The sequence below is a fragment of the Cupressus sempervirens genome, chromosome 3 (genome assembly GCF_028749045.1).
Source record: "Cupressus sempervirens isolate cs-2001-9-10 chromosome 3, ASM2874904v1, whole genome shotgun sequence".
In the NCBI taxonomy this organism is placed as follows: domain Eukaryota; kingdom Viridiplantae; phylum Streptophyta; class Pinopsida; order Cupressales; family Cupressaceae; genus Cupressus; species Cupressus sempervirens.
The window spans coordinates 143,282,453-143,354,541 of NC_143120.1; positions in this window are offsets into that span (position 1 = coordinate 143,282,453).

Below are 72,089 nucleotides of genomic sequence, written 5' to 3' on the forward strand. Positions count from 1 at the left end.
GTAGTATGAGATGTATCTCAATATCTTGGTTTTCAATAGTCTTCCCCAACTTGTAGACTTCCATTTCAAGATCTTTTCTCTAAGTTGTAAAGCTTCTCCTCTTGAGAACTCAGCTCTAATACCAACTGTTGGAATTACAAATGAGAAACATACACTTCTGGGGGTAGAGGGGTGAATCAAAAGTTCAAACTTAAACACTTAAAATTCTTATACCATTCATTAGATGCATGTAATAAACTGAAATAAATTGTAAAGCACATGTATCAAAACATATAAGCATAGACACACTTGACAGCTGACATGATTACCCAAAAACCCTCCAAATGAGAAGGTAAAACTAGGGTGGGTATGACACCCACAATTCTTCACCACTAAAGTAATAAAGTGTTACATGTTAAGTTTACAATAAGTTGACTATAAAACATGATCTACCATGTGAAAGGCATGCCCTATTAAAGGCTTACAAGAGACTATTAAATCTCACACTATTAAAGGATTTTAACACCCTGTTAGAAGTGTGCCTAGTTAAAGGACTTTAGAACATTCAATTGTAATGTCACCCTGTTAAAGGATTTTACAATGACTATTAAGTCAACCTTAGTCTAAAGGATATCACTCTACTAATACAATTGTCAGAAAGTAACAATAGAATATTTGATCTGATGACTTACAACTTTAACTTGTTGGTTTCAAATCACCATTTTGTCCTTCTTAATCCTTTCTAATCTAATTTTCTAATGCCGAGTCTTTGATCCTTTGTTCTGTAAATTGATTTTGCAATTCTTTCACTCTACTAATTCACCTTGAATTATTTCTCATCAATTCACCACTTTTCTTCCTTCTACTCTTTGCTCACATGCATACCTTCATACATACTAAATTATGGGTCTTTTTCTTCCTTATAAAGACTTTTTGGTGGCTTAGGGTTAGGTATAAATCTATGGCTGAGATTCATTCATTTATCCACTTAATCCTTTCTAATTCTCTGATTGGTTGCATGTTGATTGCATAGGTAATCCAAATAGATTCATCCTTATCTTCAAATCTTTGATATTTATTCATAAGTCATCATAAGAAGGTTTACATAGTTGTTTGTGCCATCACAAACAACTAGATCTAATATGTGTTACTCGACACTTAATAATATTGATGCTCATCATATACTATAGTTTTGTTTCTAGCTCAACACCTGAATTTCTCAACATCAACTACTTACTTGGCACTTTGAATCACTCGGCATGTTCTATCTACTCAACACCTAAGTGACTTAGCACATAAGTGACTTGACACTCATTTCAACTTGACATCTATACATATTATACTCGACATGTATTACGAGGTTGACATGAACTTAGTAAATATTTTAAGTGTGTTGACAATCAATTGTCAAAACCAATCTAAGATTTACATGTCCAAGAAACCTACTCTCCCCCAAAGTCCCTACATAGTTGACCCATAAAGTGTTTGTCTAGGACTTGATCCACTTGCATTATCTCATGATCTTGATTTAGTCATCTTTATTATCTAGTGTGAGTGTTAGCCATGTATGTTTTCTTCATGTGTGTTTGTGGTTGGATCATTATCTCCATCAACATGATAGGAGTGGACCTATAGGTTTAATGTGGTTGGGAGGCATAGCTACCTACACCACTACTAGGGACCATTGTACAAAGATGGTCTATTTCTAGTTTAGATTGATGCTTTATGGTAACCTAGTATTTTGGGTTTCTCGAAGTATGTTTCCTTTTGATTTATGCTTTCAGTAGAATGTATGGATATCATTTTTAGATGATGTTAGCTTTCATTAGATGTATTCCTCTATTATGATGTTATGGCATATGGTTAGATGATTTGATTCATTACTAGTTGGAGTATTTGTGCTTTGTTGGTTTAGCATGTTAGATCTTCTAGTTCTTATGATGTTAGTTTCCTTTTTAGTAGTAATTCCCTCATGAGATAGCTCTGGCTATCTAGTTGGTAGTTTAGGATGTTATGTGCGAGGATGGCTAGGGCCTTTAAGGTCTCATGATGTTATTATGGTTGGGAGGAACTGTACACAAGTTTTTGTTGTAGTTTTGCTTAGATATTTATGTTTTCATTCATATGATATTTGGTTTATGAACCATTTATGTACATTGCGATGTTGTTTTCTGCATGTTCCTTCATATGCTATTATGATTAGATGGATAGATGTTTTCTTCTTCCTATTGTATAATGTTATGTGTTTCATGTGTTCAAGTGTCCAAGCCTTGATTATGGTAGATTTGGTACTCCCTAGTGTGGAGGTCCTAACTCTTTTTTCCCTTTGATTGTTCATTAGGTTATTTCTTTTTAATCATTGGCAATAGTTGTTCAACATTGGGAAATATTGGAAGAGTATCGCATGTCTTGAGCAAAAATATTGTATGATAATGGAAAGTATCACACCATAGTAGCGCAAAATGTTGTGCAACACTAGTGAAGAATCACTTGTCAATACTAAGAATTATCACCTGGCTATAGTGAAAAGTACCACCTGGGCAAAAAATATTGTTTGGCTATTGTAAAGTGTCACTTGGTTTCTTGCAAAAACCTTCTCAAGAAAATATCAAGTATCTCTAGACTTTTCGATTGAGAGTTGATTGGTGGTTTGGGTACCCTTTAGGGTTGCACTCCTTCCTATTTCAAAAGAGTTTTTATGAAATTTAAAATATATTGTTTAATTATATATTTTAATATATGTGATGATTCATTTGAGATAGGTTTCAGACCTCTCCAAGATAAGATAAAAATTCTAGGGAAATTCAAGGCTATAGGATTTCAAACTTAGCCCAATTTTAGGAGTTAGCATTATCATTTAGCATGGTTTCTAGAAGATGAGTAGTTGTAATTTTGAGCCCTTATCCTATGTATGACCATTGTGGTCTCTACTTGTAATTCAAGATTATGATATGATTAGTTGATATGAACTTGTATGTCTATCCATGCTGGGAGCTTTTACTTTGGGATTGAATAAGAACATCCCCTAGATATATTCTCATGATTCATGTGATATTTGGTTTGTGTGTTGTGGTTTAGAGCTTGGAGATCTTTGGAAGTAGTTCCAAGACTTTTTCTGGTGTAGGTGAACATGTGAGTCTTTTCATGTTCCCTATTCACATCACCTTGTGTTTATGCTTCACTCTTGCACTTGGTTACTTAATGTTGTTGTTCAATAACTTATCTTTAAAAAAAAATTATTCAATGCATGTTTTATCCTTGTGTTCCAAGCATCTCTGAGTGGGGCATTACACCCCCCTCAATTCTCATTTTTTTTTTTTAAGGAATATTATTCCTAATAATATATACATTTTTTTCATATGCACATATACATATATATAGATGCATACATGCATGCATACATACATACATACGTACATACATACATATATACATACATATATATACATATATATACATTTATATATATATGTATTTATATGTATATGTATATATATATGTATATATATACATACATACATACATATATATACATATAGGAGAAAGTACTCTAGAGAAGTAATAATTTCCTATCAAGCAATTATAATATGAAGAATACAATAAACATTTATAGATGGATGCCAAGATAATAAGCATTTGAACAATGTTTCAATTGTGTACGATCACTTGGAAAGAAAAACAAGCCAACAAAAATATTTGTCAAGACCCATGCATTTCATTAAGAGTTCATTTTCCAACACATTTTTACTCATTTAGACCCTTTGTATGTAATTTTGTAGTATTTTGTATAGAATGTATCTCTATTTTTATTTTATACTCATTACTTCTTTTTAAGTACTGGATACAATTTTTAACTAATTAGATTAAAAATCAACAAATATGTAGATGCACGAGAACCTAACAATGATTACACAAATTGAGGTGTATCTCAAAATGCATACTCTTACTTTAGACCCAAAGATGTCATTTTTTATACAATGGTTAGAAGAATGTGTTTTATCTTTCAATATATCTCATATTGCTTATCTTTGGAAAATACTTTTACAAGATGTCTTAAAATATTTTTAACCTAATTAGTGAAAAATTAAATCTAGTTTTTTTATAAGGAAGCAATGAGTATAAAATAGAAAGAGAGATATGCTCTATACAAAATACTACAAAATTTCATACAAAGGGTCTAAATGAGTAAAAATGTTTTGGAAGATGAACTCTTAATGAAATACATGGGTCTTGATAGATATTTTTTTTGGCCTATTTTTCTTTCCAAGTTATCATGCATAATTGAATCATGTTCAAATGTTTAATATCTTGGCATCCATCTTTAATTGTATACTATATTCTTCACATTATCATGACTTGATAGGAAATGATTACGTCTCTAGAATTCTTTCTCCCTAATATTTTCCTTTCTCTAATTGTTGGATAGACATGTTAGAAATATAAGAGGAGTAACTGAGAAGGGAGGGGTGAATTAGTTACCACAAAAAAATCTAATATCCCTTAAGATGTCAATATAATTCAAAACAAAACTCTGTTGAAACTAAAATGTTGTTGTAACTTGGTTAACATAGGAACACTTAGTTAACCCTAAGAATTACTATCACTCAGAAAATACTAAAATAATTGCTTGTTAAGATGTTTAATGTGATTAACCTTAATTAAATTAGTTGCAAAATCATAAATCAAATAACATGAACACAAGAGACACCAAGATATAACATGGAAAACCATTTTAGGAAAAACCACCAATTGCAACTAGTTGCTATTTTTCACTCTTCTGAAGTGAGCCCTGTTAGGAGCCAACCCTATTAAAGATTAAAAAACATGTTGCTATGTTTCATCTTGTTAAAGGATTTAGTTCAACCTATTAGAAGTGGCCTTGTTCTAGGTCTTTAGACACTTCAATCTAGAAATGCCACCTTGTTAGAGGATTTGGAAAATAGTTGTTAGCTAACTCTACTAGGAGATATGATTCACTACTACAATTGTTAGAGAATAACAATGATATGACTTGATTGTTGATGCAAATATATTTTCTGATTATAAATTTCTATTCTAGCTTGAATACTTGATCCTCCTTGATCACAATATTTTTTATAGCTCAGTCAACTCAGATACTTTGATATCCTTCCAATTCGCTTCCTTGATTCATCTTTTCAATCCCATGCTTCTTCTCTAATTCAATCCCATATTTCTTCTCCAATTCAATCCTCAAATTGGCTTTATATGTTTTACCTTGTCAAGTCAGCTTAAATATAACTTCAAACAAATGAAATTCATCCCATGAGTTGGCTAAAACTAACCAACAAAATTGATATAGGAAAATACTTCATTAGCTAGCCTAATCGGTCAACACTAACTCAAAAAATGACTTTCCTCCTGATTCCTTTTGGTAATTAAGTGAGCTCAGTTAACACTTGTTCCATTCCAACTTTTCTTTGGTAACCAAATGAGCTGAATTAAAACTGGTTCCATGCAAACTTTCCTTAGGTGACCAAGTGAGCTTGGTAGATACTAAGTCTGAAATTGGTTAAAATTGAAACACTCTAATGTAGGAGCATCCTAGGTTGAACTAAAATCCTACATGTTTTTAATATTCTTAGTTTCTACCAGTTGCAATGTCTTGCATTAACGAGCTCTTAGTTGTTGTTGAGCATTTAATGGATACTAAAATTCTTGGTTGCTATTGAGTTTCTTTGGTTTTTGAGTGTTCATGTGGTTGCCAAGTTCATGTGGTTGCTGTGTTTGTGTGATTTATGAGTTTGTTTGTATGTCAAGTGTCAATATTTTGTGGAGCCTTTGTTTGCCTCATTGTTTATGTGTAGTTTCCTATTGAGGCCAACCTTTGCATTTAATTTAGTATTAATTATCTATTGTGAGCCGACTTGTGGCTTAGCCTAGCATTTAATATGAGATTTTATTTAGTTGTATTTGCGATAGGTTGACTTGTGGTCATGCATGTATTTAAGAGACCTTTGTTAAAGTCTTTGGGGATAGATTTTAGAGAGTAGGATTAGAATACAAAGTTGGATCATCAAAGATTGTAATTGAATTGACACATGGTCGTAACCTAGAAGGCCCTACAGTTGGACATGTAATAGATCTTTGAATGCATATATGAATGAAGGAATTTTTTCCTCTATCTCTGAGTTGTTTATTTTGTTGTTATTTCCACTGTGTTGACTCTGTGCAGGTGGCTTGAATAGTTGGGTGTGCCTATGGCCCTAGTTATTCATCCTCCCTATGTCAGGTGGTATAAGAGTAGGTTCCTCCTTGTGGAGAGTGGATTGTGTAAAACCCTAAGTGAGTTTGGTTGTGGGTTAGTAGATCTAAGGATTTCACCTATAACATGTAGAGGTTACGATCTTGTAGGAACCTAATTTGTAAAGATGGTTCAAGGTAGAGGAAATGTTGATAATTCAATACTAGATACATTAAGACAAATTATAGTCAAATTAGATGTTGTAGAGACTACCCAGAGGAAAGGAGCACATCTTGATGATGTAAGTGATGATGAACTAGTAGCACCAAACCCTAATCTAGAACCTAAAGAAGATCAAGAGGAAGCAAGGTTGTTGAGATTATTGTCTAGAGAAAATTCAAAGCCTATTGTAGAAGTTGTTACTTATGATGGGAAACTAGATACCAATGTTGTGTTAGATTGGATCTCTGAAATGAAAAAGCTCTTTGAGTATGAAAACACTACTGATAATAGGATGGTGAAGATTGTAGTTACAATATTGAAAGGACATGTCTCACTATGGTGGGAGCATTTGCAAACTGATAGGAAAAGGAGAGGAAAGGAAAAGATTAAAACTTGGGTGAAAATGGTGAACAAGGCAAAGACCAAATTCCTTCCTACTGATTACCAAGTTATCTTGTTAAGAAATATGCAAAATTTGAGATAGAGAGACATGAATGTGAAGGAGTATATTGAGGTATTTTATAGATTGGACATTAGATTTGGACATATGGATGATGATGTTGAGAAAATTGCAAGGTACATAAATAGATTAAGATTTGGAATTCAAGATGAAATAAGTTTTGTGAAATTGGAAAGTGTGGAAGAAGCTGATGAGGGCACAATCCAAGACCAAAAATGAACACAACAAGAAAAGAGGAATATTATTATTAGAAGTGATATGATATTACATTTGGTATAATAAAAATAGACCTAATGACATTCCCTAGGGGCTTACAATGTTGTCTAATTCTCGAGAAAAAATACTCCTCACAATACCTTCCTCCAAACTCCACCAAAACTGCATTTACAATGCCATAAATGACCTTAAGTAACCCAAATTAGATTTAGAGTTAGGAATACATTTTAGAATATGCCATTTGGAATATACCACCAAAATAGAAGGTTCTAGAAAACACATCAAATTTCGGTGCAAAATTAGAAAAATCCAAATTTGGTAGTCCAACTTCCAAGAGGCATAACTTTGGATTTAGGATTCTGATTGAAAAATTGTTTACATTTTTAGAAAGTTCTCCAAGAATTCTATAGCCCTGGATAATCTTGGCTTTTCTCCCATTTTTTAGGCCCGTACAAGGTCATTTAGTGCCTCAAATATGACTTTGAAGCACTATTAGGGGATCTTTAGGCAACTTAAAACTACAATAAATTTCAAACCGTAAAGCCTTTTAACATTATTCTTTTTCTTGAGTGCTTTAAATTAAAAGTATAATCATACCTCCAACTTACACCCTCTAACTCATCATAATCTTTGGCTCAATTACAAAATAACCTATTTTCTATATTGGCATGTATCCCAAGGTGCTCAAAAACTCTAACCCAAAAAACCAATAGTGGAGCTATGAGAGATGGAATCTCTATTTGACCCAAAGGGGTATCTAGAAATAAAGACGCATTAAACAGAAACTAACACTAAGCATATTTTTGGATGATATAGAATTTCCCTTACACCAATAGATGCTCCTGAATTAGACACCTAGAGTAAATTGAAAAGTGATGCAATCACTTTATAGCTGGTAGAGGAAAAACCAAATGGGAAAGCTATGCTATAGATACCCAAGTTGAATTTTCCACTGGATGTCCTTTCCACTTTACTAGGTATTCTTCATACTACCTATTTCTTGTACTCCAACCCACATGACTATCCATAATTTCTTCAATCTCTTCCTTCTTAGAAATAGGAATTAGGCATGGCTCTAGCACCAATTCCTCCTTTGTACCATCATCATGATATTTTGTTAAGTCTGCAATATTGAAAATAGGAGAAATATGAATCCCATCTAGCAACTCCACCTCATATGCATTTCTTAAATCATGTTTCTTCAAAATTTTGTAGCGACCAAATTTCTTCATCTTCAGCTTGTTGCAGGTACCCACTGGAAATGGTTCCTTCCTCAAGTATAGCATAACCAGATCCCCAACTTGGAACTCCTTATGTTTCCTCTTTTGATCTTCTCTAGCCTTATACTATAGGTTCATCTTGGAAATATGTGCATGTACCTCCTCATGTAGGTTCTTGACATGTTTAGCAAAGTCTTCTACCTTAGCACTTGTCCTCTCTCCTTGCTTCATCTTCCTCAACTTTGGTACAATCCTTGGACTACTCCCATACACAATTTGGAAAAGAGATCTACTAATACTCCTAGTCACAAAATTTTTCTAAGAATTTTTTTCTCATGGTAGAATCAAATCCCATCCTTTGGGCTTATCTCTTACTAAGAACCTCAGCAAATTTCCTAGACTTCTATTCACTACTTTTGTTTGTCCATCAATTTGCAGATGATGTGTAGAACTAAACTTCAATTCTATCTTTAACTTCTTCCGTAAAGTCCTCCATAAATATGCAATGAACTTAGTATCTCTATCAGAAATAATACTTTTTGGGAGACCATGTAGCCTCACCACCTTTCTAAAAAACAAATCTACAATATGTACTACATCATGAGTGTTGTGGCATGGAATGAAATGTGCCATATTGGAGAACCTATCAACCACCACAAATATTGAGTCATTACCCTTTGTTTCCTTGGAAATCCAAGAACAATCGATACTTATGTCCTCCCAAAGCTTTGATGGAATAGGAAATGGCTAATAGAGTCCAATATTTTGACTAAATCCTTTGGTTGTTTGACATACTCGACAACTCTGCACAAATTTCTTCACATCCTGTGACAATTGAGGCCAAAAATAATGTTCACTAATAATGGAAATGGTCATATCTTGACCAAAGTGTCCTATCATCCCTCCACTATGTTTCTCCTTGATCAAGTTCTCCCTCATGGAACTCCTTGGAATACACAATTGACTACCCTTGAACAACATACCATCTTGAATCAAGTAATCTAGCCACCTGGTCCTATCTAGAGCAACAATTTATTTACAAGCCTTCCAAGCCTCTACAAAGTTAGGGTCCTTAGGGCACTAATTCTTGAGTTCATTAGACCCAACCACTTCAACCTACATTTCTGTCAGCAACAATTGTCTCCTACTTAATGCATATGCAACCCTATTAGACTTTCTACTTCTATGTTTCAATACAAATGTATAGCTTTGCATGAACTCTACCCATTTAAAATTTCTCTAATTCAATTTACCTTGGCTATTTAGGTACTACAATGCCTGATGATTAGTTTACAAGACAAATTATTTTGGCAACCAATAATGCCTCCATTTCTTTAAGGCATGAACTATTGCATATAACTCCTGATCATAAACAAAATACTTCTTATTTGTATCATTCAATTTTTCACTAAAATAGGTAATAGGTTTACCTTCTTGTCTCCATACAACTCCAATAGCATTGCCACTAGCATCACAATCCACCTAGAACACTTTGTTGAAATTAGGAAGTGCCAACACAAGTTGCTTTGTGACCTTCATCTTTAGTAATTAAAAACTCCTTGTAGCTCCTATAGTCCAATCGAACTCTTTTTTATCATGCTTCACTATTTCAGTTAGGGGTGCACATATACTAATAAATTTTTGAATGAACTTCATGTAAAAACTAGCTAGACCATGGAATGACCTCACCTCAGTGGCAGACCTTGGAATAGGCCATTCCAAGATGACCTTCAACTTCTTCAAATTAATAATAATTTCTCTTCCCTCAACCTATCAAGGACACTATGAATGTGAAATAAATGTTCATCCAAAGACTTATTGAAAATCAAAATATCATCTAGATAGACAATAACAAATTTTCCCAAAAATTTCTTTAGTACCTCATTCATAAGCTGCATGAAGGTGCTTTGCACATTGATCAGTCCAAAAGGAATGACTAACCACTCATATAGACCATCCTTGGTCTTGAATATAGTCTTCCACTCATTTCCCTCTTGTATTCATATGTAGTGATAGCCACTCTTGAGATCTATCTTTTTGAAGTACTAAGCTCCACTCAAGCAATCAATAAGATCATCTATCCTTGGCAAAGGAAATTGGTACTTGATGGTTATTTTATTTATAGCCTGAGAGTTTGTACACATTATCCACTCTCCATCCTTCTTTGATTCCAGTACTATAGGTGCTACACATGGAATCAGGCTCTCTCGAATTAAACCTTTCCTCAACAAATCATAAACTTTTCTATTTAGCTCCTCGATCTCAATACGAGTCATCCTATGAGTAGTTGTGTTAGGAAAACTAGCTCTAGGGACTATACATATTTGATGACTAATTTTCCTTATTGGTGGCAACCCTTTTGGAACATTATCAGAGATGACATCTCCATACTCACTTAATAGACCCAAAAATTTAAGTGGAACTTCACTACTACCTTCCTTATCCTTTGGAGGTAATTAAAGCATAACACATATGCTAATGTTTCATGCCATCCAAAAAATTTCTTCCATTGATGAGACATACCCTAGCACTACTACATACCTTTCCCCCCTCCTTTATCAAGGGCTTTAATTTGTGGTGAACTCCATCCTCTATCAAAGAGTATGTATTTTCATGACCATCATGTATAGCATGCCTATCAAACTACCACAACCTTCCCAAAAATAAATGGTAGACATCCATTGGGATGATGTCACAGAGAGCCTCATCATGGTAACTCCTAATCTTGAACTTTACCAAACATTACTCACTAACTAGGACCTTATGATCATCCTGAACCCAAGAAATTTGATAGGGTTAGGAGTGTTTCTCCCTCTTGAGCTTTAGCTTTGAGACCATCTCGTCTGACACCAAGTTGTTAGTGCTTCCACCATCAACAATCACATCACAAAATTTACCCTCACACTTGCATCTAGTACAAAACATACTCCTCCTTTGTCTAGTTTTAGTCTCACCAGTCTATAAGACCCTTTCATTTACTAGAACCTCTCCTCTTTCTGCATCCTCTGAATGTGATGATTGTGAATCATCATCCACATGAGCAACCCTTGCTTGACCATCAGCTCTCCTATCTATCCTTCCTTGGTGTTGAGGGAATTCATAGGCATGATGACCTTCTTTTTTGTAATGAAAATAGGTGCCACAAAATCCTCCTCTTCCTAAACCTTGTCCACGTCCTCTACCTCTTCCTTCCTAATCTCCAAAGTTTTGATCATGGGAGTGGTTGAAGCACTTGTTCCTCTGGTTTTGGCTAGTACACACATCTTCATTTTTCTTGTGGTTCTCATTTTTTCCTACAAATGATCTACCACCACCCTTTCCTCCTTGACTGTGCCCTCTTTTCCTTCCATCAATCTTTTTTGTTTAATTTGTCCTCAACTTGCAAGGCAAACTGGTATGCCTCTTCAATGCTAGTCATTCTAACTAGACTTAACTCCTCCTAAATACTAGTTATTAACCCAATAAGGTAATAAGAAACCTTCTCCTTGTTTGCTTATGCGTGCCCCACCCTAATAAGGACTCAATAAAACTCCTCTTTGTATTTTTGGATATATTTTCCTACTTGCTTTAACCCTTGCATCTTCTTCAACAAATCCAAGACCAAGATGAACACAAAAAGAAAAGGGAAAATTATTATTAGAAGTGATATGCTATTATATTCAGTATAGTGAAAATAGACCCAATGATGTGCCCTAGGGGCTTATAATGTTGTCTAATTCTAGAAAAAAAACACTTCTCATAGTACCTTCTCTCAAACTCCACCAAAACTACATTTACAATGCCAAAAATTATCTTTACTAACCTAAATTAGGTTTAGATTTAGGAATATATTTTAGAATATGCCATTTGGCATCCAATACCAAAATAAAATGTTTTAGAAAACATGTTAGAAATTGGTGCAAAATTAGAAGAATCCAAAAATGGTAGTCCAACTTGTGGGAGGAATAACTTTTGATCCAAGACTTTGATTGATGAATCGTTTACATTTTTAGAAAGCTCTCCAATCACTCTTTATCCCTATAGATGAGCTTTTCTCATTCCCTATTTTATGGGCCCATATGAGGCCATTTAGTGCCTCAAATCTAACTTTGAAGCACTCTTAGGGTGTCTCTAGGCAACTTAAAACTGTAATAACTTTCAAACTGTAAAGCCTCTTAACTTGATTCTTTTTCTAGAGTTCTTTAAATTATAAATATGATCATCCCTCCAACTTACACCCTCTAACTCATCATAATTATGGCTCAATTAAAAATAACTTTTTTTTTTGCATTGGTACGTATCCCAAGGTGCTAAAAAATTCTAACCCAAAAAATCAATAGTGGAACTATAAGAGTTGAAATCTCTACTTGACTCAAATGGGTATCTAGAAATAAAGACACATTAAATATCAACTAAAACTAAGCATATTTTTGGGTGATACTATTGACTTGGTGGTCATTACCTCCTTCGAGGTTCACGACATGGCTTAACCACCTCTTGTGGATCTAGGTAAGTCTAGTGTTTGTGATGTTCATTGATAGCTCAAGCTTTTTCCACAATAGAAAACATACCAAAAATTGGTATCAGAGCCTTGGGTCATGGGTTCGAATCTCAGAGGTCTCCTTTATTCTGTCAGTGCAGAACCCCTAGTCAATGCTAAGGGGGAGATTGTTGACTTGGTGGTCATCACCTCCTTCAAGGTTCATAACATGGCTTAAACACCTCTTCTGGATCTAGGTAAGTCTGGTGTTTGTGATGTTTGCTGATAGCTTGAGCTTTTGGTGCAATGGAAAACATATCAATAGATACACGATTGCCCTTACACCACTAGATGCTCCTGCATCAGAAGCATACCAATATGCTTTCAAAGTTGAGGAGATCTTGGCAAAGAAGCATGAACAAAGCCAAAGAGGTAGAGGTGGTAGATTCCAAAGAAGCAAAGGTAGATCTTATGGAGAAGGTGGCAGATCTCACAATTTTGTACAAGATAAATTGAAATTTAGATGAAAGAATGATGACAAAGGCAAGATCGAGTGGAAAGGTGGTGATTCCTATTGAGGAGCTACTAGGTCTTACCAAGGAAGAGGTAATTCTTATTCTAGAGGTTGTTTTCATGGTAATTATTTTAGATGTGGTAAAGAAGGGCATAGATCCTTTGAGTGTAGATCCTATGAAAGTGGGTAAGGTAATAGAAATATTGTGATTCAAGGAGACACTAAGGGTTCACCAAGGGGACTTGAGACTGGTGAAAATCTAATGGTAAGGAGAACCTTATGTAATAAGGGAAGAGATGAGGAACCTATCCTAAGGAGAGGTCTTTTCAAAACTAGATGCAAGATGGCCGAAAAATGTTGCAAGGCAATCATTGACAATGGAAGCTCTACAAATTTGGCATCAGAAGAGCTGGTTACAAAGTTGTAGTTGCAAAGGCTGAAGCATCCTAAACCATATCATGTTTCATGGATCAGAGATGAGCATAAGATATTGGCAATGTATTATGAAGTTTAATATTGGACATTTTTTGATGAAGTTTTTTATGATATTATGCCTATGGATTGTTGTCATATTATATTGGGTAGACCTTCACAATATTATAGATATGCTATACATGATGGAAGATTGAATCAATATACTCTTTAGGTGAATGGGAAGAAGAAAATATTGCTAACTTTGATTGAAAGTCTAGATTAGATTAATTGTACTACTATGATAATTTGCATGGTTAATGGGAAACAATTTGAAAAGGAAATGAAAAAGAATCAAGTCAATTTTTCTATAATTCTAAGGAAATTGAGTTGTGCCAATAGAAATTAAGTTCCAGTCAGTAGTGACCAACTAATAGCTGGTAGTATTGACTGAGTGCTAGAAGAAATTGAAAATTTTCTAAATGAATACAAGGATATTGTTGCAGAAGATATACCTGATGGTTTACCTCCAATGAGAAGTATAAGTCATTGTATGGATCTAATTGCTGGAGCTAGTTTTTCAAATAAAGCACCATATTGATTAAAACCTATAGAAAATGAAGAACTTAATAGAAAAGTGCATGAGTTGTTGTAGAAAGGATTAATTAGAGAAATTTTGATTCCATGTGTTGTACCTACTATATTAGCACCTAAAAAGAATGAAGAATGGAGAATGTGTATTGATTCCAGAGCTATTAACAAGATCATAGTGAAATATAGGTTTCCTATGTTGATGATGGATGACATAATGGATTGTTTGAGTGGAGCAAATTATTTTACCAAGATTGATTTGAAGAGTGACTATCATCAGACAAAAATTAGAAAAGGTGATGAATGGAAGATTGCTTTTTAGACAAAAGATGGTTTGTATGAATGGTTGGTTATGCCTTTTGTTTTGACTAATGCACCCAGTACTTTCATGAGGTTAATGAATGAAGTTTTGGAAATATTCTTGCATAAGTTTATGATTGTTTATTTGGATGACTTTGATATTCAGTAAGACTAAGGAAGAAAACCTTGAGCATGTTAGACAAGTATTGCAAAGATTTAAAGAGGAAAAGTTGATGATTAATCTAAAAGTTTTCTTTTATGCAAGAAGAAATTGTGTATTTGGGATTTGTGATTTCAGCTGATGGTTTGAAGATTGATCCTAAGAAGATAAAAGTAATTTTGGAATGGACTACATTTGAGAATGTGGATGAGTTTAGATCATTTCATGGTTTGGATAGTTTCTACAAGAAATTTATAAAGAATTTTAGTTTTGTTTGTAATGCTATAACTAAAACAATGAGAGGAGATAAAAATGAATTTAAGTGGACACATGGAGCCGATAAGAGCTTTGAGACTTTCAAACAAAAGGTTGTTGAATTTCTTGTATTGGCTTTGCCTAATTTCAATAAGGTATTTTAAGTCAAATGTCATGCAAGTGGTAGTGCAATAGCAACTGTATTGAGTCAAGAAGGTAAACTTATTGCTTTCTTTAGTGAAAAATTGAATGATGCTAAAAAGAAGTATTCTATATATGATCAAGAATTTTATGGAAGTGGAAACATTATTTGATTCCTAAGGAGTTTTTTTTGTATACTGATCATAAAGCTTTACAATACTTGGGAAGTCAACATAAATTGAATTAGAGACATATGAAGTGGGTTAAGTATTTACAATATTTAACATTTGTAATTAGGCATAAGAGTGGAATTACTAATAGAGTTGTTGATGCATTGAGTAGAAGACATTCTTTCTTGACTAAGATGAAAGTTGAAGTTCTTAGTTTTGATGACATGAAAGAGCCGTATGATACTGAACCTAATTTTTTTGAGGCATAGAGAAAGTGAAAAGCACCAAATCTAATAGAACTTAGAGAGTATGAGAAAAATGCAAAATTGGATCATTGAAGATTGTAATTGAATTGATACATGGTTGTAACCTAGAAGGCCTTACAGCTAGGCATGTAATAGATCTTCGAATGCATATATGAATGAAGACATTTTTTTTCTCTATCTTTGAGTTGTTTATTTTGTTATTATTTCCACTATGTTGATTCTATGTAGGCAGCTTGAATAGTTGGGTGTTCATATGGCCCTAGTTATTCATCCTCCCTATATCACACTCATCATACACTAGAACTTTCTTTGACTCCTGAATGAGCTCAGTATACATTGATTTCTCATTATATACTTGACATTTTTGTAACATAAAAGATAACATATAATTGAATGATTGTATCCAATAATCTCCCTCTTTGGCATTGATGTCAACACAACATGTCATGATACATAGAAATTTTAGAACAAAAAAGAATTAAGGATAATATTCTTAGTTTCATTCTAATTCTCATCCATGAGAACTTCCTCTATCAATGTGAACTCCCTCTGTCATCAATCTTTGATTGCAACGACTACAATATTAAACTCTACCTCTTTGATATTAACTCAAAAATTTTGAAATAACATCTCAAACATTCAAAAAAAAATTCTCTAATATATGACATCAAACTATCCCTCTTTCACATCTTAAGTCAAAGACAACAATTAATTTAGTTTTCATGTACTTGATGTATAGATTCATATGCAATCTACTCTAACAATATTGCATCAACTTGTATTATCTTTAACACACATAGTGATGCATCACTAAAATCTGATTAGTGAGTTTTAGATAGGGGAATGACCCTTAGCCTACCTCTTAGATACAAAAATGCATCATTAGGCAATAGCTTGGTGAATATGTCTGCAATCTATTATTTTGTATTCACATATTCCAATCTCACCTCTTTGTCTTGCACGAATTCTCTCAAGAAATGATATTTTTATTGCAATGTGCTTGCTCTTGGTATTCATCATTGGATTCTTGGATATGTTGATTGCACTAGTGTTATCACAGAAGATAGCAACTGGGTCCTTGATCTCCTCCTTCATACTTGACAATAGTTTCTTAAACTACACAATATTGGAAAAATTGACTACCACAACAACATATTCTGCTTCTTCTATAGACCGAGAGATATAGTTTTGCTTCTTACTTATATAAGATACTAATTACTTTCAAATAAAAAGGGCTCCACCATTAGTGCTCATCTTTCCATTAACACTTCCTCCCTAGTCAAAATCAATGAATACCTTCAATTCAATGTATACTCCTTTCTTATAGAACAAACCATAATTTTAGTACCTTTCAGATACCTCATGATTCTTTTGATTGACATAATATAATTTTCTTTAGGATTAGTAGAGAATCTAGCCCCCATACCAACTACTAATGCTATATTAGGTCTTGTGTGCACTACATACTGAAGTGTTCCAATCATTGATTTGTATGTAGTATAATCTACCTCTTTAGAGTCATCATTTTTGGAAAGCTCCAATATACATAGGTGTTCCAACTGGTCTAGAATCCTCCATTCCAAATTTCTTTAGTATCTCCTTGATGTATTTTGATTGAGTAATATAGATACCATCCTTCATCTATTGAATTTGTAAGCCAACAAAGAATCTAATTTTCCAAACAATTACATTTCAAATTCCTTACTCATTTCCATAGAAAAAAATTTGCACAAATAATCATTACAAGTAAATAATGTATCATCCACAAAGATTTTTGCCAACATAATATTCTTATCTAGTCCTTCTTTGATGTATAGGTTGATGTTATCTTTAATTTGTTTGAAAACCAATCTTTATGATATAATTATGTAACCTTTCATTTCCATGCTCTGAGGGCTTGTTTCAGACCATACAAAGCTTTCTGTAGTCTGCAAACCATGCCTATTTTCTAGGAGCAATGAAACCTTCTAGTTGCTCAATGTAGACTTCCTCTTCTAAGATTCCATTCAAGAATTTTGATTTCACATCCATCTGATATAATTTGAATCCTTTGTGTGCTACATAAGAAAGAATTATTCTAACATGTTCTAGTCTAGAAATAGGAACAAAAGTCTCTCCATATTCAAAACCTTCTTCTTGAGCATAACCCTTGTAAATTGATCTTTCCTTGTTTCTTGAAACTTCTCCATTCTCATTCAACTTATTTCTAAATACCCATTTTCTGCCAATTACATTCTTGTCCTTGGCTCTAGGAACAAGAGTCCAAGTTTTATTCATTTTAATCTAATCAATCTCTTCATTCATTGCCTCAATCCAACTTTCATTTTTTAATGCATCTTTGACCATTCTAAGTTCAAACTTAGTAAGAAAACATGTACATTTTAATTTGTTCATTGTCATTGTACCATCTAGTTGATCTCCAATGATTTTCTTGAGTGCATGATACCTTTTTGTTAGGATTAAATTCAAATAGAAATAAAAACTACATGAAAATATAATAAATATCAAAAAATAATAAATCACATAGAAGAGAACACAAGACACCATGATTTAATATGGTTCACCCAAACCCTAGGCTATGCCCACCAAACAAAAAGTCCAATATTATTATGATCTAGTGATTATAACCTGATTATAATTTGTAATCCCTTACAACTTAATACTACTGCAAGAAGCAATTTTTGCATCACACATCATATGAAAATCCCTAACCCTAATCTCTTTTATACAAGTATTTTTTTTTCTTTAGGGTTATAATTAATTATTACATGTTGGCCCAAAATCTTGATAAAATAGGGCCCAAATTTTTTGAATTATGAAGTATGTATAGTACTTCCCTAATCAGTCACCACAAACTAGCAATATCCCACTTAGGGACTGATCAAACTCCACACTAAACAACAATCTCCCACTTGGAGACTGATCCTATAGCTATGTTGGTACTCCATGTGGTTCCCATTGGATCAAACCACCTTGGACTCCGCTGTTGATGCAGGAGCATCTTGCATGGGAAAATTATTGAAAAAAAAAAATTCTGGAGGAGAGAGAAAGTGATGAAAATTAGAGGAGAAATAATTTTTTTTTAAAAAGGAGAAAAGAAATAAAAATGGGATTTCTATTTTCGAGGTGCATAGGTGGCATAATAGAAAAAATAAAAAATAAATTGTTGTCATTCCATTTATCGAGGTGTGTGAGAAGAATTCTAGAAAGTTATGAATATTGTAGAAAGTTGTGGATATTGTAGAAGGTTATGGAAGTTGCAGAAGGTTGTGAAGGAATTCTAGAAGGTTGTGGATAAGTCATGAATTGGGTGATAAGTGCCTATTTAAGCAAGGAATATGAGCATTTCTAATCAAGCTCAAGGAGTAGAAGCTCAAGGAGAAGCTTGAGAAGTGGAAGCTTGGGAAGTGGAAGCTTGAGAAGTGGAAGCTTGAGAAGTGGAAGCTTGGGAAGTGGAAGCTTGATAAGTAGAAGCTATAAGGTGTGAATACTTCAAGGTGTAAAAGCTCTAAAGGTGTAGCTCTTAAAGTAGAAATTCTTGGTGAAGCTCTTGGTGTGAAGACTCTTATTTGGTATTTCTCTTATGTTGAGGAATTTGTAAACTTCTTTTTGAAGAAGTCATAACTATGATATCATCTTGTGGGTGTTGTAAGGATCTTCAAGTATAATAAAATTGCTTGAGAAGCATTTTTTATTTTATTTCTCTTGGTATCCATATTGTTGCACTCTTGATTGTGAGTGGGTAAGGGTGGTGTGGCCATCTATCAACTGTTCTTTTATTCTGTTCATTCTGGAAGACCAACCAAAGCTGAAGAGGAGTTTAGCTTATCCCTTATCACTACCTTTGTAAATAAATCCATTGGATTTCATCTATATGTATCTTGTTTAACTTTAACTATCCATCATCCAAAATTGACCAAATGAAATGGTACCACAACTATATGTGTTTTGTCTTTGAATGCAAAGTAGAATTCTTTGCAAGATGAATGGAACTCTAGCTATTTATGAACAAATAATTATCTATCTATGGATATCCCAAATCTTTAATGAAGAACTAAAGCCATATAATATCCTTGGCTTCCTCTATAGTAGCAACATACTCTTCCTCTATAGTGGATAAATAATTAACCTTCTACAACCTAGAAACACAGCTCATTATTGTTCCAACAATATTAAATACATAACATGTAGTACTCTGCTTGGTATCAATATCCCCTTCCAATTTTGAGTTGACATAGCCTTGTAAATTAGTAGTAGAGACCCCAAAATGTAAACACATACTAGATGTTCCTCGCAAATGTTTGAGAATCCATTTAGTTGCATTACAATGCTCAAGCCCTGGATGACTCATCTACTTGCTAATGACTCCCACTACATGTGCAATAGTTATCCTTATACATATCATAGCATACATAAAACTTCCTATAGCTAGAGCATAGGTTACCTTGGACATCTTATACTCCTCTTCTTGTGTCTTTGGACAAATCTCCTTAGTCAACTTCAAATGACTAGGTAAAGGTGTGCTGATAGCTTTAGCATTCTCCATAGAGAAGCATTGTAACACCTTCACAATATAATCAGCCTAAGATAATGTTAGTGTATTGTTCTTCCTATCTTTACAGATTTTCATACCAAGGATTTTTTTCTACCCCCAAATCCTTCATTGAAAATGAATGTTCTATCTATTCCTTTAAACCCTTAATGCGATTCATGTTAGGCCCAGCTACAAGCATATCATCAACATATAAACATAAAATGATGTATTTGTTATCATCCAACCTCTTAAAATAAATGCAATGATCTTAATGATACCTAGTATATCCATGCTCATGCATAAACCTATCAAATTTTAGATACCATTTACGACGTGCTTGCTTCAAGCCATATAAAATTTTCTTCAATCTGCACACTAAATTCTTCTTAACTTTGACATCAAATCCATGTGGCTATGTAATATGTATCTCTTCATCCAAATAATTGTGAAGAAATATAGTTTTAACATTAAGCTAATATAAATGTAAATCTTCAATAGCAACAATACTTTAAAAAGTGCAAATAGAAGTCATTTTAACAACAGGAGAAAATATCTCATCAAAATCAATTCCCTTTTCCTGTGCAAATTCTTTTACCATTGACTTGGCTTTAAATTGTTTCTTACCTCCATCCTCTTCTTTTAACCTATAAACCCATTTATTCTATTAAGACATTTTACTTGTAGGCAACTTGAATAAATCCCATGTCTTATTTTTCAGTAAAGAGTCCATTTCTTCTTTCATTGCAGACTCCCACTAAATCTTTATATCCACCTGCATACCTTCATCATAACATTTAGGTTCACCAGCATCAGCAAGTAAAATAGAATAGAAAGAAGGAGAATTTTTTTCTAGAGGTCTACTTAGCCTGATTGACCATCTAACATTCACTGGGGTATGTTGTATTTGTTTTTGTAATTGTTACATACCATGAGGAGTTGCTAGAACATTATCTTTCTTAGTATCATCTAGCACTACATAATCATTTTATTTCTTCTCATGTTGCTACAATAGATCTTTGTACAACACTTCCTCATTAAATATGATAGCCCTTCTTTTTACAATTTTACAATTTTCAAAATCCCAAAGCCTATAACCAAATTTATCAATGTCATATCTAATAAATACACATTTCTTTGATGTAGCTTCTAGATTGGTTCTAATTTTAGAATCTACATGAAAAATGCTTCTCAAATAAAGGTTTTGAGAAAAGAATAACTCACCTTCTTACCACTCCATGCTTCCTCTAAAATAGCACAGTCCAAAGGAGTGGAGGGACATCTATTAATCAAATATATAGTATTATTGATAACCTCCGCCCACATGTTTAAGAGAAACCCAACATGTAACCTCATGCTCCTTGTATGTTCCATTATAGTCCTGTTCATGCATTCAACCACTCTATTTTCCTATGGATTCCTTCAAACAATTTTTTATCTATGAATACCAGTAGTGGAGAAATGATCTTCAAATTCATGACTACAATACTCACCACCATTATCAGATCTAAGACATTTAATTTCTTACCAATCTCATTTTTAACCAAGCATTTCCATTTCTTAAAAGTTTGAAATAAATAAAATTTTTGTTTAATTAAATAAACCCATACTTTTGTAGTTGCGTCATCAATAAATGTAACATAATAATTAGATCCACTAAGGGAACATTTTGAGTTCATCCCCATACATCCGCATATATAAGCTCTAATCTCTCACTTTTTCTTTTCCTTCCGACTCTTCACAAAACTCACTCTCTTTTGTTTTCCATACAAAACTTTTACAGAAATCCATATTGACACATTTTAGACCTAGTAAAACTTTCTTTGAATTAAGTAATTTTATATCTTTCTCACTCATGTGCTCTAGTCTATTGTGCTAGAGTGTTGTATCATAACCTACAACAATTATTTTTTCTCCTAGCTTAATTCTAGCAATTATTCCTGAACATTCATTTTTCTCTAAAATAATCAAAGTAGAAGGAATAATATGACTTGTATAAAGATATAAGGTGCCTACTTTCACACCTTTTTCTAATACAAGAGAACTTTTTGAAACCTTCCAATTTTTATGATTAAAAGTAACTACACAACCCTCACCACCAAGTTGCACTACTAAAATTAAATTCCTATTTAGCCTTGGAACATGTCTTACCTCATGTAGTATCTAATGATTCTCATTCTGCAACTTAATTTTAACTTTTACCTTTCCAAAAATCTAACAGGGTTCATTACTCCCCAAATAAACAAGCCCACAATCTCATTGGACATAATCAATAAAATAATCTCTATGGGGTGTAGCATGAAATGAAGCACCAGAATCTAAAACCCATGAATCATCAATACTTTCTAAAGAAAGAAGCAGAGCATCCTCTTTGGATTTTTTTCTTACCATATTTTCCTCGTTCTCTTCTAGTTTATCTCCTTCATTATTCTTTCGAGTCCAATAATCTTTCTTATTATGCCCTAGTTTCCCATAGTACTAGTAGTCTCTTGGTCCTCTAGATTGAGACCTCTTCCCCTTTGACTTTCCTCTTAATTTTTCATGATTTCTAGAATTATTTCCTCTCTCAGTCATTCTACCTCTGCTTTGGGCATTCAAAGCACTTCTTGATGAAGATACACTTGAGGTTTTCCTATGAGTTTTATCACTCAAAATCACATGAATCACATCATCAAATTTAAGGGTATTAGATTCAAAAATAGAATTACTCACAGACATCACCAAGCCATTCCAGTTTTTAGGAAAAGAACACAAAATCAGGATAGCCCTAATTTCTTCATTAAAATTAATACCCAAATAAGATAATTGACTAATAATAGTATTAAACTCATTTAAATGATTTGCAATAGATCCACCTTTTGTCATCTTCATATTAAATAAATGCTTCATGAGAAATACCTTGTTTGAAGCAAAGGGCTTTTCATATAGTTTCACTAGGGTTTGCATCAACTCTTTTTTCATCTTCACTTTGTAATGTTAAAAGTCACTAATAGTGTCAGGTATAACCAAATACCACCAAGTACCCCTCCATGTAAAATCTCATAGTCCTCATTTATCATAGTTCTCTGTTTCTTAGGTTTTCCTTCCAATGGCTTCCATAAATCCTTTTGATAAAAATAGTCTTCCATTTTCATCTTCCATAATTGAAAGTTTTTCCCCTTAAACTTGTCAACCTTTAGCTTACCCTTGTCTACCACTGCTCCCAATCAATCATGAGACTCTCACTCAATTGTGAGACTTTCCTATAGAGGATAACTAGAAAAAAAATCTCACTCTAATCCCACTTTTTAGGATTAAAATGACAGAAATAAAAATTACATGCAAATATAAACAATATCAAAAAATAATAAATCACATAGAAGAGACTACCAGACATGAAGATTTAACATGGTTCACCCAAACCCTAAGCTACATCCACCAAATAAAAAGTCCATTATTATTATGAACCAGTGATTACAATCTGATTACAATCTATAATCCCTTATAGCTCAATACCACCACAAGAAGCAATTTTTGCATCACATATCATATGAAAATCTCTAACCCTAATCTCTTTTACACAATTATTGTTTTACTTTAGGGTTATAATTAATTATTACATGGCCTTCAATCTTGATAAAATAGGGCCTAAATCTTTTTAATCTAGTAATTATGGGCTCCTTCTTTCAAAATTCACTAGGTTCACCATGATCTTCTGAATCATGCTTGGGTCCCATTGTTTGTGACTCGGGTCCATTAGATGACTCAGCTTGCACTAGTTGAAACTCAGGTCCTTTTGACTACAACTTGGGTCCTTCAAACTGTGACTCGATTTGCATTGACTGCAACTTAGGTTGAACTAGGGATTTTGGAGACTCGGGTAGTGAAGACTATTGACTGCCATTTACGTGTGTAGACACCTAAAATCCTTTAGAAAATAAAGTATTTTTATTTTTTGGAAAATCCCTGATGACATCATCATTAATTAATTAATTAATTTTTATGCCATTAAATCCCTTTATATTAATTAAAAATATTTAATTAAGGAATCCCTCCCAAAAATGTTTAAATCTTATTTAAACATTATTTCGTTATTTATTAATTATTTAATTAATAAATTGACCAACAATTCTAAAAAAATAATTAATTTATTTTTTGCCCAAAACTTGGCCAATTTTCTTAAGACCACTAACCTCTTCCAAAATCTTCTAATCCTTCTTTAATTTCGATTAAAGGCTAATCTCAACATTTCCAACCCCTAATCCCAACTCAAAATATTTAATTAAGATTAAATATTAATCCTCATGTTTATTAAAAATATTTTAATAAATATCTCCTCAACCCAAACCCTTGAAATAAATAAAACTTTATTTATTTCTTAAAAACCTTATTTATCCTTATCCTAGGAAGTTCTAGACTCTTCTAGAAAGTTTTCATCCTCATCCAAAGCCTAGACTCTTCTAGAAGATGTCAATCCTTATCTTTAATCCTAATTCTAATCCCCTCTTAACCTTGTCACATTCCCTAAACATGAGTTAAGACTTGCTAACCCAAGCCAAAGTTAACAATTATCTCCTCCTTTACCCACCCTCATTAAATTCCATCCACTTGCCCATCTCTAACATCCCTAATCTAATCTTAACTCAAGCCAAATCCAAACTTTAATCATTTGCACATTCCTAAGTCAAGCTTAAGACTTTCTTAATCCAACCATAGTCAAAATATCTCAACTCTCTCACAAATATCCCAACCATAAATTTTATGAAGTCCACAAAGCCATAAATGACTCTTACAAGCCCATTCATTGCTCTTACAAGCCATTATGGGGGTCTTTATGAGCTTTGAGCCTCCTTTGTTGACCTCTCAACCTCTCTTGCTCTAACCAATGACTCTGTGACATGTGTCACTCCCTAATTGACTGTAAGGAAGCACAATCCATGTGCTCTCCGTTCATTCAATCTAAACCTTCCATAATCTTTTTCCCATCCTTGCATCCTAGCCCTTGATCCCTCAAGCCCTTTGCCTATTTAAGGAATCCTCTCCCAAGCCATTTTAACACAATCTAGAAAGTAAAGCCATAATGCCATTTTCAGAAGCAATTTTTACATCAAATGCATTCACCAAAATCTATCAAAAATCCTCCATTGAAGCCTATTTGAGCATTTGAGCATACATACATAATCAAGTTATCTTAGCTATTAGACACACCTCTACATCAAGTGATCATCCTCATTGAGAGAGCCTATCCATGGCTCATATTCTCATTTGAGGACTTCACTTTTTCTCTCATGAAGTTATGTTAAATTAGTATACAAATGCTTTTTGATTGTTTTAATTTAGTGTTTCTAACATACTAAAGTAGCATATACAGTGTGAACTTTAGGAAAAGTATCATGCTCATAGTAAATAAAGTTTCTATAGTTTTCAAGTTCTTTCCTACTTTGTTCTTCAAACTCTTCTACAAACTCATCAATCTTTACATGTGCACTTTCTATAACTTTGTGAGTAGATAGATTCAGAAATTTGTATGCTTTACTCTTGTTGGAGTATCTCTAGAATATTCTTTCATCACTTTTCACATTATATTTTCCTTTTCTTGACTCCTTCAGAGTATAATATTTTCTTCCAAATACTTTGAAATAACACACATTAGGTTTATAGCCATACCATAATTCAAAAGGTGTTTGATCAGAGTCCTTCAACTGAACTTGGTTGCAATATCAGTGCCATATATGGGGATGGGTCTACCTAAGGTGTTAAGTGCTCCACAAAATCAAATTCCACTCACTTGAGTTTTTATTGGTTTTTTTAAGATAGAAAATTTCTTGAATGCACATTAGTCTCGCTAACACTTCATTTGGGCATAAAAATTGAACAAATCTTGATGTGGAGGGCCTTCGGGTGCACGCTTGAAATCGAGCTTTACACACATCTTTATTTTGGGCTTAAAAAAAATTCACACTCAATCTTGAATGCCTTAAAGAAAATCAATCTATACTTGACGTGGAGGGCCTCCAGGCACGCAAGTTTACTTTTTGTTGAGCCTAAATCTTCTTGGTGTATTCATTCTTTGATCACTTCTCTTTTGTTGGTGCATTTCAAATTGGAATTGAACCTTTGCATCTTAAATCACGTGTGTTTTCAAAAGGTCTAGATCAGAAAACTTAAAGTGTCAGTTGGAAAAGAACTCTGTCTTTTAGCCCAAGATCATCCAAGTCTTCTCTCCCCTTGTCATCTTTCGAGGCCATCTTGGGTGCATAAGATTAGGATCCAAAATCTTGTCTTAGCTTTTAGGAGGTTTTCTTGGGGATTTCATCACCCCTTGGGATGACCTCAACTCTAGCGTTCCGATGAAGTATAAAGATCAGGAGGTGAATCCAAAGACACTTCTCTTGGGATCAAAATTTTGTCACTCGGGCTAAGCCTCAAGGAAATTTATACCCTTGAGAAGTGAAAGAGGAGAAGTGGGTTACCGCTGCTCTCGGCTGTGTGACATTGTTTTGGTTTCATCTACGGATTTGGGCCTCATGTACCTTGGGTATATCGAGGACTCCCTAGCTAAACCAACTATCAGCCTTGTAGACAACCATCTAGGATGTTAATGTGTTTGAAGTGAATGATCAAAATATTTGTAGAATATACACACTCCTTGGCACATGTATCACATTCTAAGAATCAAAAACTTCTATCTGGTTGTTCCTATCTATTGCTTGATCTTTTACTTGTTGAATGAATGTTTGCCAAACTTGGTCAATCCTAGCTTAGGGCACACTTAGCGTAGTCACTACCTATTTCAAAAGTTGAACAAGTTGAAGCAAAACAACCATGATCTCTCAAAGCCAAAAAGATTCAAGAATTTATATCAGAACAACCCAAAGCCAAATTCAAGCCCTCTCAGGCATACCAAGAAATTTCAACCAAGAGAAAGGAAGTAACACCAAGCCCTCAAATTGCCAAACTCCACAAAGCAGAAGACAAAGCAGCTGACAAAACCTGTTAGTACCCCTGGTTAGATCACACTATCAGATTTAGCAAGCATCCAAGAGTTTACCCTAATTATGTCTTACCAACTAGGCATGATTTCTATGATCAAGCCCCCTTGTTTTTCCACATCTTCTTGCATAAGTTTCACTTTATAGTCATCTTTGTAGGAAAGCCAGCCATTCTATGTTATCCCTTTAAATCATTTTAGCTCATCCATCTCATCTAGGTCTTTGCCTTAGAATCAAACCAATCCCCTCAAACCTAGCTAGCATCCCAAAAAGCCTAATTTTTCACATCCAAGCCTTCAAAATTGTTGTCACCTTGCCAAAGGTTTTCCATTCCTACCATCTTGCAAATCTACTAGCCTCATTGACGTTATCCCTCTGACAGAGCTTTGTCTAGGGTAATCTAGCTTTGTCACTTGTTATCCCTCATCACCTTGAGCCAAAGGTTGAGATCCTCGAGTGGTCAATCTCATATTTTTCCTAAAGGATCATTAGTCTATCCTTAAAGTTGACACAATCACCACCAAGCTTTCACATAGGAAAGTAGACCTTTCATGCTTTGGCAACATATCTTTGAGGTTAGAATCCCCAACCCAATCCTCCTTAGGTTTTTCATATAGCTTTGCCTCAACCTAGGAAATCATTTGTATAGAAAAGCCTTCCCCCTTTGCATCCATCAGCATTGTTGCATCTCATCCCTAGGAACATTTTCATGCCACCCGTCACTCGCTTAGCCAAGAAGAAGAAAGAAACAATGGAACCCTATCATTTGGATCAAACAACATTGCTCCCCTTGAGCACTCAACCATCCTTCAGCCTAGAGAACACTATACCATCACCTACTGACATTGAAGCTTTCATGAACCAACCAGGAAATGCAGTATTGGTGAATGCCATTATAGACAAGAACAAAGAAACAATCATGGCTAACTTTTGAAGGGACAATATAGGAGCCTTCATTTTTGGAAGACCTCCTCCCTTATCAGATCCATCTCACCCATTGTTTGGACAACTACGACTCCCAATAGGCTCTTATGATTCAAATTATCTTCAATATGTGCCAAAAGAAGAGCCTCAAGCCAATCCTTATGATCCAACAAACCCAAACATACCAGCCTCCACTCAAGTTGAAATCTCCCTTTTGCAAGCCAATCCAACCACCACCACTCCACCATTGGTCCATACCACTCCATCCCAAACCTCCTTACCCAAAACACCTCATCATTCACTCCCTTCACTATTGCTGCTAGTACTCTCCAACCCAACATTCCAAATCCACCCATCTCCCAAATCAGTGCTAGCATCTTTGGCCAACCTCTTCAATATACAACCAGGATGCCACCCATGGGGCCAAGTAATCAACCTTTCATCACCCCTAGCTTGTTTACCTCAGCTCAGAGCACAATTTCATCATTTCCACTAGGTCCTTGGAGCTCAGTGCCATCAACCACAAATCCTTAAGCTACTGCCCTCACTCCACAAAGCTATCAAACCCCACAAGCTACTACCAATGTTTTGCCAAGCTCTCAAGTGACCCAAGCTCCTGCCACCACTCTACCAAGCTTTCAAATCTAGCCACCAAGCTATCAAACCCCATTAGTTCCATTTCCAAACTTTCAATTCCCACCACCTCCACCACCAACTAATCCATTACCTCCTATTACTAACTATTTTTCTATGCCACTTCTAGGAGGAAATCCTCCACCACCAACCACCAATTACTTGGCTACTTTTTCCATGCAGATACCTCCCCAAATGGGGCACAACCCACATATATTGGTCAAACTCCTCAAATCCAAAGTCAAGTTCCACAAGCTCCCCAATCCTTTCCCCAAGCTTCACAACCATCTTATACCTTACCTCCACAAAGCAATCTATTTATCCCATAGCTAGCTTATGTTCCTCGATCCCAACCTCAAATCTAATATTAATAGCAAGCCTCAAAACACATGCAACAATATGTGCCACCTCCACATCAACAACCCATCATCCACCATTCAGTTGCCTAAGCCATGTACAATCTCTACTAGCCCATACCTCAAAGCCATCCATATTGCATTGCCCCATCTATCACATACCTACCTTAGGGCACTCCTACATTGGGGGCACCCTAGCCATCACCCATTAATTCAGAATGGGAAGCCATGAAGATAGCTTTGAAGAAAATCCAAGAGGGAAATGCTCCAAAAACCTTCAAGTTTGAGAATGTGTGTCCTTATCCATTTGACAGAGCCATTACCATGACACCATTTTCCAAACACTTTGAGATACCCAAGTTTGACAAATTCAGAGGAAAATGAGACCCTATCACACATATCAAAGAATTTTACATGCACTGCCAAGAAGTGGCATACGGTGAAATCTTCCTGTTGCATCTCTTTCCCAAAAGCTTGGTTAGAACAGATCTTGAATGGTTTTATAGAATCCCATATGGCACAATTAAAAACTTTGCTAAATTGTCTAAGGCATTTGTAGCCCAATATGCCCATCTTGTCGAAACAAAACTATCAGTAGTTGATCTTGTCCATACTAAGCAAAAAGGTGGAGAAAGCCTTCCCAAATATCTACAAAGATGGCAAACCCTTACCACTTGCATATCTTACACCTTGCTAGAGCACCATTTGGTGAAAATGTTTATTGATAATGCCCATCCTAGCTTGGCTCACCACATGACCATGAACTATTTGCAGACCTGCAAAGATATCAAAGAGAAAGGAATGATCCTTGAGCAAGGACTCATTAAAGATGGTGTGGTCAAGATTTACAAAGAAGCTAACCAAAATCAAACACATTCAAATGACAAGTCTAGGTATTGGAACAAAAACAAGCACATTGCAATAGATAGGGTCATTGACACGAGACATGTGAATATTGTTGGTCCTTCCCAAAATCAGTCCAACCCACCTTATCAACCAAACAATCAACAAGCTATCAACAACCAACATCAGAATCAACAAAGCTTTCAAAGCCACAATCCAAAGCCCAACTTTCAAGGGTCTAACAATCAAGCTAATGCCATCAATGTAGCTATAGGACCAAAGCCCAAGTTCCAACATGCACCTCAAAACTATACACCCCTTGGTAAGCCATTGGATGTCATTTTTGAGAAATTAGTCAAGGAAAACCTCATCAAATTTCCTCCTACCCAGCAAATCAACCCAAGCCAATCTGAAGCTGCATGGTATAGAGATAATGAGTATTGCAAGTTTCATAGGGTGAAAGGGCACACCACCCTCAGATGCATGAAGCTAAAAGATTATGTGCAGGACCTCATTGATCGAAAAGAAATCACAGTTGGAGCACAAACCTCTCCCAATGCAGGCTTGCAGATCTATCAAAATGCTTTTTATCCTCACAATAACCAAAATCCTGGAAAAGCAACTACCCAAACAAACAACAACAACACCAAAAACTACTAGCCAAACCAATAGCATGGGAAGAACAATGACCACACTTCATCCTACATAGACTATGGTAGCCTCATCGGTTGTATATCTAAAAATGAGCCTTCTGTCAATGTTATCAATATCCAAGGCCCAAACAATGAGTGTACAGTCACCACCAGAAGAGCACAATTGAACATTACAGCCCCATTAGTCCCATCAGCACTATCAACCCCAACAGTATCATCAGCTCCATCCAAAATCCAATACAATATCTTGGAACACCTCGAGAACATGCCAGCCCAAATCTCTATTTTGGACCTTCTCCGCACTAGTCCTATGTACAAAAACATTATCGACAGTGCTCTCATAGAATCACATGTCCCTTCAGATATCAATGCTACTAATTTTTGTAATCTTTTTGGACACCTATCCCCCTCATGTGCCCTATCATTCAAACCCACCATCATACCTGTGGTCAAGCCAGATCACACCCTTCCGCTTCGCATAGCCATCATGGTATCCAATTTTGCCGTAAAAAGAGTAATGATAGATAATGGATCAGACTTGAATATTTTCACCATAAAATTCATAAAACAAGCTAGGTATACTGAGGCAGATATCATTAGTGAGGTTATCACCATCAAAGCTTATGACAACCTGGACAGAACCATAGAAGGAACTATTTTGCTACAAATCAAGGTTGGGCCAATCATCCAAGAAACACTCTACCATGTTATTGATCTAAACCTACCATTTAACATCCTCCTCGATCGCCCATGGATTCATGCCATGAAATCCATTCCATCCACTTACTATTAGTGCGTCAAATTTTTGCATCAGGGCACTGAGGTAACCATCCATGCCAATCCGAAACCCTTTGCTTACTACAATGCAATTGAAGCTTCATATACAAACCATTGCCCTAGAATTGATATCGACATAGCCATCACTAGCTCATCCCACACTTGTAATGACCCAAAAACCATCCTCACCTCTACCCTATCTACCGTGAAGATCAATAACAAAGGCTGTGAAGAGTATAGTTTGTCACACGCATTTGCTGTCAGGGCACTCCCACTTGATCCACATGCCCATGAATGACTAACATATCACAAAGCTAAGGAGATCCCACCTCCTCAATACAAACAGTTTGGCCCAACAACCTTTGTATCCTTGAAAATCCCTCTTCATGAGGAGCTCACTCCAGATATCAACAATTGGTTACATAAGGATGCACCTTCAAGAAATCAAGCATGCCTTGATCACTTCAATCAGAAGTATCCCCAAGAACATAAGCTCATCACTGACAAATGGAACTATTAAGGTGGTGGTCTAGGATCAAAAGAAAGAGGCATGCAGTGCCCCATTGATGCACACAAGTGGGAATCGATGTCAGGTCTTGGCTTTGGCATACCCACAATGATGGGCACCAATGAGAACGGTCACACTTTTTCAAACATTCGCTATGACCTTGTCAAAATTGAAGACATTCCTAAGGAAGTTGAAAAGAGAGCCTATGACGATATCCCATACCAAATCTTCCTCGGATACTCTGTTCTCTAAGAACTATCCATCCATTTCATTGACCTACCACTTGCCCATACACAACTCATAGATTGGGACCAACCAAGCATCATACACATTGATGAGTTCACATCAAAGGAAGTGCTTTTGAGATTCATGTGAGCTGAAAATCCTCACAAGAAAACAAAGCTAGATTCTTCTTATATCTATAAGCTAGATCCCAAGGGGTATTTTGGATAAAATCCCCAACCTAGTTTCGATACACCCAAAACTAGAACTAAGGTGAATTCGAGACTAGCTAAGGTAGTGAAGAGAACCCCTCAGCAAGAAAATCCAGAGTCACAAGCAGAACATGAAGATTTAGCATTGCCTACTCAAGATAATTGACTAGAGGTGTCTTCTATTCTAATTGAGGATACTAGAGAAGTCAACATCAGTTCTTCAGAGATCCCCAAACTAGTTCACATTACTGCATCCCTATCACAAGACCAAGTTGACCTCCTCTTTGAGGTCTTAAGAGAGAACATTGGCCAATTTGCATGGTCATATCAGGACATTCCAGGACTTGATCCAAAGCTTGTAGTTCATCATCTTGTAGTCAATCCAAAGATCAATCTTGTCAGAAAAAAGCTTAGAAAAATGCACCACAAGGTGGCATTACTAGTCAAAGTTGAATTAGAAAAATGTTAGCTGCTAAGGTTATCCAACCTATCGACTACTCAGAGTGGATCTCCAACATGGTCCCCATCACTAAGCCTTCTGGTGACATCAGAATCTGCACTAATTTTAGAGATTTTAACAAAGCTTGTCCAAAAGATGATTTTCCCTTACCCAACATAGATATGATTATAGACCTTACAGCTAGACATGAAATTATGCCCCTCATGGATGGATTTTCTGGGTATAATCAAATCAAGATTGTAGAAGAGGATCAGCATAAGATAGCATTCACTATCCCTTGGGGAACCTTTTGCTACAACATGATGCCTTTTGGCCTAAAGAATGCTAGGGCTACCTAACAAAGAGCTATGAAAACCATTTTCCATGATCTTATCCATAGCATTTTGGAGGATTATGTGGATGATATCTTGGTTAAATCTCACAACTTCATGGATCATCTTGCTGACCTAGAAAAAGTCTTTGATAGGTTAGCCAAATATCATCTCATGTTGAATCTCAAGAAATGTGTCTTTGGGGTCACATCTAGAAAGCTTCTAGGCTTTATATTTTCTAAATGAGGTATAGAGATCGACCCCAAGAAGGTCAAGGCTATCTTAGACATGCTTCCTCCTCAGACACTACGACAGCTTCACACTCTTCAGGGAAAGCTTTAATTTGTTTAATGCTTCATCTCCCAGCTTGCAGATAAGTGTACGCCATTTGCACATTTACTGAAGAAGGATGAAAAATTCAAGTGGGATCCTTTATGTCAATGTAGCTTCGATCATCTCAAGCAGTATCTCATCAATCCCCCTATCTTGGCTCCACCAATTCCTAGTCGTCCCTTGATCTTGTACATATCAGCAATGCCTACTCCTCTAGGGGCACTTCTAGCACAACTCGATGACTACGGCAAAGAAAGAGCCATCTACTACATTAGTAGAACCCTAGTTGGTTATGAACTCAATTATACTCCTATGGAAAAAGCTTGTTTGGCAGTTGTTTTCTCATCTAGTATGTGGACAAAAAGGCAATCAAAGGGAAAGCTATAACAGATCACCTAGCTGATGCACCTCTAGTAGATACATATCCTTTGATCACAGAATTTCCAAATGAGCATATCTATCTAATTGAAGAATAGCCCCCATGGAAACTTTATTTTGATAGCTCATATACATCTCATGGATCAGGGGCAGGAATATTGTTTGTCACACGTCAAGGAGATTACATTCCAAAAGCCTTCAAGCTACAATTCCCTAGCACCAACAATATAGCTGAATATGAGGCTCTCATAGAAGGATTAAAGATAGCTATAGAATGGAACATCACTGAGTTACAAATCTTTGGTGATTCTCAGCTCATCATCAAGCAAGCCCTAAATGAATATCAACCCAAAGATGAAAAGATATTACCCTACAAAGAGCTAGTTGATTAGCTAACTCAACATTTTACAAAGCTTCAATTTACACAAGTGCCTCGAATGTAGAACAAAGCAGCAGACGCTATGGCTACTATCAGCTCACTCTTGGAAATTCCCCAAGCGGTTACATAGTAGGAGTTTTTAGTTGAGCAGCTCCTCACACTTGCCTATGTGAATGATGACTCAAACCATGTTTGTATCTTGGTTGGTCCCCAATCCCCTTGGTAACATGAGATTCATGCTTACCTTAAAGATGGTATCGTATCCCCTCACCTCACACTTACCCAATGCCAAAACCTCATCCAAAAATCATCCCACTATGTTATCATAGCCAATACCCTATATCATCGAGCTTTTCACGATACTCTCTCTCGATGTATAGATGAAAATGAAGCCACGATGGCATTAAAAGAAGTACACTTTAGACTTTATGGTGCCCACATGAGTGGTATTTTCCTCGCGTGACAAATCCTTAGAGCAGGCTACTATTGGCCTACCATTGAAGAAGACTCTTGTGACTTTGTCGAAAAGTGTCTCTCATGTCAACAACACGCAAATCTTGTGCACACTCCAGCACAGGATCTACAGCCTATTGCACCACCTTGGCCTTTCACTTGTTGGGGCCTTGATCTAGTTGGAACTATCACACCTCTCTCATCTGATGGACATAAATGGATAATAATAGCTACAAACTATTTCACTATGTGGGTGGAAGTAGTCCCCCTAGTCTCAGCTACAGGAGTTCAAGTCTCCAAGTTCATCTTGTACCACATTGTTTGTTTCTTCGACATCCCATCCACCATCTTCACCGACCATGGAGATAACTTTGAAAATCTCAACATGGAAGAATTGTGCACTTCCCTTCGCATCAATCACCACTTTTCTAGCCCATATTTCCCACAAGGTAATGGCCAGGCAGAGGCAACTAACAAAACCCTCCTCAAAATTCTAAAGAAAGTTGTCAATGATTTCAGCTACGATTGGCACCTACAAATAAATCCAGCCCTATGGGCCTATCGAACTTCCTTTCATACATCCACAGGAACAACTTCATACTCCTTAGTCTATGGTGCCAAAGCAGTACTACCTATAGAGGTTGAACTTCCCTCTTTGCGCATATCTTTGCAAGGGAAAATATTAGATGAAGAATATAGAGTAGCTCGGCTCACCCAACTAGATCTCTTACACAAGAAGTGACAACAAGCCTATGATCATCTCATAGTCTATCAAACTCATCTCAAAAGGAATTTTAACAAGAAGGTGCTTCCATGAAACTTGTAGCCAAGCGACATGGTCCTTAAAGAAAATATGAAAGTCCAAGCTGATTGAGAAAAGAAAGGCAAGTATGAACCTACCTGGCTTGGTCCTTACGTTGTCACTGCCTCCTTTGGCTTTAAAGCCTATCAGCTATCTACACCGGAAGGAGAACTCTTGAATGATCCTCTAACATCATTCATCTCAAGAAGTTCTATGCTTGAAGATCCTTGGTATACCCAACTTTTGAAAAATACAAAAATTAGTAAAGAGAAATAAGCATCCAATGGTGAAAACTTGGCAATTCAAGCACCTTGGATAGGTACCTTGGTGAAAACCTAGTAATTCAGGTGCCTTGTGTACTAAGACTAATCCATTATCTATCACTATCCTATACCTCATCCATTTACCCACCATCCCATAAAACACCTGCTTGTTCCCTTGGTGTTCCAACCAAATATCCAAAATCTAATGAAGCTTGTAAATACCCCCTATATAGCTTGTAAATCTTGTACCCCAACTTGTAAATCTTGTATCATCCCTTGTATCATAGCTTGTATATCCAAATCTTGTCCAAAGTTTGTACCATATTTCAGCTTGTATTATATACCAAAGCTTGTATCCTAGTTTGTATCCTATCACATGCACACAAAGAACCCCATTTTCACTTAAGCTTTTCGCAAACCATCTACCTATCCGCCTATCAACTATTACAGACATCCCACCCTTCACAAAAATTTCCATCTCACAAAAACCACAACATGAACAACCTTGTACATTTGTAGCATATCTTGGTATGTCAGCTTTTACATCCTCTTTAGCTTAGTACCATTGTATCTATACAACTTTCATGTCAGTTCATCCTTGATCAACATCTTGCACACATCGCACAAATCTTGGTTAGTTATTCCACTGCATCATTTAGCTAGATCTCTTGTCATCAAAGTGTTATCCTTCTCAGTTCAGCTTGCCAAGTGCATCACTCATCCAAATCCACCAGCTTAGGTGCTCTCTAATAGATCCTTGCAGGATATAGCTTTCCTCATGTCTGATCTTGGTCCGTTAGTACCTTGTCCTACCCATCTCATTGGCAAATGGTTCTCTTTTGGATTTTTGCTTTCTTTTGATTTGGAATCTTCCCTTCTAGGTCTTGATGTATCTTTTCCAAGAATTTTTTTTTTCCCTCCTCAAGGTTGCCACGATCTTCCATATCATGGTATGCTACGAATGGGGCACTTTGAGCGTAAAGTTTTCATCAAGTCTTTCATTTTTTTCTTTTTTTCTTGTGGGTTACCTAGTGTCAGTTCCACGCTATTTCCTCTAGGTTTCATGTGTGACGCTGGGGCAATCCTTGTGTGTTTTGAGTTAGTCCGTCAGTCCTTTGGACAGTTGGTGAAAATGCCTTGATGTTCTTGGTACCCTTGGCAATTAACCAACAGTCCTATAGAAAATCTAGTGCTCAACTACATGGTGGTACTTCTCTTTGAAGTATCCCCCTACTCAAAAAGCTTCAATGGATTCCCTTCATCTCCATTATCCCCCATCCATATCCAGCATCTGTTTCTCCTACCCCAATTTTTGCAACTGTATCTCTCAGAATCAATCATCACTCTTAGCTTTAGGGATCCACAATCCTAGTCTTAGGGATCCACCAATCCAATCAATCCACCAAGCCTCATCTTTCGAGATCCACAATCCTAGTCCTAGGGATCTCCAAAGCCCATCTTTCGCCAATCTGACTCTTTGAAATTCTGTTGCATCAGCTTTATAATCCCCTCATCCATCTCCCTATCCTGGATTCCTTTTTATAGCACTCTGCTCCTTTATCCTCCACCTTCCTGAAAGTCTAAAGCTTATTTACTCTTGTGCCTCTGATTTTCCCCTTTATCATTCTCCCATAGTGACAGTTTGAGCTAACTAAACCTCTTCCCTTAAGCCACTCTTCGTCCTCCCACCCACCAAGATTCTTGTACTTTTCAAGAAGCCATCGAGCCTCACTTTCTCTCCCCGCCGCCTTCTTGAGGGGGCATCTCCCAGTCCATTCTCTCCTCTTCTGCTCTAACCTTGGGCATTTTATTTTCTTATCTTTGATACCATGCCACTTGTGGCATCACATCAAAGAGGGGGAAAATGTAGACACCTAAAATCCTTTAGAAAATAAAGTATTTTTATTTTTTGAAAAATCTCTGATGACATCATCATTTATTAATTAATTATTTAATTAATTAATTTATTTATTTTTATGCCATTAAATCACTTTATCTTAATTAAAAATATTTAATTAAGGAATCCCTTCCAAAAATGTTTAAATCTTATTTAAACATTATTTCTTTATTTATTAATTATTTAATTAATAAATTGACCAAATTTTTTTTTAAAAATAATTAATTTATTTTTTCCCCAAAACTTGGCCAATTTCCTTAAGACCACTAACCTCTTCCAAAATCTTCTAATCCTTCTTTAATTTCAATTAAAGGCTAATCCCATCATTTTCTACCCCTAATCCCAACTCAAAATATTTAATTAAGATTAAATATTAATCCTCATGTTTATTAAAAATATTTTAATAAATATCTCCTCAACCCAAACCTTTGAAATAAATAAAACTTTATTTATTTTCTAAAAACCTTATTTATCCTCATCCTAGGAAGTTCTAGACTCTTCTAGAAGAGGTCAATCCTTATCTTTAATCCTAATCCTAATCCCCTCCTAACCTTGTCACATTCCCTAAACATGGGTTAAGACTTGCTAACCCAAGCCAAAGTTAACAAATATCTCCTCCTTTACCCACCCTCATTAAATGCCATCCACTTGCCCATCTCTAACATTCCTAATCTAATCTTAACCCAAGCCTAATCTAAGCCTTAATCATTTGCACATTCCTAAGTCAACCTTAAGACTTTCTTAATCCAACCCAAGTCAAAATATCTCAACTCTCTCACAAATATCCCAACCATAAAACTTTATGAAGTCCACAAAGCCATAAATGATTCTTACAAGCCCATTCATTTCCCTTACAAGCCATTATGAGGGTCTTTATGAGCTTTGAGCCTCCTTTGTTGACCCCTCAACCCCTCTTGCTCTAACCAATGACTCTATGACATGTGTCACTCCTTGATTGGCTGTAAGGAAGCACAATCCATGTGCTCTCCTCTCATTCAATCTAAACCTTTCATAAGCTTTTCCCCATCCTTGCATCCTAGCCCTTGATCCCTCAAGCCCTTTGCCTATTTAAAGAATTCTCTCCCAAGTCATTTTAACACAATCTAGAAAGTAAAGCCATAATGCCATTTTGAGAAGCCATTTTTACATCAAATGCATTCACCAAAATTTATCAAAAATTCTCCATTGAAGCCCATTTGAGCATTTGAGCATACATACATAATCAAGTTATCTTAGCTATTAGACACAACTCTACATCAAGTGATCATCCTCATTGAGAGAGCCTATCCATGGCTCATATTCTCATTTGAGGACTTCACTTTGTCTCTCATGAAGTTATGTTAAATTAGTATGCAAATGCTTTTTGATTGTTTTAATTTAGTGTTTCTAACATACTAAAGTAGCATATACAGCGTGAACTTCAGGAGAAGTATCATGCTCATAGTAAATAAAGTTTCTATAGTTTTCAAGTTCTTTCCTACTTTGTTCTTCAAACTCTTCTACAAACTCATCAATCTTTACATGTGCACTTTCTTTAACTTTGTGAGTAGATAGATTCAAAAATTTGTATGCTTTACTCTTGTTGGAGTATCCCAAGAATATTCCTTCATCACTTTTCACATTAAATTTTCCTTTTCTTGACTCCTTCAAAATATAATATTTTCTTCCAAATACTTTGAAATAACACACATTAGGTTTATAGCCATACCATAATTCAAAAGGTGTTTGATTAGAGTCCTTCAACTAAACTTGGTTCAAGGTATGAATTGCAATGCTTATTGCTTCTTTCTAGTATTTGATATCAACACTCTTCTCTATCATCAATTTCCTTGCACAATTCATGATTGATCTATTCCTTCTCTCAGCAATGTCATTCGACTGAGGTGTACCACATGTAGATAATTGTCTTTTGATTCCTCTTTCATTGTCGAATTCATTGAATTAATATGAGATGAATTTGCCTCTTCAATTTAAACTTAAACATTTTTGTTTCTTTCATGTTTCTTTCTCAACTCTTTCCAAATACCATTTGAACTTTTGAAAAGCTTATGATTTATCCTTTAAATGCATATCTGTCACCATCCTAGAATAATCATCAACAAATAAAATAAAGTATTTATCTCTAGTGTATTTTTTTATGCCAATAGGTCTGCAAAGGTCTATATAAACCATCTCCAAGACTTCTTCAAAATGATTGTTCTTTCTTTTAAAACTTGTCTTTCTCATCTTTCCACTTCGATAATTCTTGCACATCCCTATATTAGGTTTCTTTAGGATTTAAATGCTTCTAACTTTTTTCTTGTTTATGTTGACCAAGTTATCAAAATTTACATGACACAATCTTTTATGCCACAACTAGCTTTCTTCTACTTGAGATGTGAAACATGAATTTATAATTAGATCTAGGTAGAATAGATTACCTCTTGTTTGATTTCCAATCCCAACTAGATTTCCATTTCCATCCAATAGCTTGGATTTCCTATTTATGAATTCTACCTTGAATCTAATTTTATTAAAGTGTGCCACACTAAGTAGATTATGCATCATTCCTTCAACCTAATAATAATTGTCACATCTAAGATCATTGGTTAGTGCAATACAACCTTTTTCCTTCACATAACAAGGTTTGTCATTTCCAAATCTGACATTCCCACCATCATAGTGTTCCAAGTGCTCAAATTTAGATTTATCACCATTCATGTGGTGAGAAAAACCACTATCAATAATCCATGTATCATTCTTACTAACATGAGAAATGAGGGCCATCTTTTCATTCTCATAATCTAATTCATCCTTAACAAAAATGTAAACCATTTCATCTTCTTCACTACTACAAGAATCTTTAGCCATGTAACAATATTTCTTACCTTTGTCCTTATAGATTTTGAAATCCTTCTTACCTTTTTACTTTTCATGCTTCTTTTCTTCATTTCCTTCTTTGTTTGGACACCTTCCAGTAATGTGACCAACTTCTTCACAAGAAAAGGAAATCAAAGGAATTTTGCCTATGTACTTTCCTTTGCCTTTGAGAAATCTTCTTCCAAGAAATGCTTCAATGAATTCAAGATCATCATCAAAACCATCTTCATCTTAACTATCAAAATTATTTCTTTTATACTTTGTAGCTTTCTTCTTGAGTGATCTCTTGGCTTGGAATGCAGACTCCAAGTTACTAGAGTTAGGAACATAATTATCAAAATTATCTTACTCAAATGTTGTCAACCTTCCCACTAGTGCATCCAAACTTATATAATTCTTAGGATCACATCTCATTTATTGAATGAATGACACTCTAATTACATAAATAGGAAGAACTGTTCTAAGTACCTTTCTTACCATTTTTACATCATCAATTATTCCACCTAAGGCTCTGATTGCACTTGCACTAGCTTTGATTCTTTCACTATACTATGCAATATTCTAATCTTCTTTCATCTTCATCTAATCAAACTGACCTCTAAGAATTTATGTCTTAGCTCTCCTAACATTATCATTACCTTATAGATATATTTCAATTTAATCCATGTTCATGAGCATTACCATAGTCTTTGACTTCATCAAATTTAGCATAATTGAGAGTGGAAGCAATGTCAATCATTATAATGTTATGCTTCTTCTTTTTTTTAATGTATTCCATAGTCAAAGTTCCATTTGGTGCCACATATTTGTTCTCCAAATATTTCAATCTTGTGTCACCAATGGTTTCCCAATGGAGCTTCATAAGTTCTTGACATTCTTGGAAGTTATCTTTGTTCAGTTTAGGAATCTCCCTTCTACAAGACATCTTGATTTTTAGCTTAGGTCATTGAAACCTTCTCTACAAGCACCAAAAGCTCTGATATCAATTTTTGGAAATATAAGAGGAGTAACTGAGAGGGGATGGGTGAATCAATTACTGTATATGAGCAATGTTAGTATGCTAATAGAAACCAAATTTAAATAAAGCTTCTACAAACTAAACAAAATTTATAAACTTCAAGATAGACTAAGATGAGCTCTCAATTGAAAATATGAGCCATTAATGGGCTCTCTCAATGAGAAGCTCTCTTGTTGAGTGGCTTTATCTAAATGGATAGGATGTATGCTCAATATGCTTCCAAAGGCTTCAATGGATGATTGTGGATTTTTGGTGTGGATAGATGGCTTTAGTATGGATTTGGCTCTCAAAATAGCATTATAACTTTACTTCATGGATTGTGTTATTTTGCAAAGGGGAAGGATCCAATTTATAGGCAAGAGGCTTGAGGGATTGAGGGCTAAGATGCAAGGATGAGAAAAAGCTCATGGAGGGCTTAGATTGCATGAGAGGAGAGCACATGGATTGTGCTTCTTTACAACCAATCAAGGAGTGACACATGTCACATGGTGAGAGGATGGAGGAAAGGGGAAGGATGAGTCAACAAAGGAGGCTTAAGGGATAAAATCTTCATAAAGACCCTTCATAAGTGCTTTGTAAGAAAATTTATGACTTTGTGGACTTTATAAAGTTTTGTGGTTGAAGATATTTGTGAGAGATACCATGAAATTCGAATTTGAGGGTTTAGGGAGGTTTTAAGCTTGCTTAGGGTTGTAAAAATGATTAGAGGAAGGGTTAGAGATGGCTTAGGACTAGGCAAGTGGATGGCAAGTGGATTGCAATTGATGAGGGTGGGTGAAGGAGGAGATATTTGTTAACTTTGGCTTGAGTTAGCAAGTCTTAACCCATGTTTAGGGAATGTGACAAGGTTAGGAGGGGATTAGGATTAGGGTTAAAGACATCTTCTAGAAGAGTCTAGGCTTTGGATGAGGATAAAGACTTTCTAGAATAGTCTAGAATTTCCTAGGATGAGGATGAAGACTTTCTAGAAGAGTCTAGAACTTCTTAGGATGAGGATAAATTAGGTTTTTAGGAAATAAATAAAGTTTTATTTATTTCAAGGGTTTGGGTTGAGGAGATATTTATTAAAACTTTTTTAATAAACATGAGGATTAATATTTAATCTTAATTAAATATTTTGAGTTGGGATTATGGGTAGCAAATGATGGGATTAGCCTTTAATCAAAATTAAAGAAGGATTAGAAGATTTTGGAAGAGGTTAGTGGTCTTAAGGAAATTGGCCAAGTTTTGGGCAAAAAATAAATTTTTTATTTATTTTGGGTTTTTTGGTCAATTTATTAATTAAATAATTAATAAATAAGGAAATAATGTTTAAATAAGATTTAAACATTTTTGGGAGGGATTTCTTAATTAAATATTTTTAATTAAGATAAAGGGATTTAATGGCATAAAAATAAATTAATTAATTAATTAATAAATGATGATGTCATCAGGAATTTTATAGAAAATAAAAATATTTTATTTTCTAAAGGTTTTTTAGGTGTCTACAATTACCACAAAAATAAATCCAAAATTCCTTAAGATGCCAATACAATTCAAAACCAAACTCTACTAAAACTGAAATGTTGTTATAACTCGGTGTTATAAACTGTTAGGTGTGACCTTGTTAAAGGATTTAGTTTTCCTTATTAGGATTGGCCTTGTTAGAGGTCTTTAGACACTTCAATCTAGAAATGCCACCTTGTTAGAGGATTTGGCAAATAGTTGTTAAGCTAACTCTGTTAGGATATTTGATTCACTACTACAATTATTAGTGAGCAACAATGATATGACCTAATTATTGATGCAACTATATTTTCTAATTTTAGATCTCTTTTCTGGCTTGAATACTTGATCCTCCTTGATCAGAGTGTTCATTGTAGCTTAGTCAACTCAGATACTCTAATATCATTCCAATTCACTTCCTTTATTTATATGTTCAATCTCATGCTTCTTCTCCAATTCAATCCTCAAATTGACCTTATACTTGTATATTTTACCTTGTCAAGTAAGCTTGAATATAATTTCAAACAAATGAAAATCAACCCATGAGTTGGCTAGAACCAACCAACAAAACTAATATAGGAAAATCCTTCATTAGCTTACCCAACTTGATCAACACTAACTCTAAAATTGATATTATTTCAAACTCCCTTTGGTAACTAAGTGAGCTTGGTTAACATTGGTACTATGTAGACTTTCCTTAGGTGAATGAGTTAGACACTGACTCTAAACTTGGTTAATTTTGAAATGCTCATCATACACTAGAGCTTTCTTTGACTCCTAAGTGAGTTTGACATACACTGATTACTCGGTGTGTGTGTGTGTGTGTGTGTGTGTGTGTGTGTGTGTGTGTGTGTGTGTGTGTGTGTGTGTGTGTGTGTGTGTGTGTGTGTGTGTGTATAGATATATACTATTGGAATTACAAGAGGAAAGGTAAAATTTTGAGAGGGGAGGAGAGGGGGGGTGTGAATTAGTAGTTTAAATGTGGACCCATAAAACTTTCACCATACATCTACCTCATGCATTCAATGAGTAAACTAAAATAACATGTAAAGCATTTACATCTAAATTATATAACCATGTAAGAATTCACATACATTACACTAGATATGATTACCTAGAAACCCTCCAAGTGAGAAGGTAAAATTGGGGTGGGGATGACACCCACAAATCTTCACTACTATGGTAATAAAGTGTATCAAATGAAGGTTACAATGTTTTGACCGTGAAACATGATCTACCCTGTGAAAGGTCTACCCTGTTAAAGGGTTACAAATACTGTTAGGTCTCACCTTGTTAGAGGATTTCAACACCCTGCTAGAAGTGTGCCTTGTTAGAGGACTTCAACTTACACCTAAGCAAGAACCCTATTAAAGGATTTTATAAAACCTATTAGGACTACTTTGCTTAAGAGATTTGACTGAAATCACCTATTAAAATGTCTCACATAGATCCTATGGTTGTCACTTGTTTGCTTGATAAAAGATCACCTCTAAACAATGTCTTCTTGATCCTTCACAATCATATCTCTCAATGTTGTATTGTTTTCTCTATCCTCTATTATTCTCTAACTGATTCTATAATTCACTCTTTCTTCATAACTTCTATGTCACCATGAATGTTTTTACCTAGGGTTTTGAAACCCTAAGTATTTCCCCTCTTTATTCAACTATGCAAGAAATTAAAACAAGGTGAATCTTTTTTTTTTTAAATTATTTAAAAATTATTTTGCATTGCATAATATTTAATTCTTTAAAGAATTAAATATTTTATCACGTTCAAGTGCAAAATAATTAAATAATTGGTTAATCCAACATTAATCTTTACATAGTCAAATCTAAAAAGAAATAATTATTTATATGATATGAGGGTGAAAATGAGAAAAATACAAAGGACAAGGTTAATTCTTGAAAGAATTGACATTTTTGTAAAGTGCTAAATGATTATTGCACTTAATAGTGAAAAATTATAACATAAAGAGAAGAACATAAGAAAAATGAGAAAAATGCAAATTGGTTTCGTAAAAAGAAGTTGGGGGGAAGTTGAACTTCTCGTAGGGGAGTTATTTAATGGGTGAAAAAGAATTGTAACGGGTTCTTGTTCTTCTTGGCTTGGGAAATGTCTATACATTTTTCAAGAAAGGGGAAGGCATTTTGAGTTTTGAAGATTATAATAGAGATATTAGAGGAATTAGTTTATTTTTATGCAACTTGATTGTACTGGTAGGGACAAAATGTTTCTATAGTCATTTTTTTATGTTTCTTTGAAATAAAGAGAAATATTTCATATTAGATCTTGAGGTCTGAATATTTATTTTTTTGATTGAAATCAACTATATAGTTGTTTGTTTCTAATTCTGGGATACAGTCATGCAGTATTATGTCAAGGATGTGCATGTTTGTAAATTAGTTGGTTGAAAAATTTACAATTTGCGAAACAAGTCATGTAATATCATCAATTTTATCTGTAATGTGAAAGACATGGTAGATAGTATTATGGCTATTTGCTAGTTTTTCTCTCATTATCAACTTATTAATATTATAATCACATTCATCTCATGTTGATGGGCAGATGTTAGAAATCCTTTTCTGTCTTTAGGTTAAAGACATAACCAGATATCACATTCATTGAATATCTCTTTATGAGGGAGTTGTACCTCTCAATTTAGAGGAAGATTATCAATGAAATGATAATCTATCCAATTCTTACTACATTTTTTTCTTCTTTTGAAGCATATTGAGTCATTTTTTGCATTTCTATCCCAAGGACAAAATTGTTTACCAATAAATGCTTTGCATGCAAACTATCTTGTTTGCTCCTTCAATTCCTTACACACTCACTAAAGAGTTTAGGTCTTTGTCCTCCTTCAGAAGACTTTGGTGGCTTAGGGTTAGGTATGGATCTATGGCTGAGATTTATCCGTTTTACTACTTAATCCTTCCATTTTCTAATTGGCTTCATGTAATTGTGTAGGGAATCCAAGGAGAGATTTGTCCCTATCTCAAAAATATCAAAATATAATCTTAAGTCAGCTCAAAAATAGTTTACATAGTTGTTTGTGCCATTACTAATAAATATGTCAAAACTATTTTACTCAACATCTGAAGTCTCTGATGCTCGACATGCACTATTCTTTATACTATGACTCGGCACTTGTATTACTTGGCATCCACTATTTACTCGACTCTTGAATCACTCAGCATGGTCTATCTTCTTAGCACTTGAGTGACTTGGCACATGAGTGACTCAACACTAATTGCAACTCAACATGGTCTATTATTTACATGTTATGCTCGACATGTATTACTAGCTCAACATGAACTAAATAAATGGCTTAAGTGTGTTGACACTAACTTGTCAAAACCAATCTGAGATCAACAATCTCCCCCTTTGGCATGAGTGTCAAAAATACTTGAATATACAATATTATCCTTAATCTCTTGAGCATAACATATCCATGACTCAACTTATATAAAAAACTTCAAAATTCAAAAATTTTGCAATAAATTGTATACCTCAAAAATTGATAACTCCCCTTGAGTTAATATGTTTTTTTTGTATCCAAAATCTGTGCTCCCTTTGAGTAAATGTGTCTCTGCTAATATACTTTGACTTCAATGTGTTGTGTTACTGATACTCTTTCATGTAATATGCTCTCCCTTAGTTGCTTTCAACCCCAAAAATATATATCTCCCTAATGGTACATCTATCACTGCTCTATTTTATTCTCCCTGCTACTATGCTCCTCTTTCTTATTTCTCTCTCTTTTTTTCATACTCCCCCATATTATATTTCTCCCCCTTTTTGACACTTAGGTCAAATGGCCCATACATCTATGGTGTGTTTGTCCAGAAAATATTTGTGGACATCTATTATGATCTTGATGGTTGCATCCCAATTATCACATGCAACATCCAATGACTTAATTTGGATTGCAAGCTCGACAACAAGGTGTCCTAGACCATCTAGAAAGGTTGGGGTCTTCCTTCAGTAGATTTTTAGCATAGCCTATGTCCTTATGCATTATCTCCATGTGTGGGATGAGGGTAGCTTGTATGCTTGTCAATTTGGCTCTAATGTTAGCCTCATCTACTGTTAAGATAGCTAACTAACTCTATGTCTGAAGCAATGTCCTAAAATCTTCTCACTCTAAGTTGGATTTGTTGGTAGTCTTGCACCTGATGCAGATATTTTTCTTTCCAAACTCAGAATGTGACTTCTGGTCTCTTGGGTGAAGAGTTTAGGATTGCATAGTTTTGTGTACAATGAGAATATATTCTCAAGTACTTTCTTCACATCCTCAACCTTAATTACCAATGCAACTTGTTGTAGTTCTATCTCACTAGATATTTTCTCATTTACCTTACTTTGAAACTTCTTTTTAGACCATTCTAATAGTTTTGCATTTGTATCAAGGTCTTCATTATTAACCTTCTCCACTATATCTATCATTTGGTCTATTAGTGGCTTGGTCTCTTTAGGAGTTGTCAAATTAAATGCATCTAGAAATATTTCCTTAACATCTTGAAGTACTTGCTTCTACCTATGTTCTCTCCTAAGCATTTCTTGATGTTTTTTCTTTTCTAAGGCTTACTATAAAATGCCTATTTGTTCCAATGTCATAGTATCATAATAATACTTTGGAATAAAAATTTCTTCATCAAGGCTTATGTTTCCATAATGTATTACCTTTTAATCCTTTGATGAGCTTGGGCTTGGCACTAAGATCTATAATGGAGTAGCATCTATGCTCAACTTTTGAAGAGTTTGTGTAAAAGGAGTACAAGATGCTGGTAAAGCTACAAGTGCTTAGATGGCCACATGTCCCTTCACCTTTGGTTCTATCTCTTCAAGGTTGCCCTATTCTATCACTATGACTTGATTTGCACCTTGCTCTTGTGTTTTAAGTACAAATGAATCTATTTGTCCAATTTCCTTTTGTTGTCCTATAGTGATGTCTTTCTCTTCTATTGTTTTCTTCTCAATCATATCAACCTTGGTAGATGTATCTACTATTATTTGGATCAAAGGTTGTATAGTAGTAACTTAAGGGATGATGGAAGGTGGTTCTTGTGGATTCACCTTTTCCCTTGTGACATCAATTACTACCTTTTGTAGTTCTTCTGCACTAACCAAAATAGGATTGCCACATAGTTTGGCTTGCAATGTAGATTGATCTAATATCTTCTTTAAATATTTTGTAGTAAGAGGATTGATGTTTTGAACTAATGGAATAGAGACATTCTTGACAATTATAGTTTTAGTAGTTTGGTTGTGTCATGGAAAGGGTTGACATTCACCAATTGTGTGTCATGCACACTCTATTCTTCTTGTTGCTACTCAATTGTTGCCTTGTCATCTTCTTTTGTTTTTGTCTCTCCTCCAACTATGTCTTCTTTTTCATAATCTTTCTTATCATCATCTTTACCCTCTAAAGTGTTAGCTTCTCCTTTCTTGACAGTGGTTAACCCATAAAAGAGTTTCTATATTTGTGGTGATTTCTTAACAACATCTTCAATATTATTTTGGAGAATGCTAAAGGCTTTGTATTTAGGTGTGAACCTAACTACATATTTCTTTACTACCTTAGCAATTTTCCCCTTAGTCAACTCTGGTGTTACTTACGCTAGTGTAGTCTCCCTAATTTGTCTTTCCAAATTTAGACAATAATGTCATTTTTGCTCAACAATGTTATAGACTTTTTGGTACTGCGTTGGCAAATTCTAGTGGTGTGGTCTTGAACTTTGACATAATGGCATATAATGTCTCTTCCACTTGGTTTTTCTCCTCTTTACCTAATTTACCAAAATCAACGTGACTAAAACCTAATAAATCAACATTGTTCTTAACATTATCACAGAGATTCTCAAGATTTGAGAGAGGGTTGTGACTCACCACCATGAATTGGTTGTTTTCATCTGATTCTATCTTCTCTTCATCAGAATTTGGTTGAGCCACATACTTCCTTCTTTGTCTTTTTTGCTCATGTCCTCCTTGCTCTATTTGCTTGGTCTTTTCCTTGGACTTTTGGGTAGTTGCACATGTGGTGTCCCTTGTAATAGGTGTAGTGGACTTTGGCTAACTTGGTTTTACAATTTTCTTTTCCCTTGCCATGGGTTGTGCCTTGGCCTTCCTCTTCTTTGACTTGGTAGGAGCAGGTGCTTCCTCTACTTCTTCTCCCTTGGCACCTTTAGTCTCCTCCTCTTCCTTATCTTCTCCCATGCCCTATGTCAATGCTAGAGGTTCTTGAACTTGTGTTTGTTCTTCCTCTTCATCCTCTTGTTCTTCTTCCTCTTGCTCCTCATCACCCTCTCCAAATTTTTCTTTCAATTTCTTTACTATCTTTTCCTTTTTCTTTATTGCAAAGGCAGTTTTCAAATCCATGGTAATTTCAAATTTTACCATCTCATAGTTTCCAAAAAATTTTGTAGTCTTATATACTTCTTCTACAAGTAGATATATTATTGTTGCTAAGGCTTCATCTACATTGACCTCATATCCTAAGGGTCTCAACCATCTTACCCTTGGTGTGGCATCTTGCACAAATGTGTAGTCAACATCAACAAGAAAACATACATCATTATAATGTTTCTCAACTAAGGAAATTGGTATTCTGAGTCTCTGCTTTATTGAATTTTTGAAATCTTTAAAGTAATTAGTCATTAAGGATTCAAATTTTTCTCTTAGTTGCTCAATGTACTCTCCAATCTATACTACAATTTATTTGTTAGTCTCCCATCCTATTGTTCCAAATTAAGGAAATGTGTTCTGTACATAAAAGAATATACAAACTAGTATAGAACCAAACTTGCATTATGCACTCTTGGTTTTCCTTATTTCTCCAAGGTTCTCCATTAGTTGTTGCAATTGAAGTTCTACTAGATCATATGCATAATCTTTCTTAACAATTTTATAACCAACATCCACAGCTATGCAAGGTACACTATTTAATCTACTAGATTGATAAAAATTGTGTGAGATTACCCTTACAACACAATTGATAAGAGGATCTATGATTGTATCTATAGTCATACCTCTCTTATTCCATACTACTCCAGTATTCTTCTCAATCATTTCCTTGGAATCACTTTTGAGTGTCTTGGGCCAATCTAGGGTTGGGTAGCCAATAATCCTATGAATTATTCTATTAGTTATTTTGATTGGTCCTCCTTCCAGCCACAAGGAACCATAAATAATTTCTCTCAACACAATTTGTATCCACTCTATTTTGAATACATTAGGAAAATCCAAGGCTCATGTTAAACCCTTTTTCTCAACAATTTTGTATTCTTCTTTCAAAGCACCATTTTCACACAACCTATTGTATGCACCTCTTATTTCCATGTCACCAATGCTTCCTATCTTGCAATTGTGGCATTTCCTCACATCTTGTACCATTATCACATTTGGCAGGATCATATACAATGCACCAGAAGGGTCTTGTTTATAAGAGATGTTATGAATGGCTTTAAACATAGTCTGCTTAACTTCATTACTAACTAGCTAAATATTTAAAACTTCCTTTCATTAAACATTTTTCAAACTTGATGCCATTTTGTCAAGATAGGATTTGTGAAAATTTAAACTACATAGCTTAGCTCTTGATAAATACCTTAGAAAATATGATGAACTGGCAATGAATTGCTGTACAAATCTTCTGCAAGAACTTTTGAAGAATTTCTAGATCACCTCTAGCTCTTCTCGCTCTTTCTCAATTTTGAAATGATGAAAACTGAGCTCAAATCAATCATATACCCTTTGAAAACCTTGCATTTAATGTTGAGTGCTTACACAGTTGTAAGCTCAACAATAACCAATTTTGGGTTAACTCATCATCCATTGATATTTCCATCACTTGTTAGCTACTATGAGCTTGGCATCAACTACCTAGTCTAATAGCTCAGCATCAACTAACATTCCACTTGGCACATATATGAAAATTTTCATACTCGGCAACAACATGAAAAACTTAAAGATTTGTCTTGATTTTCTAATAACATCTTGCATCTTTATTCATGCTAATGTATTCTTTTCAATACTATCTCTCTTTTTTAGAATTGATGCATGATATAACCTTTAAATATTAGTCCCACATACCTCTTATTTACCTAGTTTGATGAGGTGTGATCCCTTCTCCATTTGACATGCTGTAAACATCTTTCTTTTTTCCATGTCTTATTCATCTCATCTCTAATGTGTTCAACATTTTCCTTGCCTGTACCTTTATCAAATTCACAACTTGGTGCCTTTGACTTAGTTGGAAAATATTTACTAATGTGACCAGTCCTCAAACAACTAAAACATGTAGTTTGACTTAACCATCTTTTTTAATTGCCACTAAAGTATGTCCTAATACCATTCTCAAGAACATGTCCATATTCTTGACAATAATGACTACTATGTCTTGTATTGTAATCCCAATTATAAGAGTTCTCATTGTTTCTTACCTTTGTTGGCTTGTTTGATGATCACATGGATTTGGATCTACATTCAAAAGCTCTATGTCCATACTTCTGACAATTGTAGCAATATCCTTCAAATCTTTGTGTATGCATGGTCTTGATTCTACATTCATGTGCCTGATGACCTTGCTTGTTGCACTTATGAAAATGAGTCATGTTCTTAGACTTGACATTTTGATTTGTAATATTTCTCCTACACACATTAGTAGTACGTCCTTTCTTACCACAAGTATGACAAGTAGGTTTGGAGTTCCTAACTTTGGTGTTCCTTTCTTTTGCAACTTTGGATGATTCTCCTTCTTTAGTACTTGTGTAGCCCAGACCCGATGTATCATTGTTGGATCCAAGGGATCTCAATAATTGCTCAAAGTATTTTATAGCTTCATTTGGCTTGTTGAAACTTTCAATAAATTCCTTTTCTCTATTTAGGTCACTCTACAATTTTTCATTCTATAACTTCAATGTAGCTATCTCAATTTCCTTGACATTCAATTCATAGTTGGCATTCATCATTTGACTTAGAGTATCTAATTGTATGTTGGAAATCTTGGTTGGCTCTATCGACTTCTCTTCCAATCTATTGGTCAAAATTCTTTTGTCTTCTCCAATCATGGCTTTGTCTTCTATAGCTTTCTTCTTTTGTTTAGTTACCTCACATAGTAGTATAGCTTGTGATTCTTTCTATATCTTGAGATTTCTAATTTCCTTAGCTTGGACTCTATTCTTTTCTATTAGATCTACAACTACTACATCAAATTCATTGGAGTCACCATCTGCAAATAGCTTAGTGTTGTTTATCTCTTTGTATAGTATATCATTCTCCACAATAGCAATCTCTTTCCTTCTCTTCAAGGATTTCTTTAGTTTCTCTCTTGCTTCATTCAATTGATGTAGTATAAGATGTATTTCAATCTCTTGGTTTTCAATATTCTTTCCCAACTTGTAGACTTCCATTTCAAGATCTTTCCTCAAAGATGCAAAGCTTCTCTTTTAGAGAAAAAGGCTCTGATACCAGTTGTTGGAATTACAAGAGGAAAGGTTAACTTCTTTGGGGGGGTGGGGGGGTGTCAGGTCAATCAGTAGTTTAAACTTGGACCCATAAAAATTTCACCATACATCTACCTCATGCATTCAATGAGTAAACTAAAATGACATGTAAAGCATATACATCTAAATCATATAACCATGTACTTGTTTAGACCCTTTGTACGAAATTATGTAGTATTTTGTAAAGAATGTATCTTTATTTTTAATTTATACTCATTTCTTATTTCTAACATACTAGATATAATTTTTTATTAATTGGATTTAAAATATTGTAAGACATCATGTAGAAGTCTTTTCAAAAGATAAGTAATCTGAGATATATATTATTAAAACATACTCTTCTAACCTTTTTCTAGAAAATGACATCTTTGGGTCTAAAGTAAGAACATGTCTGTTGAGATACACCTCAAGTTGTGTAATCTAATTGTTAGGTTCTGGTGCATCTACATATTTGTTGAATAGTAATATCTCAATCTTGACCTTTGTATTGAATATAGGCTTTTTGAAAAAAATCACCTCCACCTTGGGTGATTCATCATTCTCATTAGATGATTCTTATGGTCTTTGTAGACTAAACTAGACTTACATTACATTCCCCATCTTGAAGATCTTTTATTTAGCATCCACACTCTTTTATTGACCTTCCATTATCCAAACAAAATTTCCACAGGTGACATTATATGTTTCTTTGTAAAACATAATCTTTTATTCCATTTAATCTAGTTATAGGCATGATACTACATAATATTCACTTGTTTCCAGCTTATAAGCTTGAATTTTTTACTACACACACACACACACATATGTATATATATGTATATTGAGATATATATGTATATATACATATATGTATATACATATATATCTTGATATACACACACACACACACACACACACACACACACACACACACACACACACACATATATATTGTTGGAAATATAGATGAAGTAACTGAGAGGGGAGGGGTGAATTAGTTACCACAAAAACAATTCCAAAAATCCCTTAGATGTCTATAATACTTACTTACTGCTGATACTCAGTAAATAGTGCAAGAATACTGTAACTCGGTAGGTTAACTAATTACTTTCTTTATATTAGGAATGCCTCTTACTTTCTTGAATTTTCTTATCTTCACCAGGTTATCAAAATTGACATGACACAATCTTTTATGCCATAACCAACTTTGTTCAACTTGAGCAATAAAACATGAACATTCACCAAGTTCAAGATAAAATAAGTTACCTTTTTTTTGAGTGCCTGATCCAATCAGTTTTCCTTTGCCATCTAGCAGTCTTGTTTTTCCATGCATGAATTCTACTTTGAATCCATTATTGAGTAGTTGTGCCACACTCAACAAATTATGCTTTAGTCCTTCTACCCAATAGGTATTATCACATATAAGTTCTTTGGTTAGAGAGATTCTTCCTCTTCCTTTTATATAGCAAGGTTCATTGATACCAAATCTTACACTGCCACCATCATAGTCTTCAAAGTATTCAAACTTAGTCTTATCACCAGTCATGTGATGAGAACAACCATTATCTTTGATCCATGTATCATTTTTTCTCATATGAGAAATGAGTGCCATTTCCTCATCATTATCAAACTCATCTTTCACAGTAATGTAGACAATTTCATCTTCTTCTTCATCATTAGAATCATTAGAATTTTTAGCCATAAAACATGTTTTCTTACCTTTATTCTTGAATGATTTGAAGTCTTTCTTGCCATTGTACTTGTAACCTTTCTTCTCATCTTTGTTCTGCTTGTTTGGGCACCTAGCAACAATATGACCAACTTCTTCACATGAAAAACATATTAGAGGAACTTTACCTTTATATTTTCCTCTACCTCTAGAATATTTTCTTGCTAGTAGAGCTTCAATCACCTCAAGATCACTATCTAAACTTTGGTCTGATTCATCTTCACTTCCTAACTGAGATTCCTTTTTCTTTTTACTTTTCTCCTTGAGTGAAAGCTTGGCTTCAAATGCTGATTCAATGTTTTTTGAAGCTAGAACATAGTTGTCAAAGTTGTCTAGTTCAAATGCAGTTAATCTTCCAACTATGGCCTCCAGATTTATCTTGTAATTTGCTTCACATCTTCTTTCTTGAATTGCAGAAACTCTGATTGCATAAATGGGAAGTAGAGTTCTAAGAACTTTACTTATAACTGTCTCCTCCTTGATATCTCCTCCATATGCTTTGATTTCACTGACACATGCTTTGACTCTTTCAACATATTTTGCAATTTTTTCATCCTCTCTCATCCTCATCTGATCAAATTGTCCTCTCAAAATTTTTTTTTTGGCTCTTCTTACGTTATCATCTCCTCCATAGATTTATTTCATCTTTTCCCACATTTCAAAAGTAGATTTGTAGTCCTTGATGTCATCAAATTCTTCATAACTCAGAGCAGATGTTATATCTATCATCATAATGTTGCAGGTATTCTTTTTAGCAATATCATTGACAGATAGTGTACCAGCTGGTTCTGCATATTTTTCATCAAGGTATTTTAGTCCTGTATCTCCAATAGAAGCTAGATGAAGTCTCATCAACCCTTGCCATGCTGAGAATTTGTCCCTGTTAAGTCTTGGAATTTTCCTCTTATAAGACATCCTGATCTTTGACTTAGATCCTTGAAATCTTGTCCTGCAAGCACCAAAATCTCTGATACCAATTGTTGGAAATATAGATGAAGTAACTGAGAGGAGAGGGGTGAATCAATTACCACAAAAACAATTCCAAAAATTCCTTAGATGTCTATAATACTTACTTACTACTAATACTAGGTAAATAGTGTAGGAATATTGTAACTTGGTAGGTTAACTAATTACTGATCATCTATCATTCATTGTTATTATTATGCTTGCAAAGGTTAAAATAAATGAACACAAGAGACACCAAATTTAACTTGGAAACTCAATATGGGAAAAACCACCAAGTAATTAGCCACCAATTTTCACTCTTCTGAAGTGAGCCCTATTAGGAGCCAACCCTATTAAAGGTTACAATGCACACTGTTAGGTGTGACCTTGTTAGAGGATTTAATCACCCTATTAGGAGTGGCTTGGTTAGAGGTCTTTAGAACAATTCAACTGAACTATCACCTTGTTATAGGATTTATGAAATGGCTGTTAAACCAACTCTGTTAAGAGATTCTAGATTCACTGTTACAATGATTAGAAAGAAACAATGAGGTGACTTGAATGATATGCAACTTATCTTTTGCTGATTACAGATCTCTACTTGGCTTCACTAGATCCTTACTGATCGAATACAACTTTGCAACTCCTCCAGGATATCTAATCCTTCATCAAAATTCACTCAATATTTTCTTATCCTGATCCATATATTTCACTCTTACTTTTAATTCACAACTTGAACATCTAACTATATACCTTCCAGATTATTAAGTCAGCTCAAATATAAGTTACAACAACTGAAAAAATTATTACATCAGTTAGTTGCATGAAACAATTAAAACAATAAAATCCTTCGCTGGTCGACCCAGCTCAATGACCATTGCTCTAGAATGGTATTCTAGTGTTAACCAAGTGAGGCTCGGTAAACATTACAAACCCTACGAAAATCCTTTGGAGACTAAGTGAACTCGATTAGCACTGACCTTCCTTTGTTGACCTTGTGAGCTCGGTAGAAGCTAACTCTCTTCCACATTTCCTTTGATAACTGAGTAAGCTTAGTAGACATTAACTTTTCTTTGTTAACCTTGGGAGCTCGGTTAACACTAACTTTTTGTTACAAAATCCTTTGATGCCCGAGTGAGCTTGGTAAACATTAACTTTTCTTTGTTAACCTCGGGAGCTCGGTTAATACTAACTTTCTGTTACAAAAACCTTTGATGCCCGAGTGAGCTCGGTGAATATTCACTTTTCTTTGTTAACCTTGGGAGCTCGATTAATAATAACTTTCTGTTACAAAATTCTTTGATGCCCAGGTGAGCTCGGTAAGAACTAACTTTACTGAGTAATGTTCAGGAACATTCGGTAGACACTGTAAATTGCTTTGTTGATCATCTGAGCTCAGTAGACTCTGTCTGATGACTGATATGACCTTTTTGTAACATCAAAGACAATACACAATTAAGAATTGTATCCAACATATGTATCCAACAGGTTATCTTATCTTAAAGAACTCCATTTCAAATATTCACTCTAGCAAAGTGGGAGTATATATCTCACTTAGAAATGAAAGTTACAACTATGTGTAATATTCTTGGGAAATATAACATTAACAAGCCATTACATACCATCTCAATACCTTAACATCTTAAGAACCCTACAAAATTCTTCTATAACATACAACTAGTAGATACTCATTAACTATTGACCCTAAAGGAAATCACAATATTGTCAATTTATGCAAAACACATAGTCATTTACTAGGAACAGTTGATCGGTCATCATTGTGACCGATTCATCATACTAGTCAAGCTATTAAGTAGAAAAGTGAAAAAAGTTAGTATGTGTTGAGGTAGTTATAGTTTTCAAGTGCACATATGTGTCACTGCACATTTTAGTAGTTGACAAGTGATTCAAGAGGCAACAAGTGTTAAGCATTCCAGACCATAAAATTAGTTATAGTTGAGTCAAGTTCATGCCGAGGGACAACATGTTAGAACAAGTAGAGTCGAGTGCTAGAAACCATATGAGTGAAGTAACACAGTTTGATGTATTTGAGTTTGGAATGGCAGAAATACATAGGAAAACCCTTTTTCCAAGTTGGAAGTGTGTTTATATGATTAAGGAGTCAATTGTGGAGGTAGTTGTGCCTATAATTGCAGATCATTAATCCCTATGTTGTATGATTAGAAAATTAGAGAAATGGAAAGGTCAAGTGACAAAAAGAATGAATTATAATTGTTGACCAAGATCTAGAGGCTTCATTAGATGGCTATTTAAGAAGGGTTTAAGCCCTAATTTTGTGTTGTTGAAATTATTAGAGAGAGTATTGTGTAGTTGAAGGTGAATCATAGGCTAAAGGAATAAGGTGACCGAGCAGTAAAGGGAAGAGATAAAGTTTATCTCACATTAAGGTGATTGAATATTGGGAAGAGAAGATATGTCAACAACAACAAAGTGCAAACCAAAGGATCATGGTACTAATTACATTCTAACTAGTATATCAAGTGAATCCCTTAACATAGTGGTCCTAACACACCTATAGTAAATATCCTAATAGAGTACTCACTTTATTGTGATGTAAAATTCCTTTAATCAAGGTAGAATAAATAGTATTATAAGCTTTTAATAGGGCATACCCCTCATATGGTAGATCATCAAAAGTGATCAAACTTTTTTAGCCCTAATAGGCACACTTTATTAGATGTTAGATTGGATATCACACGCTGATATATGATGTTGCATATTAAGGCTTAAGGTTAAGGAAGAGACGTGTGTGGTAAATTAAGTATGAAAGTGATTCATGTTTGAAGTGGTAAAATTTTTATAGATCATAATTCACCCCCCTCTCGACATCTTACTTTTCCTATTAGATTTCCAATAATTGGTATCAGAGTTGAGTTCTCTAAGAAAGAACTCTAACCACTTGAGATTCAAAGATCTTGGAGATGGAAGTCAAGACATTTGGCACATATGAAACTACCAAGATAAAGATCATGATAGAGACTAAGGTCCCTAATATAGATAGGAAGAGAAAAGGGATGATCAAGAATCTAAAGACAGTTTTGGGAGAAGTTGTAGAGTAGGAGGCGCCCTTGTAATTAAATAACTTAAGGAAAAGAAGAAGATATATCTAGTGATGAAGAAGAATAATAAGATGAAAATGAAAATGAAATAAATGATGAAGAAGAAGTTCAAGAAGAAGAAGAAGAAGAAGAAGAGGAAAAAGTCAAAGGTAAAGAGGTAGTGTTGGCTGAGCCATAGACAACAGAAGGCAAGTGAAAGGAGTCAAATCCTACCCCTAAAACACATACAGTGAAAATGTAGAGAACTAAGGAAGCTTCTACTATAGTTTTTGAGTCACATAGGAAGGGAGTAGTAAAGGTTATGAGACCCACTCAAGGAAAGAGTGTAACAAAGAGGAAGGATAATCTTGAAGGGGTCAAGCTAAGAAAATGAGTGAAGAAGATAAGTAGAAGGATTGTGGTTACTAAAGATGATGATGAAGAGAGATAAAATTCTATGGATACAAGCCACTTCAAATTGGATGTACACAAGAAGCCCTAAAAAATTTATGAGGTATGTGAACATATTGGGTGGAATGCAGTACCATCAAGATTTCATTTTATGAAGTATAATAATTTGAGAAATGAAGATAAGATCAAAGTTGAACGAATATTGTTAGATATGGTGGAAAAATTTAAGTACACACCATTAGAGGTAGGGAATATGATACCCAATGAGCTCTATGGTAGAATATATGCAAAGTAGAAGTATGCATTGACACCTAAGAGGAAAATTAGAGAGGGCACACTTGCCCAAGTCATACCTAAGTTGAATAAGAAAAAAACTGCAAAATCCATGAAAGAGTTCAACAATAGATTTCTACCTAAGAGGAGGGCTTTCTTGCTCTTGAATTTTTTTTTTTAAAGTTATGCAAGAAAGAAAATTGATATGGGAGAAGATATATGGCTTGGTTCCTAAGGATGAGAAGAAGGAAAAAGAAGAAAAATATGAATAGGAACATGTGGAATTAGATAATTTGCTACAAATATTTATGATGAAACAGATAATCTTGTTGATATATTCCATAATTTGGTGTAAATGAGTGAAGAGTGGATAGAAATAGTGGTCATTGATGATGAACTAGAAAAGAGCCCAGACAAAAATATGTCAAGTGAAGGGAATGTCACAACTAAGTCGAGGAAGAAAAGTGAAGACCCTATACATACTAAGTTAGTATAGATTCCAACTCATGATAAGTTGTTGGACCCCACTCTTGTGATTGTGCAAGTAAAGGATTATCCAAAGATTGATGCATAGGAGTCCACACAATAGGTAGAAACTACACTTGTTATCCCTATTGTTCCAATTGTCACAGTAACCCAAGAACATAAACAATAAGTTTTTGTCATGTTGAGCAATATGATGTCTTGTCCAATGTAGAGAAAAATGTCCAAGTGCATGAATAATAGAATTATGTGAATGAGGGCAATGTAAATGAGAATTTTGAAGAGGAGAAGCATTAAAAGAGCTATAATGATCAAGTGGATCAGTCCACTATAGTTGAGAGAGTAATTACCTCAAGACCTCATATTGAGGGAGAAAAGGATGTTGTACAATCGAGTTCTATAGGTGGACTCTCTACAAATGTTGTGAACAAAAAGGGGAATGCACCTGAACAGTAGGTGACTACTACTAAGATTCAAATAGAAATTATGGAGCATACACTAACTGAGGAGACACATAAACCAAGCATAAGGGTACAAAATAAAGGTCTACAAATGAAAATTTCAATTTCCAACACCCAAGACTCAAAGGGGAAAAGGATAAAGAGAAAGAAAATCAAGTCTTTAGAGGGAATTCATGGCAAGCTTGTTACCTTAGATGAAGTAATTGTAATTCCCAATTGGGACACAAAAAATTTGACTCTTGATTAGTTGAAAACATTAATTGAGCTATTTGTAAGGAAAACCAAACTAGAGGAAATGGGGAGAGAAGACCAGTAGAGGAAAGTCTTGCATGAGATCAAGGATATATTTCTTGAAACCATTGATTTTGAGAACTTGAATGAACAGATTCCAATCATTGAATAGTTGGTTCAAATTTTGAAAAATTTTAATGACCTTGATGCTGATACAAGAAAATAGCTTATGAAAAAGTTGGAGAGAAAATTTGAGAATAAGGTAATGGAGAAAGTTACAACAAAGATTTTAGTTAAGAAGGTTGAACTTTCTACCCTTGCAAATGATTTTGAGAAGATTATTCAAGATATAAATAAACTATTTATGAATTTATGTTATATTCCATCATTTAAAAAATAAATAAGAGATTAGATGGAAAAGATTGATGTCAATTTAAAGTAGAGTGGAGATACACTGACCTTGGATACAAGTCCAAGCTCAGTTCATTTTTCAAAGTTGAGGTTTTTGTAAGGAAAGCAATCTAAGTTGCTATAGGGAGAGAGAAAAATAAGGGCCAAGATTATCACAGTTCGATCTTTGTTGACACCTCATTTGAAGGTCATGCAAAGAAATTTGCAAACTTCCAAGGATCTAATTTAGAGCAATCAAAATTTATGCATTGCAGATAATATGGTAGATTTAGTAGCAAGATAATAAATTGAACGTTATATTCTTGAGACACTCAAGAAAAGTTGTGGTAATACAAGGAATCTCATGTAATGGAATAAAACATTTTTTACTTAGTATGGTTTACTCCCCAGTCCCCTTCTTACTTTTAGAAGGAAATCATGACAAAAAACAAGGGGAAAATGTATAGAGATTAGAGATCACAAGAAGGAAGAAATTTTGAATACTGATTAGTAGTGCACTATATATAGTTACCAAGAAATGGTATGGAGTATACCCAAAGGGGAGTTTCAATTATGAAATTTTGAAGTTTTGTTATAAGAATTTTTTATAATGATAAGTATTGCTTCCACTAATTCCAAAGGAGGAGACTGTTGACCCTAAAGGAAATCATAGTATTGTTAGCTAGTGTAAAATACATAGTCATTTACTAGGAAGTTTTGGTGGGTCATCATTGCAACTAAGTCATGATACAGGTTGGGTTATTAAGTAGTGAAGTGAATAATGTTAGTATGTGTTGAGGCAGTTATAGTTGTCAAGCGCACATAAGTGTCATTGAGAATTTTAGTAGTTTCTAAGTGATTTAGGAGGCAACAAGTGCCAATAAATACAAAAGGTAAAATTAGTTATAGACAAGTCAAGTTCATGCTGAGGGAAAGTGTGTTATAACAAGATGAGTCAAGTGCCAGAAGCCATATGATTTGAGTAACATAGTTTGATGTATTTGAGTTTGGAATGGAGAAAAATCATAGGTAAATCATTTTTTTGAGTTTGAAGCATGTTCATATGATCAAGGATTTAATCATGGAGGTAATTATGCCTATAATTATGGATCAATAATCCTTAATCTTTGATTATGCCTATAATTGTAGATCATTATACCTTAGTCTTCGATTTCCTCTACTATATTTTCTCTGTATATGTCTATGATTTCTTCTTTCTACCTACATTCACCTTTAATGGAGCACTTGATCATAGAATTAAGGCTTCTTAGAGTTTTATAGGATTTCTTTCATGAGAAACTGCCTCTCAACATGAATCTTTGTCTTTAGCATCATTAGGAAGAAGAAAATATGAATTCACAGAAAATCTAGACCTTCTTCTCATCAATATAATGCATAACAAACCCTCCAAACCCTTATCACCTAGATTTGGATTGGGAATTTTCTCATATGATACAACATTAGTTAGCTCAGAGGAAAGATGAGAAGAAAAATTGTCCTATGGACAATATAGAATCGGAATCAGAACATTGACACTTAACTCAACTTCAAAACCTAAAGTAAAATTGATATGACTAAAATTTGGACAACAACTGGCTCTATCTAGGGATTTAAGCATTATGATGCTTGAAAGAATCCAAGCAATCTCTAGTTCCACATAAATGGTGACAACTTGGGAATTAAAAGAATAGACTAAACTAAGAAATCAAAAAGGAACTACCTAAAGAAAGCAAGCAACTAAACTAAGCAAATGAAAGAAAACAAAACCTACCCATCTAAACTATATACAAGAATTACCTATTTTCAATTTTTCATTTGATACAACTTCATATACTACCCATTATAAGAACATGTTAGGATTTCTCTAGTGGGATATGCCAATTTGAAAGAATTATTTTGATTTTCTTGTATGATCTAAAAAGGTCCTTTCCACAAATGAACTTAGAATGTATACCTCTTGGCTCATGTCTCTTATCCCATAACAACTCCAAGTCACCTTCCATAAATTTTCTAGGTCTTTCTCTTCTATCAAACAATTTCTTTATCTTTCCCTGATGTTTAGTGATTTTATCCACCATCTCTTCTCTTTCTTCTTGCTAATTGGTGAGATATAAGATCCTCTTTTCTAAGTAATCTTGGAAAACATCATCTTTAATTGTAAATTTTTATTTGGAAGTAGCTAGTTCTAATGGCAATGGTAAATTAGCTTCTACTCCATATACCAATTCAAAAGGTGAGATCCCAATAGCCCTTTTAGGTGTAGTCCTATCAACCCATAAAGCATCATTAAATTTCTTATGCCAACCTTTCTGCTTACCTAAGACCAACAATATTGTACTATGTTAAAGGAATTAGCATACTTACCTTTGTGCTCCTTTTGTAAAAAAGTTATTATACCACTATGTTTATTAGCTTTATTTGATGATGTATTGTTCTTGGTAGGGACTGAATTGTTGTTCTTAATTCTATTCTTCTAACCTCTAGTCATTACTATTAACTGAGATCCTTCTAGGGTAGAGAAACAATCACCTCCTATTTTTGAATCTGATTCATATTCCAAGAAATATTTTTTTGAGTTTCCACAAGGAGCATGATCATCCTCACTTTTAGGATATTCAAATTTTTTTTTCTTATCCACCATCTATATATATCTGATCATATCAGCACATTTATCTCCATCATGATCTTCTCTTAAGTGAAAAGTGCACATATTTTGTCTTTTAGTAGCACCTTCAATTGCCAATATTTTTTTGGATAGGTGGTATTTGCAAATATTTACCTCCATTTGAATTTATATAATCCTCTTGATGAGGTTGATGAAAAGAATGAGTAGGTCTATTGATGTTTTTCTTCAATGAAATGAGTTCATTAGACAATTTTTCAAGCATGGATTTTGTATAATTAGAAATACTAGTTGTATTTCTCATGATTCTAGATTGAAATTCTCTCTTCCATTTACCAAAAGCAATCATATCATCTTCCATCTCCACAGCTAGTGTCTGAGCAACCTGCAAGTTCGCCACATTTTCTCTTCTAATCTGGTATCCTAGATTGGGTGGCATGGAGCTAATGTAGAAAGTTTTCTTATTATCATTAGTAGGTGCACTTGCAGTAGGAATTATTTTCAAAAATTTATTGAATTTTGCATTGAAATCTCTCATAGAAAATGAGGTTTCTTTATTTATTTGTGCCAATTGTAAAAACAAGGTTCATGCATCTTTTGTGCTTTTATATCTTTCCTCAAACTATTGTTTCATGGTGTTCCAATTTGTGATTCATCCTATAGGTAAGTCTTGAAACTAATCTATAGTGTTATCCACCAATGCATCAACAAACATTCTGACTCCTACATCCTCATGTTGAGGATTTACTACACCACAAGACTTATGGAAAGCACTTAAATGTTGTTCTATAGAAGTAGAGTCGTATATATTGCATTTTGGGAACTTCTTCATTGAAGCTCTATGTAGATCATTATTAGCCCCAAGGGTAAGAGGACCAATAACATTTCTCCATGGTTGTGCCATAACTGCTAGTACAATATTATAATTTTCTTGAAAAGTAACAACAAGTGGAAATGTTACACCAATTAACAACAGAGCATCAAATGTAGGAGGAATAAAATTCCTAGTGACAGGTGGAGAAGATGATTGACTTCTTTGTGTTCTCTTAGGAGGGACAACTGTAGATAAAAAGAGTATCTTGGAGTTGTTTACTCGTAGATTCCCTTGCACATGTTCTTCCTCTTCTGCAAAGATCTTTTAAGATAGGGAAATTAGATTTCTTGAGCTCTTCATATATAGGGTCAATCTTTCCTTTCTCCTTGGCAGTCCTGGTATATTTGGGATCCAGGATGTATCAAATGTTTAAGAAAATGGTGTTTTGAAATTCTTACTAGTCTTCAACTTTGAATGTATTCTTCTTCTTCAATAGGTTGAGGTTGTAAAAATGGTGTCAAGTTCTTATAGCAAACAATTGAATACCACAAATACTTCCTTGCAACTCAATTAAATTGCCAATTGTTTTGAAGGAAAATTCTTTAGCTTTCACTTGAATCCTCCCCAGTAGAGTTGCCAAAAACTATTGGCTTATAGTTTGTCCTCTTATTAGATTTTATAATCTTGACTCTTTGATACCAAATTCTTGGAAAGACAAAAGGTTGTTTACCAACAACTAGGTCAGTGTATGTATTCTATCACTATCCTTTGAATTTATTAGGTACAACTCCTTATAATTCTTGCAATAATATGCAATGAATACATCTTTATATGATAAAAAATTCTTGATATTATAAGCTCTTAACCCAAGAGCAATAAAGGATAACCAAATCATTTGTAGGCACAAATAATTCAGGCAAGAAGTATATGAATAACCTATCATACTCAATGAAATGATTGCAAAAAATTATCTTGATATTCTTCAACTTCTAATTCTATTCTAAATGCATTTACCCACCTATATACATAATTTGGAAAGAAACAAATTATACATATGAAGGCAAGTAGAATTGCTTTATCTATTAGCCTTGAATGAAATGGAATTCAACAAGTATCTAATAGATTCACATACATTATCCTTCAATTTCTAATACATTATCTAACACATATGAAACTATCAAGAGAAGAAATAGAATTACATATGAAACAAAAATTGGAATTGCTAAATTGCAAATATCAAAAATGAAGTGGAATATATTTGATTATTTACACAATCATACACAATTGTCTTTTATCTCTAAATGCAAAACTATCTAAGGCATTGACCACAAAACATGAAAAGAAAATACTATAAATGGAATTGTAGAACCATTCACTATCAAGTTTACCAATCTTTTTTATTTTTTATTTTTTTTATGTCAAATGAGATTACATTTATAGTCTGATGTTATCTTTTTCTAATTCTGGTAGAGCAAAAATCATAATATAAAAGAGAATAAATGTGAAAATATCCATTCGTATAAACATGTAGTGTCCTCTCCATTGCTGATTTTGAATCTATTATGTTTCTAAAATACATGATGACCATTCAAATTCCTGCAATCTTTAGAAAATCCTGTGGAAAATCATTGTTTCTTTTATTTTCTATTGTTTCAGGCCAAACTGTTTATTTCATATTCCAATGGTCATTGCATTTTTCAAATTGTGACCATTGATGTTGAATCAATGATCAGATTTAAATGTTGAGACTTTCCTTTGTAATTTCCACTGCAAGTCCCTTCTTGTACACATGTTGGATTGTCTCTTTATCTCATACAATAATAGTCAAGAATTTTTTTATAGCGAGATAGCAACAATGGTGGATCCATCTCAATTTGATGGTGGTAATAAAATGATGTTATGTCTTTTTTGTTACACTGTAGGTCCACTTTCCAGCTAGGTACACCATGACATACATGTGGTAGATAGGTGGCATTACTTTATTTTTTAAAAACTCTAACATTGAACCTCTTTACTCTATGGAAACTCATGAATAGATTCTGATTGTGCTTCATGAAAAGTGATGGCCCACTAGACACGTGTCTCATTGTTGCTTCCCCACATTATGTATCTTTTGTGCATCTCTGGGAAGTGGGGAAGTGCACACTATTGATTTCTTGGGATCTAATGATGCTTACAAAATTGACCCACCTCTGTCATTATTGGAGAATCTATCCAATTGTAGTACGCTAATCTAGCACCCATTCTGACATTTACCTTTTGTGGGTCACAAACTGAATTTGGCCCCACAACTCCATGTGTCAAATCATTGCTTTTTCACATAGTCTAAACCTTGAGCATCTTCAGAAAGTGAAAAAGTGATGGATGTTGATCTTTTAAGATTTGATAGGTGAATGTATTCTCTTTTTGTTTAATATTTAAATGGGACCCAACCTGAAAAGTAAGCATTTGGACTTTTCAAATGGCCAATAGCATGTGTTCTTCCATTTATTTGACTTGTCAATTTTAGTCTTTGCCACCTTTTATTGTGCTCTTTTCCATTTCTATGTTTTTGAGTGTTTAATCTATATTCAAATCAACTGATCTTGCTTTTGACTTGTGTTCTTGATCTATATATTAATATTTAGCCTTGATCTTTGATGTCCTCTACTACATTTTCTCTATATATGTTTGTGATTTCTTCATTCTACCTACATTATGCCTTTAATGGAACACTTGATCATAGAATTAAGGTTTCTCAGAGTTTTATAGGAATGCTTTCATGAGAAACTACCTCTCAGAATGAATCTTTGTCTTCAACATAATTAGGAACAAGAAAATATGAAATAGTAGAAAATCTAGACCTTCTTCTCATCAGGATAGCGCATAACAAACCCTCCAAACCATAATCACCTAGCTTTGGACTAGGAATTTTATCATATGATGCCACATTTGTTAGCTTAGAGGAAAGATGAGAAGAAAAGCCATCCTATGGGCAATCTAGACTCAGACTCAAAACATTGACACTTGACTCAACTTCAAAACCTAAAGTAAAAGTGATATGACTGAAACTTCGGCAACAACATTTCAATACAATAATTACTTCCACATTACAAACAAGGAAAACATCTTTCCTTTATATTGTATCTTCAAAATAATTCCTTTAGTTTTCCTTGAGGTTTTCCTAATTAATTATAATAAGATAATTAATTAATCTATAATTACAATAGCATTGTCAGCTCATAGTCTATACAACTTCTCACACATGTGAAACTAAGGCTTGCACATTTTCTAATGTCATCCTCAAATTGTTTTATGTCACTGGTTGATCATGCATCTCTAGATTATATCCCTATTAGAAGATATAATACAAACATTAGAAACTACTTCTTAGGTACTCTGTCTCTATATTGCTCTTTATAAATTAGGTATATCTTCCATACATCTTTGACTTAAATATTGTGCATTGAACCTTAACATTAGGACAAAGTATAGAAAATGTCCATGAATGTGCATCACCAAATGATCAAAACATTATTTGTACAACTTAGATCTATATCTACTAATTTGTCAATTTTCACAGACTTACTGCTATGTTGACATTAATGAAAAACACAATCATGAATGTAACATCTCAATACTCTCAAACGCATAGGATAATCCCCCAAAAAAATACCATCATCATTCATGCTAACAATCTCCCCCTTGGCATTGATGGATACATAGGTGAAAAACATCTAAGTTCCAAGAATACCAAATAGTACTCAATTGTTGTAGCTACTATTCTCTTCTTTTCAAATCCTCTTCATCAATCAAATCTAAAAACCTCTGGAACACTACTCTATTTTGAATCTTCATGAATCTTTCTAAACTCCCTAATAAAGTATCTCTCCCCCATACATACTTAGGAGTTATTTTTCATGCACTCTTCTCCCCCATTTCCATCAATGACAAAGGCCTCATTATGTCAATTTATTGCTTCAATTTCTAACTAGCTCAAGTGTCCAAAGACACTATTCAATACCAAATACCAAATACAAAGAGTCCTCAATGACTCAACTCATCATAGATACTCCTCCATATGGGAAGCATCAACATTTAGTCTAGTCTAACAATAGTGCTATGTGCCATTGGACTAATGCACTCTCTACATCATCTACTTAGAAGTAGGCAGGGGCATAACCCCAAGCATACTTCTCAAGTACTCAAATGTATCTTTAGGTAAGGGCTTCGTAAAGATATATGTAATCTAATCTTTAGCACTCACTTATTCTAGTCTAATCTTGTTTTCTATTGCCTTCTCTCTCAAGACATGATGCTTAAGAGATATATGCTTAGTCTTAGAATGAAACACAATATTCTTAGTCATACTTACTATACTTGTGATATCACAATATATGATAACAGGTTTTGTAAACTCAATCCCAATATCTTTCAGCATATGTTTCATCCACATAACTTGATTTCAATTATTTTTTGTTGCTACATACTCTGCATTAGTTGTACTTTGTGAAATATAATCTTGTTTCTTGCTCAGTCAAGAAACCAATCTTCCTCCAAGAAAAAATGCTCCACCACTAGTGTTCTTTCTATCATCCATATTGCCTACCTAACCACATCAATATATGCACATAGAGTGAAATCAATTGATCTATCATACCATATTCCATAATGAGATGTCCCTTTCAAATATTTGAATATCCTTTAATGCCCCACCCAGAGATCCTTGGAACAAGGATGAAATGCAAGCAAGATAAGAAAAAAAAATTTAAAACAAGTATAAGTGCACATGACAACAACATACACGGATCACAAAGATTGTAACAAAAGACTGGCAATCATCCAAACACCAATGGAACTCCAAACACCACTACTCACCAAAACATAAATAAGAAAACATAAGAGATCAACCAAGCTGAAAGAAAAATACTGACTCCTAAAAATTGGCTAAGTCTGAAATCTTGAAGCCCTGAAATTTGGCTAAGTCTGAATTTTTAAAGCCTTGAAATTTCCTAGAATCTTTATCTTAGCTCGTAGAGGTCTGGAACTTATACTTAAATGATATATTTTAAACCCCTTAGGAAATATGTTTTGAACTAGGAAGGTGTAAAACCAAAAAGGGTATCCAAAACCAAAATTTGAACTTTTCTTCAACAAGCCTAGATAGCCTCTATTTTTCATGCAAAGCCCAAGAATACTAGATTCTCACGTGAAGAAGTGTCTTCTCGTGTGAAGAAGTGAATAGTGCCACACAGAGAAGTTCCTTATCACACGAAGGATTGTGACCAAAACACCTATACTAGTGTAGGGTTTTGCATGAGGAAGTGCCCAGCCATGTGAAGAAACCCACCACACCACACAAAGACTTGCATCCTCACGTGAGAAAGTGCAATCTTGCATGAGAACTTAAATCAGAATGCACACACAAAAAGCAATAAAAAGCCAAGGAAACTACGAAAAAAAGTTCCTCCACACCAAAGAGTATCGGATCCAAATTTCGAGGCAAGAACACTCAAATCATAACTAAAAGATAGAAAATTGGAAGCAAAGTCTAACCATCTAATCAATAGCAAAGGGAAGAATAGAAAGGAAACATCATAGTGAACTAAAAGCAACATCACAGTTAAACAAAAATAACATTGCAATGAGCAAAAAAAAAAAAAAACTAAGTATGCAGTTCCTCCCAACCATCAATGGCATCATAAGACCATCGTGGGCCCTAGCCATCCCCTACGCATAACATCCCAAGCCACCAATCAGATCATCGATACTATCATGATAGGGAAGTCACTACTAAAACATGCTACAACATAAGCATAAGGAAATCTAACATGCTAGTAGTAAAGCATAAGATAATCCTACAAAGTAGATAACCTCACCTATCACATGCTAATCATCATGATAAGGAAATGTGATAGTAACTATCATCATCTAAAAATGATATACAAGCATACCAATGAAAGCATAAATCACAAGAAAACATACTTCGTAAACTGAAGTACCAAGTGATAACATCTACCAATGATTGCACTAAGATACAAGACCATCTCTATACACTGGTCTCTAGCAGTGGTGAAGGTAGCGACGCCTCTCAACCATGTGGCACTTGTAGGTCCACACCTACTATGCTGATGGAGATAATGATCCAACCATAAACACATGCAAAACAAACATCCATGGCTAACACACACACCAAGCAGTATGATGACTGAATCCAAGACATAGATAATGCATAACTATAGGTCCTGGTCAGACATCTCAAAGGGTTACTAAGTAGGGGCTGACATCATGGAGAGTCACTTGGCATCTGAAAGCCCAAGCTCAGATCATGTGTGGCAACACTCTCAAGGTACTCCCTTGGAACCATCACATGAATGCAAAACTTTTTATTATCTTAAGTTTTATTACCACCCAATGTTTTATTTAGTTATCACTTATATAAAGCTCCCTCAGGCAACACATGGTGCCATGATCGTCGGGTTGCAAGATAGAAGCCCCCTCCATATGCTACCCTACCCTACCCATGCTCATCCAATGATGAGTGCCCATAGGCATGCAAATTCTCAACCCAACCCCAATGATCACAACTTCTAGAAGTACCATAAAAGATTGGGCCCCGCAGGTCACCTGATAGATGTACACGTGTGTGGCACACCACCATCACAAAGATCATACACAAGGACTGGATGAGAAGACAAAGTAGAAAGTCAATCAACCAAAAACATATTTGAGATGACAGATGCTACACGCATCCCAATGAAAAAACCAAAATGCAATAAAGGTCCAATTGACATCCAAAAAAATAATCCAAGCCTATGACCAAACTCATGCCAAGAAAACCTGAGAAAATTAGGTGGCACGTAAATGAGGTAAAAACCCCAAATTTTGAAAAAATTATGAAATTAAAACCCAAATGGCTCATGGGTGCAAAAACCCCAAAAATCTAATAATATTTGGGTTCGGACACCATATGCAAAAACAACCAGCATAACGGTTCGAAACCCCAAAACCCCATCCCAAAAATAGAGGAAATGTTCATACCCAACCAACTAGGTAGAACCAGCAAACAAAAATGAAGGGGAACACTAGTTCATAGCCTCCTATCAAATAGCTATCAAAAATAGAAGTTGAAATAGAGAAAAGACCATAAAATGGAAAGGCCCTACTTGACAACAAAGGGGGCAGATTCTGAAAATGGCCTGATTAAATAATGAGCCTGTTGAAATTGCCAAAAGTGGTGGCAAAGCAAGGTCTCCCTAAGATGGATCCAATGAGACTGATCTCACGCAAAACCCATGCTCTTAGCTCCTAGAACGAACAGAACAAGAATCCTTTAGAAGAGGATTTCCAAAATGGCTCTCAAATTCCTATTTCTAAAATGTGAGAAGTGAATAATGAATTCACTTTTCCAATACTTATTCACTTTTTGAGTGAATAGTTGATTATGGAAAATAGCCAACTGGAGTAGCTAGACTCCAAATTGACCCAAATGAAAATAGGTTATTATCCATAACGAAAATTCACCTAAGGCAAAGCTACTAGAAATTAAATATGAAAAGATTTAAAGCCCGAAAACCCAAAATCACAAAAAATCACTTAACACTTTCGCGATAGAGCGAACCTCTAAATGCACAGACATGCTCACTGGTCTAATCACATAATGCAGATGAGTTTAGATTTACGAATCACTAAAAGGTATAGATTTAAACAGCTTAAAATAAGGATACATCGACCACACAGGGATGACATTAGTAAAATATGAATAGCTAAATCACTAACTCCATAGGCCACTGCCAGGGATATAATTCCTGCACACTAAAACACTCTATCAAGTGCAATTGCATATAATATAATTTCTGAAGAAATTAAAACATTAATTAACTAATTAATCCATTTACATCCCTCATGTTCACATAAAGTGTAAAGAAAAAGAATGAAGTAACTAACCATAGCATAGAATCCATCTCATAACTTAATCAACAAATATGTCCAATAAATCATAAAACCAAATATCATCATAGATCTATTGTCATCTCAAAAAACCATCAACATGCAAATATGATAAACTAAATAGCATAGCAATATAGCATCTATGGTATTGAAGCAATGTATAACATCTGACCCTTAGGTCATCTCAAAGTAAATATAACAATAAGAGTATCAAGTATCTCTCGAATCAAAATAGACAAGGTACAAACTGCAAACATGAGAGGCACTACAATCCTCTTTACTGTTGCATAATTATACTCCTTAGGATTAGCTTGAAATCTAGCTACAATCCCAACTGCATTTCCTACATCTGGTCTTGTGTGAGTTAGATATTGCAAACCTCCAATAATGGATTTGTACTTCTTTTGCTCACTATAGTTGTT